This window comes from Lingula anatina, chromosome 2 (assembly GCF_051362555.1).
Source record: "Lingula anatina isolate TDL-2025a chromosome 2, LinAna3.0, whole genome shotgun sequence".
Taxonomy (NCBI): Eukaryota; Metazoa; Brachiopoda; class Lingulata; order Lingulida; family Lingulidae; genus Lingula; species Lingula anatina.
This window is the reverse complement of record NC_141768.1, coordinates 29,394,174-29,448,145: the sequence shown is the minus strand read 5'-3', so window position 1 is coordinate 29,448,145 and position 53,972 is coordinate 29,394,174. Positions and strand designations below refer to the sequence as shown.

The following is a 53,972-nucleotide window of genomic DNA, read 5'->3' as shown; positions in this document are numbered from 1 at the left end:
TGCTGTCACCCGTGTCTGAAAGACTTGAATTAAAGGTTTTTATTTAGACAATTCTAAATAAGTACAATCTATTACATTGGTTTCATAGCTCAAATGTCCATAAATTTAATTCCATCCTCTCTTAATTCATTAATTTGTTTTCATTTTATTATTGCGTTTTTTAGTAAGTAAGGCACATCTAACCACAAACTGCGCAAACGGTTATAGATGTACGAGCGTCATGGTCTGAGATAATGTTCTAGCAGGGGCGAGCAACCGGTCTCTCCGCACATCTAACGCAGCTAAATATGCAGACCTACCTCAATGAGCCCCAGCCCTACAATAGTACCAAATTCACCAAACTCAGTTATCAAACTGCAATATTTTTATAACGTATAGCACAAGACTTCAAAAATCGTTACAAGTTATCTTACACAGCAAGCGTGTCTTCGAATTAATCCCCATCATATGCGAAACATGTGACTCAATTGTTTACAACACAGGACTTCTAAAAACTGCCATAACCAATGCACGTATGCGTTGTCAACAACAAACAGTAACCCGTAACTTAGAGAAGCAAGTTGTGTACAACCGTCACATTAAACTGGCAGCCTAACATTTGCCGGTATATTCCACTTAAAGTATGCTAACCGGTGAAGTTGCTACTTTGTTTGTGCAAGTACGTAGCATTATCTTTTAGAACGACTCAAACATGAATTTTAAATCGACAGAATAATTTCATGGTGCATAGTTTGAAATACAATGTTCATTTATCTCTCAGAGCGGATAGTAACGTGTGGCAGCTTGTTTCCCAATTACTAGAGCCGCCGAATGTCAAACATTTCACTAGACTCGAGAGTCAACTAATTTACTGATTAATGACAAGATTTGACACCCGAGTTGACATTCACAACTAAATTCAAATGTCATGTGGTTTGATATAAACAATCACAGATGGAAATTTGTCTAATTAAGAAGTCAACTAATTACGTGATTAATGGGTCGGTCTGGCAGCCGAGCAGACACATTACCAACTTGATTCAAAAGTCACGTCACTGGAACAAACAATCGGAGTTGTTCATTGATTAAGCTGTCAGGTACTTGCCGTGCTGAAAATAAATGAATTTTTGACTGGAAGAACTGAGGTAAAAAAGGGACGGCCTAACCTTCTTTCCACACGCACTGAGTAATCACATAAAATAATTTTTAAAAAATGTGCTAAAATCAAGAATCGGAACAAGACTTGTTGTCTTTTTTTATATTATACTGCATTCTTGCCTGATGGAAATTTTGGAATTATTCTACATTATTCTTAATTTTTAAGAAGGGAAATCTGACACATTTTATAAGATAGCGGGATTAACTTGCGTTGGCAGTTGATAACAATTCGCACTTCTCAGTTCACAATTCACAGTTTTCTATGGAAAAACATAGAAAACGGAATTGTGAACTGAGGTTCCCATAGAAAACTTGTGCTTATTATATTCAAGAGTTTTCAAATGAACAATTTCTTAGAATTCGCTATTAATTAGAGCGCTTCTATTAGATCAAAACCAATCGGGCTCCGGCCCAACCTGTCAATCGGGCTCCGGCCCAACCATGTATCCAACATGGGATACCTTTGGGCTAAACACATGGCCTCGAGCCGGCGACATATCTTTCAAATGTCTGCCACTGCCCGGAACCTGGTCTTGAAAGACCTCTTTTCTTTATCATTTTCTAATTTTTCTAGTAAAAAATTCGTGAAAAAATACGGTTCACGCACTAGTCTGGTAAGAAAATCAGTCCACGCATTAAAAATACGGCTCATGATCGGAAAACAAATAAATACGGTTCAAATAACCGAAGCGTTATAAAATGCCGTTCACGCAAGTCGCCGTTCACCGGAGACCCGGGCAGAGACCGTTAAGCCCAATCAGGCCTCTAGGGCGATGTCCCTTGAACGACGATCAGGACTGCCTCCTCCCCGCGGTCTCTGGGCGGATGGCTTAAGCGGTAGAGTGCTCGTCTCCGGTGCGGTAGGGCACGGGTTCGATCCTCAGCCGGGACATACCTGTAAAAGTTGCCATTCACCGACAGGAGGCCAGGCAAAGACCGTTAAACTCAATAACCGGTCGGCCCTCCACTGCCGAGGCGCTTCGAAGCCCCTTGAACGTTTATCAAAACTGCCTTCTCGTTACGGTGCCATAAAAAAATGCGGTTTACGCCTGGCCGTCTCGACTTTTATCTGGTCGCTGCGAGCGAATTGTCAAATGCCGACACTATACATATGTGGAGAGCAGTGGAGCTCGGACACTCGGGCAAGGCTCGAGCAAGACTATCCGTAGCGAAGCAGAAGTCTCTCTCACTGTGAGGCGAAGGCGATTCAGTGGCTGCCCGGGCGAGAGGCCCACGAGCTTCTTAAAAGCAGCCGGGGCGTAGCACGGTCCCGAGAAGCAAGTCGGTTGCCGGTAACCGCTTGACCAGTATATCCGTAGAGCTGAGGCCTCCCTCGCAAGGAGGTGACGGTCTGCGTTCGAATCTGGGGTCCTCCGCCTACGGGCCCCGAAAAGTACGAGGTGTCTGCCGTTCACGGCGGCTTGGGGCGCGACACCCTTACCGACCCTTGACGGTAAAAATGAAGTCGGTGGGAACTCCCTGTCGGTCGACGAAGGGAGGAGGACTCTTCGTGCCCCTTGGCTCAACCCGGTCGAGAGGCCCCCGAGCTTCTTAAAAGCAGCCCGGGCGTAGCACGGTCCCGAGAAGCAAGTCGGTTGCCGGTAACCGCTTGACCAGCATGTCTGTAGAGCTGAGGCCGCCCTCGCAAGGAGGTGACTGTCAGCGTTCGATTCTGGGGTCCACCGCCTATGGTCCCTTGAAGATACGAGGTGTCTGCCGTTCACGGCGGCTTGGGGCGCGGCACCCTTACCGACCCTTGACGGTGAAGTTGGTGGGAACTCCCTGTCGGTCGACGGAGGGAGGAGGGCTCTCCGTGCCCCTTGGCTTAACCCGACTGGCCTGGTCCCCCGGGCGTCGGGTAAAAAAAAAAAAAAGTATAGCTGTCGCAGCGACGAGGCCCGAGTGCCCGGCGTGCTCCGAAAGACCGACTAGCTATCTGGTCGATTCTGCCAGTACTCATATGCTTGACCAAAGATTAAGCAATACCCGGGATACCTTTGGGCTGATCGCGTGGCCTCGAGCCGGCGACGTATCTTTCAAATGTCTGCCTTAAGGAAATATGTCCACTGCACGCAACCTGGTCTTGAAAGACCGCTTTTCTTTATCATTTTTTTATTACTATTCTCGTAAAAATTTCGTGAAAAAATACGGTTCACGCACTAGTCTGGTAAGAAAATCAGGCCACGCATTAAAAATACGGCTCATGATCGGAAAACAAAAAAGAAATACGGTTCAAATTACCGAAGCGTTATAAAATGCGGTTCGTGCAAGTCGCCGTTCACCGGAAACCCGGGCAGAGACCGTTAAGCCCAATCAGGCCTCTAGGGCGATGTCCCTTGAACGACGATCAGGACTGCCTCCTCGCCGCGGTCTCTGGGCGGATGGCTTAAGCGGTAGAGTGCTCGTCTCCGGTGCGGTAGGGCACGGGTTCGATCCTCAGCCGGGACATACCTGTAAAAGTTGCCATTCACCGACAGGAGGCCAGGCAAAGACCGTTTAACTCAATACCCGGTCGGCCCTCCACTGCCGAGGCGCTTCGAAGCCCCTTGAACGTTTATCAAAACTGCCTTCTCGTTACGGTGCCATAAAAAAATGCGGTTTACGCCTGGCCGTCTCGACTTTTATCTGGTCGCTGCGAGCGAATAGTCAAATGCCGGCACTATACATATGTGGAGAGCAGTGGAGCTCGGACACTCGGGCAAGGCTCGAGCAAGACTATCCGTGGCGAAGCAGAAGTCTCTCTCACTGTGAGGCGAAGGCGATTCAGTGGCTGCCCGGGCGAGAGGCCCACGAGCTTCTTAAAAGCAGCCGGGGCGTAGCACAGTCCCGAGAAGCAAGTCGGTTGCCGGTAACTGCTTGACCAGTATGTCCGTAGAGCTGAGGCCTCCCTCGCAAGGAGGTGACGGTCCGCTTTCGAATCTGGGGTCCTCCGCCTACGGGCCCCGAAAAGTACGAGGTGTCTGCCGTTCACGGCGGCTTGGGGCGCGACACCCTTACCGACCCTTGACGGTAAAAATGAAGTTGGTGGGAACTCCCTGTCGGTCGACGAAGGGAGGAGGGCTCTCCGTGCCCCTTGGCTCAACCCGGTAGAGAGGCCCCCGAGCTTCTTAAAAGCAGCCCGGGCGTAGCACGGTCCCGAGAAGCAAGTCGGTTGCCGGTAACCGCTTGACCAGTATGTCCGTAGAGCTGAGGCCGCCTCCAAAGGAGGTGAAGGCCCGCGTTCGATTCTGGGGTCCTCCGCCTACGGGCCCCGAAAAGTACGAGGTGTCTGCCGTTCACGGCGGCTTGGGGCGCGACACCGTTACAGACCCTTGACGGTAAAAATGAAGTCGGTGGGAACGCCCTGTCGGTCGACGAAGGGAGGAGGGCTCTCCGTGCCCCTTTGCTCAACCCGGTCGAGAGGCCCCCGAGCTTCTTAAAAGCAGCCCGGGCGTAGCACGGTCCCGAGAAGCAAGTCGGTTGCCGGTAACCGCTTGACCAGTATGTCTGTAGAGCTGAGGCCGCCCTCGCAAGGAGGTGACTGTCAGCGTTCGATTCTGGGGTCCACCGCCTATGGTCCCTTGAAGATACGAGGTGTCTGCCGTTCACGGCGGCTTGGGGCGCGGCACCCTTACCGACCCTTGACGGTGAAGTTGGTGGGAACTCCCTGTCGGTCGACGGAGGGAGGAGGGCTCTCCGTGCCCCTTGGCTCAACCCGACTGGCCTGGTCCCCCGGGCGTCGGGTAAAAAAAAAAAAAAAAAAAGTATAGCTGTCGCAGCGACGAGGCCCGAGTGCCCGGCGTGCTCCGAAAGACCGACTAGCTATCTGGTCGATTCTGCCAGTACTCATATGCTTGACCAAAGATTAAGCAATACCCGGGATACCTTTGGGCTGATCGCGTGGCCTCGAGCCGGCGACGTATCTTTCAAATGTCTGCCTTAAGGAAATATGTCCACTGCACGCAACCTGGTCTTGAAAGACCGCTTTTCTTTATCATTTTTTTATTACTATTCTCGTAAAAATTTCGTGAAAAAATACGGTTCACGCACTAGTCTGGTAAGAAAATCAGGCCACGCATTAAAAATACGGCTCATGATCGGAAAACAAAAAAAAAAAAAAAAAAAAATACGGTTCAAATTACCGAAGCGTTATAAAATGCGGTTCGTGCAAGTCGCCGTTCACCGGAGACCCGGCCAGAGACCGTTTAGCCCAATCAGGCCTCTAGGGCGATGTCCCTTGAACGACGATCAGGACTGCCTCCTCGCCGCGGTCTCTGGGCGGATGGCTTAAGCGGTAGAGTGCTCGTCTCCGGTGCGGTAGGGCACGGGTTCGATCCTCAGCCGGGACATACCTGTAAAAGTTGCCATTCACCGACAGGAGGCCAGGCAAAGACCGTTAAACTCAATACCCGGTCGGCCCTCCACTGCCGAGGCGCTTCGAAGCCCCTTGAACGTTTATCAAAACTGCCTTCTCGTTACGGTGCCATAAAAAATGCGGTTTACGCCTGGCCGTCTCGACTTTTATCTGGTCGCTGCGAGCGAATAGTCAAATGCCGGCACTATACATATGTGGAGAGCAGTGGAGCTCGGACACTCGGGCAAGGCTCGAGCAAGACTATCCGTGGCGAAGCAGAAGTCTCTCTCACTGTGAGGCGAAGGCGATTCAGTGGCTGCCCAGGCGAGAGGCCCACGAGCTTCTTAAAAGCAGCCGGGGCGTAGCACGGTCCCGAGAAGCAAGTCGGTTGCCGGTAACCGCTTGACCAGTATATCCGTAGAGCTGAGGCCGCCCTCCAAAGGAGGTGAAGGCCCGCGTTCGATTCTGGGGTCCTCCGCCTACGGGCCCCGAAAAGTACGAGGTGTCTGCCGTTCACGGCGGCTTGGGGCGCGACACCCTTACCGACCCTTGACGGTAAAAATGAAGTCGGTGGGAACTCCCTGTCGGTCGACGAAGGGAGGAGGGCTCTCCGTGCCCCTTGGCTCAACCCGGTCGAGAGGCCCCCGAGCTTCTTAAAAGCAGCCCGGGCGTAGCACGGTCCCGAGAAGCAAGTCGGTTGCCGGTAACCGCTTGACCAGCATGTCCGTAGAGCTGAGGCCGCCCTCCAAAGGAGGTGAAGGCCCGCGTTCGATTCTGGGGTCCTCCGCCTACGGGCCCCGAAAAGTACGAGGTGTCTGCCGTTCACGGCGGCTTGGGGCGCGGCACCCTTACCGACCCTTGACGGTGAAGTTGGTGGGAACTCCCTGTCGGTCGACGGAGGGAGGAGGGCTCTCCGTGCCCCTTGGCTCAACCCGACTGGCCTGGTCCCCCGGGCGTCGGGTAAAAAAAAAAAAAAGTATAGCTGTCGCAGCGACGAGGCCCGAGTGCCCGGCGTGCTCCGAAAGACCGACTAGCTATCTGGTCGATTCTGCCAGTAGTCATATGCTTGACCAAAGATTAAGCAATACCCGGTGTACCATGAAAATCTGACTCCCCTAAAATGTGACTCCCCAGTCAGATTTTCATTATGAAAATGTGACTCCCCAGTCAGATTTTCATAATTAAAATCTGACTCCCCCTATGAAATTTTGACTCCCCCCCAAAAAAAACATTCATTAATCTCATTTTATTTGAGTAAATGACTATGATTTTGTAGTATGCAGAATGGATGATACATAGGCACTTTTTTATAGTTTGCAGGTGAAAATTTTCATAAAAAAAAGAAAAATTAAAAATGTGCACATAATGAAAATGTGGTTCCCCTATGAAAATTTGACTCCCCTACAAAAAATCATTCATTTATCTCTAATTAATTTAGTATATGACTGTGATCTTGTAGTATGTAAAATGGTTGATACATTGGCACATTTTTTGTAGTTTGCAGTGAAAATTTTAATGAAAAAATGAGAAAATTAAAAATGTGCACATAATGAAAATCTGACTCACCTATGAAAATTTGAATCCCCCGCAACAAAACTTCATAAATCTTATTTTATTTTGAGTATATGACAGTGATCCTGTAGCATGTAAAATGCCACGTGACCTAATAATAGGTGCCAGTATACGAGGCAAGGATTCATATAATTGTCTGTTGCGTTCAGGGCTAATGCTGGCCCAAGCATGAAACACTGAATATAACAGAGTATCTCTGTTGGTTAGACGGACATTTGTCAAAAGTTTTGACATATCATTCCACACATTTTCTATTATGTTTGCTTCCTTACTCTGGGCAGGCCACATCACCCTGCGAATGTCCTGTTGGTCAAACCAATCATCAACTGCTCTGGGCCTGTGACAAGGAGCATTGTCATCCTGGTGAACAAATGGATAATTCCTGTCACCTAACATGTTAGTAATAGATGGTAGCAAGCCTGACTCCAAAACATCGATATATTTCTAGTGATTCATGTTTCCATCAACCACTTTGAATTCGCCCACGCCATGGATGCTGATGCAGCCCCACACCATAATGAATATGCTGCTCCGGAGGCGAAAATTCAGTGCATGTGGTTCAAATGCTTTACCAGCAGTGGAGGGGTAGTCAAAATTTCATGCGGGAATCAGATTTTCATTATGTGCAAATTTTTAATTTTCTTATTTTTTCATGAAAATTTTCACCTTCAAACTACAAAAAATGTGCCAATGTATCCCCCATTTTACATTCTACAAGATCACAGACATATACTCAAAATAAAATAAGTTTTATGAAGTTTTGTGGAGGGGGAGTCAGATTTTCATTATGTGCAAATTTTTAATTTTCTTATTTTTTCATTAAAATTTTTACTGCAAACTACAAAAAATGTGCCAATGTATCCTCCATTTTACATTCTACAAGATCAGAGACATATACTCAAAATAAAATAAGATTTATGAAGTTTTATGATGGGGGAGTCAAATTTTCATGGGGGAGTCAGATTTTCATTATGTGCTCATTTTTAATCTTCTTATTTTTTCATTAAAATTTTCACTGCAAACTACAAAAAAAAATGTGCCAATCTATCCTCCTTTTACATACTACACGATTACAGTCATATAGTGATATACTCAAATAAAATAAGATATATGAAGTTTTGTGGAGGGGGAGTCAAATTTTCATGGGGGGAGTCACATTGTCATTATGAAAATCTGACTGGGGAGTCACATTTTCATAATGAAAATCTGACTGGGGAGTCACATTTTCATGGGAGTCAGATTTTCATGTTACACCGGGTCATTTAATTTTAATTTCATTCGCGTTCCGATATATTTTGTAGTGATTCATTCACACGACTTACATGACGTAAGGGTGTGTTTTTTTATAAATACATATATTTAAACTGTAACTCAAGGGGCTTTGCATCGTGCCTAATAGTATGTAATGTATGTTCCCCAGAAAAATTGTCAAAAAGTTTCATTTTGTTCACGTACCTGATGCAATAGAAAACAGTTTTTTTTTTTGTTGTTGTTGTTGTTTTGTTTTGTTTTTTGCTTTTTTTTTAATATACAGTGACAAGCAAACTAAAGGCGCTCAAATACAATTAACTGCTCTATACAGAAAATTATTATAAATTTTTCACTGCGTTATACTCGTAGGAGATAAATCAAAAAACAAAGCCAGTGATGATTGAATCTTCAAAATGAGTTAAATGTTTCACAGCTGGACGTTTTGCATTTGTGACAGTAACGTATGTTCGTTTTTGAGGTATGTTCGTTTTTGAGGATAAATGATTTGAGGATGAATTATTTGTTATTATTCATGGTTCCCGGACAGTGAAACTTTGATACAAACTTCTTCTTGTGGGACCCTGAAATAATCAAACATAGTTTGCAATCTGTGCACTAAATATTTTTAAGAGCGTGCATGTGACCTCAATTGCACCTCTATATTGAGTTTAGGACACACACACACACACACGCACACACACACACACACACACACACACACTGGGGAAACAATCGTTATGCAGCGCAGGATTCAAAGACCGCGCGCGCTCGAAAGTGCACTGTTTGAAATTAACAAATTGGTGAAATTGACAAAGCCTGTCGGTGTTTACTGTCTGGTTGGCTTTATGGTATTTTTGGTGTCGTTGTGAGGAATTCTATTGGAAATATTCTGTTGATTGTATGTATTAAAAGGTAAGTCCCGCGGACTTTCCTTAGAATAACATTTATTTTTACTTTTTTTTAAGGGGATTCCACTTGTATTTATTGTGTTATATGTGGCCCCAAAGGCCCCCCCCCCACACACACACACACATGCACACACTTGATAAATAAAATGCTTCGTATGGCAGATTGAAAATGATATTGCGTAATGCATTTAAAATTGTAGGAAGGATAAGTGCAGATAATGCTGCCAGGATATTCTCATTCAAGCGCGAAATCGCCCAATATAAGAAATACTTCAACTACGTGTTTTTAGCGTCAGTTCTAATTTATTGAAAGCGAGGCAATGGAACTAAACATTACACACTGGTGCAATTTGTAATCTCGCAAAAAAATAATATTTTTTAATGAAGATCATTGCATGGCATAATTCAGAGGACGCAACGTTTATTATTGGATTCTTCAATAATGATAGATATTAAAAAATACGATACAGTGGCGGATTTAGAGGTGGTTCTAAAAATATTGCACTCATAGTCAAAGTAAAAAAGACGTAATCTATCTAGGAACGAGCCGTGTCGGCTTTTCAAATAAGTGCTCGAGTACATGATGAGCTTTAACAACATTGATAATAATACCATGTTTGCAGACTTTCGATTTGCGGTATGAAATACATATGCACGGCTCTCGTTATGGCAGATTAATACAAGTACATGAACAGTCCATCTGGCCCTCTCTGTGAGAAAGTAGAAAGTTTCCATATGATCCATTCCCTACCATCGAAGCTTCTGTGGTTCCGTGTGTTAAAACACCACTGTCTTCAACATGACTATACACAGCTAGACGTGGGTTCGAATCTTGAGATCATCACTGTTATTTTTTTTCTTGAAATCATTTCTAAAATTTGCGTTTGATTATATATATATATATATATATATATATATATATATATATATATATATATATATATATATATATATATATATATATATACCAAGTCATCAGCAAATCATGGTGACCGCAAGTCATGAGTTCAAATCCCAGATGACGCATGTCAATTTACCACAACAGCGAGCTGGCCCCGCAATCGAAAACGCAATCGTGTGTTCCAGCAAATTGCCTTTTGCATAAAATCCGGTATAGTTTAGAATTAGTGATTGGTTTTGACAACAAATTATTGCTGGACATTATCATGAAGTCTGTGTCGTCAATTATATTTCTTTTATCTGCATTAAAGTCTTTAAAATGATACTTAGTCGGGAATGGTCATTGATCTCCATCCTTTACCAACTACGCAACAGAACAAAATTGAATTGAGGCAATACCTTACCCGGCATGGCGTTATGCATGTCATACAGCCCTTTCATGAAAAAAGAAGGTATCTGCTAGTTGGGACTATCAGCAAGAAAGTTTTTTTCAAAAGTCACATTGCTGCTATTGCTATAATTGTAATCATACATTTTGCTTTTATTCCCCCCCCTCCTCCTCCATTGGCCTTGTTTATCAAGACTGTACATACCGTACATTCATACCCGGGGCAACTCTACAGTGGACGTTTGAAATGGCTAAGACTACTCACAGCTAAAACCGCCAATGTGTGAACCGCTTTGGCTCTCAACGTGCCCTATAGCGTCACAGGTGAAATTAAACGTAAACTCAGTGTAAAACAAAAAGAAAATAACAGGATCTGAAATTGTCTAACTAAAAATGTTTGGCTATCACGTAAAATTGTCACCTAAATGGCTGACTTTTGGGTGCCTTGAGGCCAGTGAAAGGGAGTCTCCCCCCGGACGAATTACCTGTAAGAACCCGGTAAAAAGGTTCGGTAAGCAGTAGCGGCTTTTGGGGGTGTCTGGGGGGTCCTGACCCCCCTTCAATTTATGAAAAAAAATCACAGCAATGGTCCCCTCTTGAAATTAAAATTTGGGCACGCTGAATCAGTTTTAAACCGTACCAAGTGGCACCGTTCGCCCTGTAAAATGCCATTTTTTTCCGTCCCCAGACCCCAGACCAAGAGAGGGGGGTCGAGTTTGCATCCGCGCCCCCCCCCCCCTTTAGAAATTCCTGCATCCGCCATTTGGATAGAATAAATTCGTATGCGAGACCAATTAATTGATATTTTGTAGAGGCTAAGAGGCTAAGCTTGGTTCTCATATTGAGGCATGACGTTTTATTTGTGTGCTTCGTCATGCACACAAACACGCACAAACACACGCGCATCTTATTCACCATCTTGACCGAGAAGTAGATTTTTTAGTCCAATTGGTCGTGACGTCATTCCCGTTTCTCCCCACTGGGTCTTTGTGAAGCGATAAGAGCATTAATTGATCTCTAAAGGGACGTTTTATACACAGGCGTTGTCTAAAATTTTTTGATTACTTTTTAACGTCCACTTAATTTACACTTTTTTTCAGTGTGATGTCGCTATACCTAACCAACAACCAGAAATTAAGTGGGAACATTTTCGCTCGTCAAGTAAAGAGAGGGTGACTAAGAAACCAATGTTGATTGGGTAATTTTAAAATTATGAATTTGATTGATTTATTAATAATAAGATAGGAGGAGAGATTAATCCAGGAAACAGGATATGTGTATTTTTGTGCACCACATTGCTGTGCCTCTATATACACCCAAAGCAGTAAGGGCACTATAAGAGTTTACTTAAAACTTTTTCACATTCTTTTTTCTGAGCAGCGTTGCAACTGCTGGATTCACCGATCACCGATAAATTAATGAATTTATTAATAATTAATTAAATAATTAACGAATTAAGGAGGTTGGTGAGGATTTTGAAATGATGTGTATAAAAATTCTTTTATTGAGAAGAATGTCTAGAGTTCATTTGCTTTAAAAACAAAGGTTCTGGACATATCTGTGCCAAAACTTGAAACAGGAAGTCTCAAAGGGCAGCTGGACGGTGACCTGGCTTGCGGGTGACTAACTCTCAAGCGCCATGTTAAAGGTACTGAAACTACTCTTAGTTTCACGTAAGTTGTAAACTTCTGATGATTCTAATTAGTTTGATATTACATGTGAGTTACACGTATAAGAGAAGTTTTAAAAACTTTTGTCTGCTCCCATCATACCACGATGTCTTTTCCATTTCACTGTCTATTTAATAAATTTTACTTATTTGTTCGTTCAGGCTCAAGATTTTCAGAAAAAGACCCCCCCCTTTTGAAATTTTTGGCAACGGGCCTGTCGTTTGTTTATTTTGTTAACTGTAGAGACAAAGGACAAGAACGCAAGAATTCAAGAAATTTAAGACATTTAATGAAGCAAGGGTGACATATCAAAGCGGATCAAAAAAAAAAAAAAACATTCTCGCATCATTCATGCCTTCGAGTAGCATTCAGGCAACAATTATGATAAAGATCTGCTAACAATCATGAGGTAGTTGTGCGGCAATTAATCTACAGTCAAAGTATCGCCACTTGTCCAGTGCAGTCATTGCATTAACGGCATTTTCATAATCAGCAAATTTTCTTCTTCTTTGAATAAAATCTGTCATTTCCGTAGACTGAAAATTCTTAAAATATCTATTGCTATGGCTAAGGATTTCTTTGCCTTTGTGAAAATAGTCATGATAAAAGTTGAGAAAAATTAAAGTCAAAGTATCACCACTTGTGCATTGCAGTCATTGCATTAAAGGCATCTTCATAATTTTCTTCTTCTTTAAATAAAATCTGTCATTTCCGTAGACTGAAAATTCTTAAAATATCTTTTGCTATGGCTAAGTATTTATTTGCCTTTGTGAAAATAGTCATGATTAAAGTTGAGAAAAATCAAATACTACACACTCTATACCATGTGGCAAGCTATCAAACGTTCAATACCTTTAGCAAGATCCCTTTAACCATCCATCTATCTGTATCATAATGCACTGTTTTAGAGAATTTAAAACTGAAGGCTTACAACACATATATCACAACAGCTAAACATAAAAGAGCTGCGCGAAGCAAACTCATCTTCAAGTCGTCAAATCATTTCCAGGCATTTACGCTTTTTTGAAAGATGTTGTTAACACTTTAGCATTGAGTTTTTGTGTACCGTTATATTAATTTCAAGTCTATGAGAACCAAAGGCAAATAACTACGGAAAATCTTGCCAAGAAAGTCCAAATAAAAGCGGTGAATTGGCACTTTGTTTCAAACGGAGATTTAAATGAGGGTCCCACTGGGTATTTTTGTAACCCGTGAAAGCAACTTTTTATTTCCCCAGATGCATTAAACGTTCATATTATTTAGAGCGGCATCTGAATGCTGATTTTTATTTCTCGTTCGTCGTTAAACGAAGTCATTATACTCAGCGATACGTGGTTTTCAACTTGCCGGGCTTGCATTTTCAATGAGATATGAATAAAATCTTATTTACTGTGATTTGTGATTTGCTGGCTTTATTTCCCGTGGTCTTAACGCCCCCCCCCTCTCCCATGGGACCCTCTCAGAAAGTCCGAAAGCAAAATTAATGTTCGGAAATGAGAACAATTTGAGTCTCAGTTGGCTGTGGTATTGCGTCTCCATGTAAACATGCCAGCTGTATTACATTCGATGCTATAGCGCAAGTATTTTGCATGCCTTATAATTCAGATTACATGAGAAAGGCAATGAAAGGGTGGTAGAGCATACGCCCGGTGAACTGGATATCCAGTTGGTATCTGCCGAGAGTGGGTACGAGGTTGGTGATGTCGTAATGCAGACAGGTCGGGCCACACTGGCGATAGATGGCGGCCATGCCGGTGTCTTCGTTGTTGACTTTCAGAACTGGGCACATTTCTGCGCTGCCGGTTGGAACGAACAAATACACACGTCTTAGGCGTCTGGTGCTTGGCTGCGGTCCGAGACGAATGACGTCAAATGTATACCGTCCGTTTCTGGCGGGATCTGAATGCAAACGGAATGAATTAATTGATCAATTATAATAAATAATTATGCACCTTCCATAAATTTCAGAACTCTTAGAATTGTCATAATTAACACTTTGCAAAAAAAAAAAAAAAAAGTGAAAATATATCATGAGTAAACTAGTAGACTTTCGGGCAGAAACAAAATAGTGTAATCACATGTACAATTGCGTGGGCTCGGTTGTTAAGTACTCATGATTTTCATTCAGTATTTATTATTTAAATCAATGAAAAGAAAGAAAAGGGGGAACAGAGGGAAGAGCCACTGTACACTTACTTTTCGCATTACTGTAAATTACTGAGAGGGGGAGAGATGGGGGTAAAGAAAATACGTACACACACACATACACAGAGAGAGAGAGAGAGAGAGAGAGAGAGAGAGAGAGAGAGAGAGAGAGAGAGAGAGAGAGAGAGAGAGAGAGAGAGAGAGAGAGAGAGAGAGAGAGAGAGAGAGAGAGAGAGAGAGAGAGAGAGAGATGAGGAAAAAATACGGAAAGAGGGAGAGAGAGAGAGAGGGAAAGAGATCGAGATGGGACCACAGAAAATACGTACAGACAGGTAGAGGAAGCCAAAGAAAATACGAGAGAGAGAGAGTACCTTCGTTGGACTCAGTGGCACAGATCAGTGTCGACCGAAAGAGCCATTGCAGCTCAGAATTCCAGCATGTCAGGAGGCCTGGGGCATTCAGACATGAGGACCGAGTGTTCACTCGTCTTGAACCTAGGGTCAAGAAAAGTATAAACGTTAATTGCAAAAAATCATTGAGGCCATTTTCCCATCAAAACACCACTGGTCTGCGTGGATCGACCAAACTCTGCGGGGACTCTGGCTGACTGCAATCAGTTTAACTGAATTACAAGCCTCCCACGGCGTAAAGTAGAATACAGAAAAGCTGTCAATTATACGAGTATGTTGGAAACAAGATGAGGCGTGTCACTCGCTTAAGCTGATTGCACTTAACGAAAACCACTTTTTTCCACTCTCTCCTTTGCTACAATATAAATGCGTGTTAATGGAGTTTCAACTTTTTTTACCATTAGTGTTAGTTGCATGCAGCTACAGGATGCACTGCCACTGTCTGCAATAGAATATTCCAATGAAAACTATTAAAACTAAGACCTCATTCAGGATTGGGGACTAACTAGTCCACAGATCAGATATGGCGTCCCACTACAAAGCTTGCCGTCTAATCTGCTAATAGACACTAAATAGATATCCCGTTGGGAAGTTTTCAAGTGGTGTCATATTTGACCATCGGACAAGTTAGTACCCTGTTCTAAATGGTCCCATTCAGAATGGATGATCTGGAACTAACTAATTCGCCGACTAAATATGGCTGACCACACTTCAAAAAAGATATCTCGATGATCTCCCCGCCTCCACACGCGCCGTCGCTGCAGGGGCCTAGCAATTAAACCTCGGGGCCGCAATTTCATCCATTTAATGGCACGTGTGTTGGCAAGGAGACCATCATCTCTTTTGAAGTGTGGTCTGCTATATGTAATCGGCTGATCAGTTGGTACTCGAATCATTCATTCTGAATGGTGGCAAAGGGACCTAAGAGCGTATTCAGAACAGTGGACTAACAGATATAATAATAATAATAATAATAATAATAATAATAATAATAATAATAATAATAATAAATTTATTTTAAGTCTAAAATCCATTTAAAATGTTCAGTAGACTTTACATAAAATATCATAAATAATACTACATAAAATATCATAAATAAAATCTAGGTAAAACAGCCATTATTCCATACAATTAAATGCAATTAATACAAGATTTATAAAACCAATTAAGAGTTAATCAAAATATTTCCTAAAAAGGTATGTTTTGAGTTCTTTTTTAAAATGTTTGGTAGACTGAATTGCTCGGATTAAATATGGCGACCCACTAAAAAGCTTGCCCCTTAGTTTAGTATAAGACACTGAATAGAATAGTTACACGATCGACGAAAATAGTGACAGCACTGGTTTTAATACACCGTAAATGAGAAATGTTTGACAATTGAATTGACGAAAGTAGATGTTGAATTTATGACAGGATCGTTTAAACTTGAAACTGAATCGATGGGAAGGCAGTGAATCGACGAAAAATAACTGAATCGACGACATGAATTTTTGCCCTTTTGGCCGCCCATACACTTATCAAGAGTAACAAACACACACACACACGGACACACACACACACACACACACATACACACACGGACACACACGAACACACACACACACACATACACACACGGACACACACACACACACACACACACACACACACACGGACACACACACACACACACACACATGGACACAACACTCGAGTTAGTGGAATTTCACAGTTCTCTAAAGGGCATTTATTCGTTGGACTTCCCTTCAAAACTTGATCGTGATAATGGTTGAACCTTGGGTTGTTCTTCTATTTCGCCTTTTGTGGTTTTTGGAGGCAAAATAAAAGTAAAGAAATCTAAAAATTATTGCAATTCACTTGCATGGATTTAAAGTTGTGTGTTTGCTTATACTGACTTTTAAGCCTCGGTCACAACCGGCCGTTTGGGCTCTTGCGTCCTGTTTGCTTCCAAATTTTGCGTGGAATCTCACGTCCCGCGCAAGTCCTTCTTACGAAATTTCGAGTTCGCAGAAAGCACGCCACTTAAGTACGCACGGAGGATATCGGACATGTCAAAAAAACTACCAATTATCTGCCAGGCCGCAAGTGTAACTTGCTCCATTAGCACGGAGTTTGCAAGGAGGTTAGTAAGTGAGAGCAAGCGGTCCAAGAGGCACGTCACAAGCAGTGAAGGAGCAAGTGCCATTTGCGTGTTGAATAAGGTGCAAGCGTCACAACTTAAGAAAAAAAAAACGAACACACGGAGTGCTCAAGGCACACGTTCGTGTTTTGCCAATGAACGTCGAGTATGCAACTTGCACTACAATTTTGAGAAAATTTGAATTTTGCTAAAATCAGCTTCCAATATGCCTACAAAAGGCAAGGGAAAATAGCTTAGAGAGCTGAAAGAAGGGAGGAGGAAGTTGGAAGGGGAGAACAAATGGCAAAACTGACGTGCGCCGCCACAACGTCATTACAAGCGTGTCACGCAAGTATGACCGTGACAGTGGCTTAAATGGGTGCTACAGTCGTAGAGATCGATTCTCAAGGAAGCCACACAGAGGATGTAAGGCAACTGTAATGAGACTGTTGGGGTTTTTAAAGCGCTAAATTTTCAACCGGCAAACCGATATTTTCCCACATAACCTCAATGTCATAGAAGAAAAATATCCCTGCACGCAATATATAGTAAGCTCGTCACAGCCTGTAACCTTGAAGTAGTGCTCATACTTAATCAATCTTTATGAAATATTCACCAAAAACTCAACAGCAATCCTGAAACATATCTGGAAAATTTGGTGCCTGTTGTAACAGTACTTATTGATATATTGCAGAATAAAAACATAGTCCAATTTACTGTGTTACACCTGTAAATTACAACAAAAATGAGAGTAATTATGGTATATGAAGACCTGTGATTTTATGAAAAAGCTATATATCACTTCCAATTTTTTTACATGAACAACTTGTTCCTTTAGCTAATCAAAAAAAATATTTCCACACACATTTACCTACTATGACCATTTTATGGAAAGTTTTAAGCTCCCCACCCCCCTAAATACATAGATAAATGGATAAAAATGCTGATGCATTATTCCAAACATCTAAGACCTAAAACCAACATTGCATACAAAAGACAAGGTGTCACTTCCTCACATGGAAAAAAAATTCCCAGGTTTACATCTGTGTAAACACTTTCCCTGGGGAGTTGAAATCAGTAGGGGCTCTGGGCCAGGTGGCTAGGGACAGGGAGCTAACACAAACATCCTGCTGCCTGGCCTCCTGCTGCCCTGTATAAAAGAGACCCCAGCTCAGCCAAAAATCATACCAGCTCACAGAGTTAGTCTGAAGTCCATGAGTGAAAAATACTGTCATCTTAGAGGAGAAAAAAAAATTAGGGTTGCCAGGAGACAGAATGCCTGGAAGAAAAAAGGCCAGAAAATGGTATTTTAAGCCAGGCAATACCTATGGGTCTCAGTACTGGCAAGGTGTCAGTGAAAAAAAAGCAGACCAGAGGAAAGAAGAAAGTCACCCCTTTACCAGACTGAGTGCTACTCAGTATGAAGACCTTGTGACAGTGAGGAGAGATGGCACTCTCAGCCTCCATGATGTTGATGGAAATCCTGCTCCAGTGAGGTTGCTGAGACCAGTAAAACCAAAGGCCACAGTCCAGCAGCCTGAGTCTGATGGCAAGCCACCAGTCAGTGATGATGTCTACAAGCTACACCATCAGGGGAAACTGCTGCAGTTTTTTAATGACTGCTTTCAAGAGCATGCAGAGACCAGTGCTGGTTGTGATGGCAGACTTGTCTTCGACCCAAACAAAGAGGAGAAGCGAGGACTGTGTTGGAAGGAGGAAATGAAGTGTGAGAAATGCAGCTATCACTCTAAAAAGACAAAACTGTACACAGAGGTGACAAGAGAAGGACCAGGGTGCAAGGCAGCAGTACCTAATGTAGCCATACAAGTTGGACTGTCCCAGACAATGATATCAAATGTTGCATGCCGGCGAATTTTGATGTCAGCTCACATCCCTGTACCAGCAACAAGTGGGATGCAGAAACATACAAACAGTGTGCATGACAAGATAGTGGAAGCCAACAGAGGTGACATGGCCAGAAGGCGGGCTCAGCTGCATGAGAACAACCAAGTAATGGGCCTCCCCAGAGACGCACCCATCAGAGTAGAGGGAGATGGACGTTATAATAACCCCCTGTATTCAGGTGCAGGGAAAACTCCCTTCCAGGCAGGCACACAGGCAGTGTATACAGTAGTTGAAAATCAAACTAAGAGCAAACAGGTGATTGCTATGGCAACAAAAAATAAACTCTGTACTACAGCACAAAGACTGAGAAACAAGGGGCAGCGTGTGACATGTCCAGATCACCATGGCCACTGCTCTGCTTCAGCAACTCCTAACTCCAGCATTGGCGATGAAGCTGACCTAGCCCAGGCATGTGTGTTGGAAATGCAGCAGGACAACGAGCCAACACGTGTGAAGTACTGCATTCTGGATGGTGATTCACGTGCACTGAAGGGTTTCCAACCTACCTCAGAGACATCAACAAGTGATACCCCTCCGCTTCTACTAAAAGACACCCGTCACCTCAGTCTTGGACAGAAACGTGCACTGGCCAAAGTATCCTGGAGTTCTGGGATGTTTCCTAGACATCTGAAAATAGAGAAAAAAAAACTGATTAACAGATTCAATGAGGATGTTAAGCGTCAGTGTGCTATGACATTGTCACTGTGTTATGATGCATGTGCTGGAGATGTGAACAAGATGATAAAAAAACTGACCTATGCCACTGATGCCATGATTGACTGTTACAATGGAAACCATGACTTATGCAAAAGAGGCAAGTCCTTCACATGTCAGGGCACAAAAAGACACCATTGGAACAAGCCCATGCTACCAGAAGGCTACAGGCTACATATGACTGATGAGGATAAAGATAAATTAAGACAATGTATTGGTTACAAATTGGACAGAAATGCAGTGCTCTCTCAGCAATTTAATAGTAACAGTCAAAAAGCAGAAGCAGTTAACCGCACCTATACATCAACAAACCCAAAATATGACAAGGAATTTCAGTGGCAGGATACACAGTGCTGTCCACAAGGTGAACAATGGACCAGGTCAGTCTACAGTGCAGCTACTGGAACATGTTGGAGCCAGCCTTCCACACAATTCCCGTGTTCGATGCCAGCTGAAAAGTGAAGATGCACAAGTGAAAAAGAGAAAAGACTCTAAAAAGACTATTAAAAGCAAGCAAAACAGAATAAAAACTGTTCTAAGAAACTATCAAATGTATGACTCTAGACCAGAAAAAGTTGTGTACAAAAAAGGCATGCATGACAAGCTGCCACAGAAATCCATTAGATGCCCTCCAGATCATAATTATAATAAAAAATAATAATTTTATATAAACAAGTTGGTTTGTTATTTATTTATTAAATTGTGTGGGGTTAATTTTACTTAAAAGTTGGGGTTAACTTTTGCGGTCACACTTAAAAGTTGGGGTTAACTTTCACAGCAGTCACACTTAAAAGTTGGGGTTAAAGTTAGGGTTAGGGTTAGACTTAGGGTTAGGGTAAGGGTTAAAGTTAGGGTTAGGGTTAGGGTTAGACTTAGGGTTAAAGTTAGGGTTAGGGTTAGACTTAAGGTTAGGGTTAGGGTTAGTGTTAGGGTTAGGGTTTGAGCTAGTTTTAAAAATGGGATAAATATTCTCCTACCGGCAGCTCTCTATCTTGTTAGTAAACAAACCACTGCACTGCTGACATTTAGGAGTTCCCTGCACCAGAGGTCCCACACTGCAACACAACTATCCTTGGTCCTGGAAAAAAAATATGCAGTATTTAACATCCTAGCCTGCTAGTTGGCACCAAAATTAACTCTAACAAAACAGGAAAAATGTCAGAAACAAAGAGGAAACAAGGCAGCAAAGCTGTCAAATGTACAGACAAAAAACAGAAAATAAAGATGCAAAATAGGTCATTTTGTCAATTTTGATGCAATAATAAATAATGCTTATAATAGCACTGTCAGTCAACACTAAATTTTAATCATGCACAACAGGTACCATGGTCAATAACAGGAGCGAACCCAGAGATATTTTCTGACAGTATTCCAAAGTATCTATGTTGATCCATCCTCCATTTTTATGGTCTTCCAACAGAAAAAAATAGATACCAGTCAATATAAACTTAATAACCTGACCGTCTTCCGGAAGACCCAGAAGATGGTCTCAATCCACCCCTTCAGTAAGATTACAGTTTCAGGACCATGAGAGTTCAAATTCTCATGATGAAAGTCTCAATATTTGAAAAATGATGACAGTGCATAAAATAATATTACATAATGTTTAAAGACATAAAAAACAATACAACTGCTTATGTGGAAATATAGAAAATGTGCAGAGCCTCAGGCAGATAAGAGTTAAAAGTCACAAATGCCAGTGTTTGAGAAAAAAATTAAAAAGGAAAACATAACAAAACTAGAAAAGCACTCCAAGAGCGCAGACCTCTGCCAAGACAGCAATTGTTGATTATTATTGATTGATTATTGATCCGGACCACCACCAAAAACTAATCATTGTCCTCCTTGCCCACTTCTGACAGTTCCTGAAAATTTCATCAAAATCTGTCCGTAACTTTTTGAGTTATGCTGATGACAGACAAACAGGGGTGAAAACATAACCTCCTTGGCAGAGGTAAATATAATTCCAATGATGCTGCCATTCAAACTTTTAATCTTTTTTGATATATATATATATATATATATATATATATATATATATATATATATATATATATATATATATATATATTGAAAAACTTATTTGCAATATTAAACAAAATTTACCTGCACTGTAAAAGCAAGTAAAAGCATAAGGCTTCAGGCCCATCAGAGTTCAAGTTTATACTTTGAAAGTGCCAGAATGAGAAAAATGAAAATTTCACACAAAATTGCATGAATTCAATGATAAAAGATAACCCAATTGAGCTGGCTTTCTAATTTGAACTGCATGCCAATCCTAAAAATCATACTTGTAAGTTAAAAATAATAATAAGTAACACAGTTTTCTTTTCATAATGTTTGCAGTAGCAGTGCAAAAAGATTTTTGTCAATTTTGATGTAACATTACATAATAAATTATATAATAATTATCACCAATTTTTGATTATTGACTATAAATAGCATGGGCATTTAGAAAATTTGATTACTATTCGGCTTCATGTCCATGGGAGCTCCAAGTCCCACAATGAATATGCCAACACGATAATAATGAATTTTTCACTAAAATGTATAACTTCCAGAAAAAGAAGCCAATTAGACTGCTTTTCCAACTCAGGCTGCATTTTAGTCCTGTGTTTTTTTTTTGAAAGTTTGACAGTCATAAGTAACACGGTTTTCCCATAATGGTCATCATGGCAGCAGCACCAAAAATTGTGTTTTCTTCTATTTTGATGCAACATTACATAATGCTTAACAGCATAATGACCATCAATTTTTAATAATAATATATACGTATCATGGATTTTCAGAAAATGTGACTAGCATGGGTCTTCAAGCCCGTGGAGGTTCTAAGTCACACCTTGAAAATGCCAATATGTGAAAAATGAAATTTTCACAAAAAACTGTTTAACTGCCAGAAAAATTTATCAAACAGACTACATTTCCTACTGAAGCTGTATTTTAGTCCCATGTTTCTTTCCTGTAAGTTTGAGAACAGTAAGTGACATGATTTTCCTTAAGTGCTCATCATGGGAGCAGTGCCCAAAATAGGGGTTTCTTCAAATTTTAATGTAACATTACATAATGTTTAACAGCATAATGACCATCAATTTTTAAAAATAGAATATTAGTAACATGGACTTTCAGAAAATGTGACAAGCAAAGGTCTTCAGGATCATAGAACTTCAAAGTCACACCCCGAAAATGCCAATATGTGAAAAATTAAATTTTCACAAAAAACTGTTTAACTGCCAGAAAAAATTACCAAACAGACTGCATTGCCTACTGAAGCTGTATTTTAGTCCCATGTTTCTTTCCTGTAAGTTTGAGAACAGTAAGTGACATGATTTTCCTTAAATGGTCATCATGGGAGCAGTGCCCAAAATAGGGGTTTCTTCAAATTTTGATGCAATATTACATAATGTTTAACAGCATAATGACCATCAATTTTTAATAATAAAATATTAGTATCATGGATATTCAGAAAATGTGACTAGCAAAGGTCTTCAGGCCCATGGAACTTCAAAGTCACATCTTGAAAATGCCAAAATGTAAACAAGACAGCACTTTTCTGAAATGGGTTTATTTCCATTTTTAACACTTTTTTAACATAAAACAAAATTAACAGTTTACTGCCATTTTTATATGACCAACTAAGAAAATTGATGAGATGGGAAAAATATCAATAGAACAGTATTAAATGTCCAATTTCCTCCATTCTGAGATTCTGAACATAGTGGATGATTGAATCTGACAAACTGCAATGATATGTGTTTATTTCCATTTTTGACACTTCATTACACAATACACGATAACAAGTTTACCATCATTTTTACATAATCAACTAACAATGTTGTAAAGATGCAGGAAATGTCAAAAAAATACTTTTACATATCTTATTAGTTCAATAATGAGACTATTAACATGCCTAAGAATTGAATCAGAGAAAATGTGAAAAAAAAGCATAACTTCCCTAAAAATGACCCAATCATGCTAATTTTTGAACTTGACCTGCGTATTATAAATATTCATCAGTTCTGTAAGTTTCAAACCAAAAGGTAAAACAGTTTTCCACTTATCGTGTTTACGGTGTTGCATATATGCTGAAAAAAGTGAAAAAACAGCATAACTTCCCTAAAAATGGCCCGATCATGCTGATTTTCGAACTTGACCTGAATATTATGAATATTCATCAGTTCTGTAAGTTTCAAATCAAAACGTAAAACCGTTTTCCACTTATCGTGTTTACGGTAAAAGTGCACGCCAACGGCAACGGCAACGGCAACGGCGACGACAGACGCAGGTGACGGCTATATGTACAGACACATCTGTGTCTGTACATAAAAATGAAATACAATTTTTATACACTGTATTTTAGCAGAACTACATTTTGTCTGTCCTATACATGTCGTATTCTGTCATTGTAATGACCTATTTTTAGGGTTACACTTGCCACACAAGGGTAGAAACCACCAAATAATTTCCCTTTGACAACTATACAAAGAAATGCCTGCAAAACTGCATGAATAAAAACATTTCCCATCCCCATGGACGGCAGACACACTGACATAACTCCCAATGGCACAAAAATATACTGTCACCAGACATTATTTCTTACCGGCATTACTTGAACATGTGACCCTTCTGTTTGTAAGCAAACCACTGCACTGCTCACATGTAGTAGCTCCCTCCGCCAGAGGTCTCACGACTGCACCACAACTATGCCTGGTCCTGAAAAAAAAACTGGCAGTAGTTAACACCCTGGCCTGCTAGTTGATCCCAAATTTAACCCTAGCAACACACAAGAAATACCAGGAAAAAAAATGAAAAAAAGCACTATTTTTATCTGAATGAACTATATTCGTCTATAACAGATGCTAATTGGCTGATTTATCAGTTTCTGCCCAGAACCAGAAACCAAAAATAACAAAATGACAATCCACCTACATATCCGGTTTAAAGTAGTGCTCAAACTTAATCAATCTTTATGAAATATTCACCAAAAACTCAACAGCAATCCTGAAACATATCTGGAAAATTTGGTGTCTGTTGTAACAGTACTTATTGATATATTGCAGAATAAAAACATAGTCCAATTTACTGTGTTACACCTGTAAATTACAACAAAAATGAGAGTAATTATGGTATATGAAGACCTGTGATTTTATGAAAAAGCTATATATCACTTCCAATTTTTTTACATGAACAACTTGTTCCTTTAGCTAATCAAAAAAAATATTTCCACACACATTTACCTACTATGACCATTTTATGGAAAGTTTTAAGCTCCCCACCCCCCTAAATACATAGATAAATGGATAAAAATGCTGATGCATTATTCCAAACATCTAAGACCTAAAACCAACATTGCATACAAAAGACAAGGTGTCACTTCCTCACATGGAAAAAAAATTCCCAGGTTTACATCTGTGTAAACACTTTCCCTGGGGAGTTGAAATCAGTAGGGGCTCTGGGCCAGGTGGCTAGGGACAGGGAGCTAACACAAACATCCTGCTGCCTGGCCTCCTGCTGCCCTGTATAAAAGAGACCCCAGCTCAGCCAAAAATCATACCAGCTCACAGAGTTAGTCTGAAGTCCATGAGTGAAAAATACTGTCATCTTAGAGGAGAAAAAAAATTAGAGTTGCCAGGAGACAGAATGCCTGGAAGAAAAAAGGCCAGAAAAAGGTATTTTTAGCCAGGCAATACCTATGGGTCTCAGTACTGGCAAGGTGTCAGTGAAAAAAAAGCAGACCAGAGGAAAGAAGAAAGTCACCCCTTTACCAGACTGAGTGCTACTCAGTATGAAGACCTTGTGACAGTGAGGAGAGATGGCACTCTCAGCCTCCATGATGTTGATGGAAATCCTGCTCCAGTGAGGTTGCTGAGACCAGTAAAACCAAAGGCCACAGTCCAGCAGCCTGAGTCTGATGGCAAGCCACCAGTCAGTGATGATGTCTACAAGCTACACCATCAGGGGAAGCTGCTGCAGTTTTTTAATGACTGCTTTCAAGAGCATGCAGAGACCAGTGCTGGTTGTGATGGCAGACTTGTCTTCGACCCAAACAAAGAGGAGAAGCGAGGACTGTGTTGGAAGGAGGAAATGAAGTGTGAGAAATGCAGCTATCACTCTAAAAAGACAAAACTGTACACAGAGGTGACAAGAGAAGGACCAGGGTGCAAGGCAGCAGTACCTAATGTAGCCATACAAGTTGGACTGTCCCAGACAATGATATCAAATGTTGCATGCCGGCGAATTTTGATGTCAGCTCACATCCCTGTACCAGCAACAAGTGGGATGCAGAAACATACAAACAGTGTGCATGACAAGATAGTGGAAGCCAACAGAGGTGACATGGCCAGAAGGCGGGCTCAGCTGCATGAGAACAACCAAGTAATGGGCCTCCCCAGAGACGCACCCATCAGAGTAGAGGGAGATGGACGTTATAATAACCCCCTGTATTCAGGTGCAGGGAAAACTCCCTTCCAGGCAGGCACACAGGCAGTGTATACAGTAGTTGAAAATCAAACTAAGAGCAAACAGGTGATTGCTGTGGCAACAAAAAATAAACTCTGTACTACAGCACAAAGACTGAGAAACAAGGGGCAGCGTGTGACATGTCCAGATCACCATGGCCACTGCTCTGCTTCAGCACCTCCTAACTCCAGCATTGGCGATGAAGCTGACCTAGCCCAGGCATGTGTGTTGGAAATGCAGCAGGACAACGAGCCAACACTTGTGAAGTACTGCATTCTGGATGGTGATTCACGTGCACTGAAGGGTTTCCAACCTACCTCAGAGACATCAACAAGTGATACCCCTCCGCTTCTACTAAAAGACACCCGTCACCTCAGTCTTGGACAGAAACGTGCACTGGCCAAAGTATCATGGAGTTCTGGGATGTTTCCTAGACATCTGAAAATAGAGAAAGAAAAACTGATAAACAGATTCAATGAGGATGTTAAGCGTCAGTGTGCTATGACATTGTCACTGTGTTATGATGCATGTGCTGGAGATGTGAACAAGATGATAAAAAAACTGACCTATGCCACTGATGCCATGATTGACTGTTACAATGGAAACCATGACTTATGCAAAAGAGGCAAGTCCTTCACATGTCAGGGCACAAAAAGACACCATTGGAACAAGCCCATGCTACCAGAAGGCTACAGGCTACATATGACTGATGAGGATAAAGATAAATTAAGACAATGTATTGGTTACAAATTGGACAGAAATGCAGTGCTCTCTCAGCAATTTAATAGTAACAGTCAAAAAGCAGAAGCAGTTAACCGCACCTATACATCAACAAACCCAAAATATGACAAGGAATTTCAGTGGCAGGATACACAGTGCTGTCCACAAGGTGAACAATGGACCAGGTCAGTCTACAGTGCAGCTACTGGAACATGTTGGAGCCAGCCTTCCACACAATTCCCGTGTTCGATGCCAGCTGAAAAGTGAAGATGCACAAGTGAAAAAGAGAAAAGACTCTAAAAAGACTATTAAAAGCAAGCAAAACAGAATAAAAACTGTTCTAAGAAACTATCAAATGTATGACTCTAGACCAGAAAAAGTTGTGTACAAAAAAGGCATGCATGACAAGCTGCCACAGAAATCCATTAGATGCCCTCCAGATCATAATTATAATAAAAAATAATAATTTTATATAAACAAGTTGGTTTGTTATTTATTTATTAAATTGTGTGGGGTTAATTTTACTTAAAAGTTGGGGTTAACTTTTGCGGTCACACTTAAAAGTTGGGGTTAACTTTCACAGCAGTCACACTTAAAAGTTGGGGTTAAAGTTAGGGTTAGGGTTAGACTTAGGGTTAGGGTAAGGGTTAAAGTTAGGGTTAGGGTTAGGGTTAGACTTAGGGTTAAAGTTAGGGTTAGGGTTAGACTTAAGGTTAGGGTTAGGGTTAGTGTTAGGGTTAGGGTTTGAGCTAGTTTTAAAAATGGGATAAATATTCTCCTACCGGCAGCTCTCTATCTTGTTAGTAAACAAACCACTGCACTGCTGACATTTAGGAGTTCCCTGCACCAGAGGTCCCACACTGCAACACAACTATCCTTGGTCCTGGAAAAAAAATATGCAATATTTAACATCCTAGCCTGCTAGTTGGCACCAAAATTAACTCTAACAAAACAGGAAAAATGTCAGAAACAAAGAGGAAAAAATGAAATACAATTTTTATACACTGTATTTTAGCAGAACTACATTTTGTCTGTCCTATACATGTCGTATTCTGTCATTGTAATGACCTATTTTTAGGGTTACACTTGCCACACAAGGGTAGAAACCACCAAATAATTTCCCTTTGACAACTATACAAAGAAATGCCTGCAAAACTGCATGAATTTATAAAAACATTTCCCATCCCCATGGACGGCAGACACACTGACATAACTCCCAATGGCACAAAATTATACTGTCACCAGACATTATTTCTTACCGGCATTACTTGAACATGTGACCCTTCTGTTTGTAAGCAAACCACTGCACTGCTCACATGTAGTAGCTCCCTCCGCCAGAGGTCTCACGACTGCACCACAACTATGCAGTGGACGTTTAAAATGGCTAAGACTACTCACAGCTAAAACCGCCAATTTGTTATCCGCTTTGGCTCTCAACGTGCCCTATAGCGTCACAGGTGAAATCAAACGTAAACTCAGTGTAAAACAAAATGAAAATAACAGCATCTGAAATTATCTCACTAAAAATGTTTGGCTATTACGTAAGATTGTCACCTAAATGGCTGACTTTTGGGTGCCTTGAGGCCAGTGAAAGGGAGTCTCCCCCCGGACGAATTACCTGTAACAACCCGGTAAAGTGGTTCAGTAAGCAATAGCGGCTTTAGAGGGTGTCTGGGGGGTCCTGACCCCCCTTCGATTTCTGAAAAAAAATCAAATCAATGGTCCCCTCTTGAAATTATAATTTGGGCAAGCTGAATCAAAGTTTTAAACCGTACCAAGTGGCACCGTTCGCCCTGTAAAATGCCATTTTTTCCGTCCCCGGGCCCTAAACCAAGAATGGGGGGTCGAGTTTGCATCCGCGGACCCCCCCCCCCCCCTTCAAAAATTCCTGCATCCGCCATTTGGATAGAATAAATTCTTATGCGAGACCCATTAATTGATATTTTGTAGAGGCTAAGAGGCTAAGCTTGGTTCTCATATTGAGGCACGACGTTTTATTCGTGTGCTTCGTCATGCACACAAACACGCACAAACACACGCGCATCTTATTCACCATCTTGACCGAGAAGTAGATTTTTTAGTCCAATTGGTCGTGACGTCATTTCCGTTTCTCCCCACTGGGTCTTTGTGAAGCGATAAGAGCATTAATTGATCTCTAAAGGGACGTTTTATACACAGGCGTTGTCTATATTTTTTTGATTACTTTTTAACGTCCACTTAATTTACACTTTTTTTCAGTGTGATGTCGCTATACCTAACCAACAACCAGAAATTAAGTGGGAACATTTTCGCTCGTCAAGTAAAGAGAGGGTGACTAAGAAACCAATGTTGATTGGGTAATTTTAAAATTATGAATTTGATTGATTTATTAATAATAAGATAGGAGGAGAGATTAATCCAGGAAACAGGATATGTGTATTTTTGTGCACCACATTGCTGTGCCTCTATATACACCCAAAGCAGTAAGGGCACTATAAGAGTTTACTTAAAACTTTTTCACATTCTTTTTTCTGAGCAGCGTTGCAACTGCTGGATTCACCGATCACCGATAAATTAATGAATTTATTAATAATTAATTAAATAATTAACGAATTAAGGAGGTTGGTGAGGATTTTGAAATGATGTGTATAAAAATTCTTTTATTGAGAAGAATGTCTAGAGTTCATTTGCTTTAAAAACAAAGGTTCTGGACATATCTGTGCCAAAACTTGAAACAGGAAGTCTCAAAGGGCAGCTGGACGGTGACCTGGCTTGCGGGTGACTAACTCTCAAGCGCCATGTTAAAGGTACTGAAACTACTCTTAGTTTCACGTAAGTTGTAAACTTCTGATGATTCTAATTAGTTTGATATTACATGTGAGTTACACGTATAAGAGAAGTTTTAAAAACTTTTGTCTGCTCCCATCATACCACGATGTCTTTTCCATTTCACTGTCTATTTAATAAATTTTACTTATTTGTTCGTTCAGGCTCAAGATTTTCAGAAAAAGACCCCCCCCTTTTGAAATTTTTGGCAACGGGCCTGTCGTTTGTTTATTTTGTTAACTGTAGAGACAAAGGACAAGAACGCAAGAATTCAAGAAATTTAAGACATTTAATGAAGCAAGGGTGACATATCAAAGCGGATCAAAAAAAAAAAAAAAAAACATTCTCGCATCATTCATGCCTTCGAGTAGCATTCAGGCAACAATTATGATAAAGATCTGCTAACAATCATGAGGTAGTTGTGCGGCAATTAATCTACTGTCAAAGTATCGCCACTTGTCCAGTGCAGTCATTGCATTAACGGCATTTTCATAATCAGCAAATTTTCTTCTTCTTTGTATAAAATCTGTCATTTCCGTAGACTGAAAATTCTTAAAATATCTATTGCTATGGCTAAGGATTTCTTTGCCTTTGTGAAAATAGTCATGATAAAAGTTGAGAAAAATTAAAGTCAAAGTATCACCCCTTGTGCATTGCAGTCATTGCATTAAAGGCATCTTCATAATTTTCTTCTTCTTTAAATAAAATCTGTCATTTCCGTAGACTGAAAATTCTTAAAATATCTTTTGCTATGGCTAAGTATTTATTTGCCTTTGTGAAAATAGTCATGATAAAAGTTGAGAAAAATCAAATACTACACATTCTATACCATGTGGCAAGCTATCAAACGTTCAATACCTTTAGCAAGATCCCTTTAACCATCCATCTATCTGTATCATAATGCACTGTTTTAGAGAATTTAAAACTGAAGGCTTACAACACATATATCACAACAGCTAAACATAAAAGAGCTGCGCGAAGCAAACTCGTTCTTCAAATCGTCAAATCATTTCAAGGCATTTGCGCTGTTTTGAAAGATGTTGTTAAAACTTAAGCATTGAGTTTTTGTGTACCGTTATATTAATTTCAAGTCTATGAGAACCAAAGGCAAATAACTACGGAAAATCTTGCCAAGAAAGTCCAAATAAAAGCGGTCGATTTGGCACTTTGTTTCAAACGGAGATTTAAATGAGGGTCCCACTGGGTATTTTTGTAACCCGTGAAAGCAACTTTTTATTTCCCCAGATGCATTAAACGTTCATATTATTTAGAGCGGCATCTGAATGCTGATTTTTATTTCTCGTTCGTCGTTAAACGAAGTCATTATACTCAGCGATACGTGGTTTTCAACTTGCCGGGCTTGCATTTTCAATGAGATATGAATAAAAGTCTTATTTACTGTGATTTGTGATTTGCTGGTTTTATTTCCCGTGGTCTTAACGCCCCCCCCCCTCTCCCATGGGACCCTCTCAGAAAGTCCGAAAGCAAAATTAATGTTCGAAAATGAGAACAATTTGAGTCTCAGTTGGCTGTGGTATTGCATCTCCATGTAAACATGCCAGCTGTATTACATTCGATGCTATAGCGCAAGTATTTCGCATGCCTTATAATTCAGATTACATGAGAAAGGCAATGAAAGGGTGGTAGAGCATACGCCCGGTGAACTGGATATCCAGTTGGTATCTGCCGAGAGTGGGTACGAGGTTGGTGATGTCGTAATGCAGACAGGTCGGGCCACACTGGCGATAGATGGCGGCCATGCCGGTGTCTTCGTTGGTGACTTTCAGAACTGGGCACATTTCTGCGCTGCCGGTTGGAACGAACAAATACACACGTCTTAGGCTTCTGGTGCTTGGCTGCGGTCCGAGACGAATGACGTCAAATGTATACCGTCCGTTTCTGGCGGGATCTGAATGCAAACGGAATGAATTAATTGATCAATTATAATAAATAATTATGCACATTCCATAAATTTCAGAACTCTTAGAACTGGCATAATTAACACTTTGCAAAAAAAAAAAAAGTGAAAATATATCATTAGTAAACTAGTAGACTTCCGGGCAAAAACAAAATAGTGTAATCACATGTACAATTGCGTGGGCTCGGTTGTTAAGTACTCATGATTTTCATTCAGTATTTATTATTTAAATCAATGAAAAGAAAGAAAAGGGGGAACAGAGGGAAGAGCCAATGTACACTTACTTTTTGCATTACTGTAAATTACTCTGATGGGGAGAGATGGGGGCAAAGAAAATACGCAAACACACACACACCCACACAGAGAGAGAGAGGGAAAGAGAGATGGGACCACAGAAAATACGTACAGACAGGTAGAGGAAGCTTAAGCAAATACGAGAGAGAGAGAGAGTGAGAGAGAGAGAGAGAGAGAGAGTACCTTCATTGGACTCGGTGGCACAGATCAGTGTGGACCGAAAGAGCCATTGCAGCTCAGAATTCCAGCATGTCAGGAGGCCTGGGGCATTCAGACATGAGGACCGAGTGTTCACTCGTCTTGAACCTAGGGTCAAAAAAGTATAAACGTTAATTGCAAAAAATCATTGAGGCCATTTTCCCATCAAAACACCACTGGTCTGCGTGGATCGACCAAACTCTGCGGGGACTCTCGCTGACTGCAATCAGTTTAACTGAATGACAAGCCTCCCATGGCGTAAAGTAGAATACAGAAAAGCTGCCAATTATACGAGTATGTTGGAAACAAGATGAGGCGTGTCACTCACTTAAGCTGATTGCACTTAACGAAAACCACTTTTTTCCACTCTCTCCTTTGCTAAAATATAAATGCGTGTTAATGGAGTTTAAACTTTTTTATCATTAGTGTTAGTTGCATGCAGCTACTGGATGAACTGCCACTGTCTGCAATAGAATATTCCAATGAAAACTATTAAAAATAAGACCTCATTCAGGATTGGGGACTAACTAGTCCGCAGATCAGATATGGCGTGCCCACTACAAAGCTTGCCGTCTAATCTGTTAATAGAAACTAAATGAAGTGGTGTCATATTCCACCATCGGACAAGTTAGTACCCTGTACTAAATGGTCTCATTCAGAATGGATCATCTGGAACTAACTAATTCGCCGACGAAATATGGCTGACCACACTTCAAAAAAGATTCTCGATGGTCTCCCCGCCTCAACACACGCCGTCGCTGCAGGGGCCTAGCAATTAAACCTCGGAGCCGCAATTTAATCCGTTAAATGGCGCGTGTGGAGGCGGGGAGACCATAATCTCTTTTGAAGTGTGGTCTGCCATATGTAGTCGGCGGATCAGTTAGTACTCGAATCATTCATTCTGAATGGGGCCAAATGTGATCCAATATGGCGACCCACTAAAAAGCTTGCCCTTTAGTTTTGGATAAGACAATGAATAGAGTCATTCGGGAATTACGCAACAAACATTTAAGTGGGTAGGCCATATTTGATCCGCGGATCTGTTAGTCCTCTGTTCTGAATGAGTTCTAAAGAATTGTAAGTCACCAAGTCTATGACCTTCTGTGGAAACCACTTATCAAGAGTAACAAACACACAGACACATGGACACACAGACACACACATACACACACATACACACACACACGGACACACACGGACACACACACACACACACACACACACATACACACACACACACACACACACACGGACACACACACACACACGTACACACACACACGGACACACACACACACACACGTACACACACAAACACACACAGCCAAACACACACACACACACACACACAAAAACAAACAAACACACACACACACACACACACACAACTCACATGGACACAACACTCGAGCCAGTGAAACTGCACAGTTCTCTAAGGGGCATTTATTCGTTGGACTTCCCTTCAAAACTTGATCGTGATAATGGTTCAACCTTGGGTTGTTCTTCCATTTCGCCTTTTGTGGTTTTTGGAGGCAAAACAAAAGTAAAGAAATCTAAAACTTATTGCAATTCACTTGCATGGATTTAAAATTGTGTGTTTGCTTATACTGACTTTTAAGCCACGGTCGCAACCGGCCGTTTGGGCTCTTGCGTCCTGTTTGCTTCCAAATTTTGCGTAGAATCTCACGTCCCGCGCAAGTCCTTCTTACGAAATTTCGAGTTCGCAGACAGCCCGTAAGCACGTACGGAAGATGTTGGACATGTCCAAATAACTGCCAATTATCTGCGAGGCCGCAAGTGTAACTTGCTCCCCTAGAACGGAGTTTTAAGGGAGGTTCGTTAGTGAGAGTAAATGGTCCAAGAGGCACGTCACAAGCAGTAAAGGAGCAAGTGCCATTTGCGTGTTGAATAAGGTGTAAGCGTCACAACTTAAGAAAAAATTCGAACGCACTGAGTGCTCAAGACACACGCTCGTGTTTCGCCAATAAACGTCGAGTGTGCAACGTGCACTACAATTTTCAAAAATGTTGATTTTTTCTAAATTCAGCTTCCAATATGCCTACAAAAGGCAAGGGAAAATAGCTTACAGAGCGGAAAAGAAGGGAGGAGGAAGTTGGAAGGGGAGAACAAAAGGCAAAACTGACGTGCGCTGCCACTACGTCATCACAAGTATGAAGCAAAAGTGACGCAAAAGGGCGCTACTTTCGCCGTGCGTTGCATTTTCTTCGTAGGTGGTGAGTGCGTGCCTCGTACGCAGACCGCAAAACAAACTCAAAACATTAGTATCATTCCCATAGCGGTAGCACCTTACAGTTAGCGCCCCTTCTTGAAAGGGCACCACACGTGGCCCCAGCGACTCGCAAGGCAGACTTGCGGCTTTCCATTGCAAAATTCCATCTACCCCTACGAATTCCACGGATTCTACTGTACCCAAATTTCGCTGGGATGTGCGATCGTAAAATTCGTGCGCCCAGTTTTGACCAAGGTTTAAATATGTGCTACAGTCGCTGAGATCCGCGGCAACAACGCCTCTATTTTCAAGGAAGCCACACGGAGGATGTTAGGCAAAATTAATGACAGTTGGGGTTTTGAACGCGCTCACTTTTCAACCGACAAACCAATATTTTTCTGCATGACCACAACGTCTTATCGGCAGAAATGTCGCCCCCCCCCCCCCCCCCCCCCCATCCACCTTACTTCATTCGTGGTAAATGTTTTCTTGGCTTTTGCGTGCGCTCAAAAAAGGCGGAACTGGTAAAACTCCCCCCTCATGTCTACCTGTCCTTGTAGTGTTATCGCGGGAGTTTGAGAAAACGTTCCTGAAAGTCACAACTAAAGGTATCGCGCTAGCTTGCGCCATTGCATCTTGTCAATTTAAGCGTTTTGTTCATGTACTTTAAGGCAGATCATTTAAATAACAAATCTACAAACACAGTAAGAGCACAAGTACAAAATGGCAGCATTTTCGGTTACCAGCAATTGAGAATAACGACAATGGGAGTACAATACCAAATACCTGCTAACTGTAACATATCGCCACGGTGAAACAGGTTCAAGCCCAGAACGAAGACAACAAACAGCTTGACGAAGTTGTTCATTTTCGTAAACTTCTTTCTTCTCCTTACTGTCGACTGATGTTCTCCGTGAGTGGAATTTTGCGTCTCAAACTTGAACGTTTGCAATAACTTCAAAACTGCGTTGCCGTCGGTTTATATAGAACTCTGTGCTCTTCCCGTGGGCGTTTCGATAGATGACAGGTTTGAAATTCCTTTCGGTTGACACGCCCCATCTGGGTGGATCTAGACAATTGTCTCTAACATTTGATACGCTACTACGTTGCACCCGTCACTATGGGTTCATTCCTAATGAGACTATCGTTCTACGCACATCGATCCAGCTTTGCGGGGACTCAAGGTGAATGCAATCAGGTCAACAAATGAACACGCCCACTCTTGTTTTCAACGTGGTCGTAGAATCCCCAGCTTTTCTGTTCTGCTCGGCGCCGGGAGGAGGCGTGATAAGCTGTTGATCTGCTTTCATTCAGCGAGACCCCCTGCGGAGTTGGATCGATCTACGTAGACCGACAGTTTCATTGGAAATGCCCCTACGTTGTGTAAAGGTAAATTGAAAATCTGGAAACTTGACAACGGAGGTAGTCTTTGACGTTTCAGAGAAAATTATCTAAAATTCCAAGATATAAACAATTTGGTTTTATTATTTGACCTTAAAGATTTGCAGGCCTGAAATTAAAGTTGAAATATGATCGTGTTTTTTCTCGTCCCCAGCAGAATGACGCACAACTCAGCAAGAAGAGGAAGGGAGCGGATTTCACACGGCTTGAATTGAAAAAATGACATGCTCCATTAATGAAAAACAAATTAAAGGAGCCTACCAAAACTGGTTTCAGTGGAAATTACTTATATGCGGTTTTAGATCAATAAAGATGTTTTGTCAAAAGAAGCAATACCTTCCATTATTTCTTTGAAATAAATTCATTCCCTGAAATAAATTCATTCCCAAAATTTAGAGAAGTTTAAACGTGAGACACACTGAAAGTTGTTATTTTTAATGTTAAGGAAAAAAATACATGGTCACACTGTTGGAAATAGAGATTTATTTTTTACTTTCATAACCAGTTGGAATAAGTAGTAACAAGCTACCTATAACTAGGTCTCCTTTTCACAAGGTCTGGCACACTAGCCCCTGCACAACAAAATGTACATATAAAGCCTTCTTCAGTCAAGCTAATACCAATCCTCCTTAAAAGAAAAAAAAAAAAAACTTTATGAAACAATGATTTTCCAAGTTATAGCATACGGAGCAGTAATATGGGGTTTCACTCCATTTAATGATAAGTCCCCAATAGACTAAAAACACCTCCAAATTCGCAAGCACCTTTTGGGGTGCATTCTAAATCTAGTAATTATGCCCTTCGGGGATCGTCTGCTAAGCTATACAAAAATTTAAATACAAGTAATTAAATACTGGGTCAGTATTTTATAATAAGATGACGGTGTTCAACTTAAACAGTCATACCTAGATGAATTAAAACACTTTGATCTTCTTTCAAACACTAGCCTTCATAACACAAAACATACTATGCCATGATGTGAAAGAGTGAAGAATATTCTTGTAGAAATTAGTTTTGGGCATGTATGGTTCAAAGAGAAAACGGACAAAAAGTTCATGAAGAATTTTAGTGTTAGACTTAGAGACAGTAGTATAAAACTTTGGCATGGTAAGGTATCACAAGAAAATCTCAAGCTGAAAACATATAAAACTTTAAAACTTTATTTTGGGAAAGAAAAATACCTTGATATAATTCAAGATAAAGAATTACGACACAAACTAACCAAATTTAGAATCAGCAACCACCATTTGCACATTGAAACAGATCGCCATGTCAATGGTTAACCAACACCAGATGAAAAAAGAAAATGTCGAATTTTCCGCACTGGAGTTATAGAGGATTCAGAGCACTTTTTAATTACCCGTTCTCTGTATACTGAATACAGAAAGGAACTCTTTTAAATAGTTCAAAGTGGCCAAACATGCTTTACACATTTAAACAACAAAGATAAATTCACCATCATAATGAACAACCCAAACAAGACAGTGATAATATATCTTTGGCCACATTCCTTAACCTCGCTTTTGTGAAAAGAAACTGTGCTGCATCTTCCACTTAGTGATGTCTATGGCTATAAATGATTACTGCAAATGTTCAGGTTCATTTCACAAAGTAGAAAACAGGCTCGTGAATAATTAATTTCTAGATCTTAGCCATGAATACAATACTTATAGAGTGATGCTAGCGTATGACCAGTGCTGTGAGCAGTTGACTCGGCATTAAGACCGCACCTAGCTTATCATCATGAAATACTGGATATGTATGTGTAATAACGAAGCATTGCTATATATGTAATTTTCTATCTTTCTTTATTTCATTTTATTTATTTATTTATTTATTACTATTACTATTACTTTTTATCTTTGTACATTTTCACCAGTTCAGCCTGGTGTAGAAAGTATGAATAAAGCATATTTAATGATAAATAAAACTCGAGTATTAGCAATTTTGTTTCATTGACATGTAAGGATGAGTGACAACGGCGCCAGTTTTGTGGGAAGGGCTGAGATGGGGTATTAATCCTTTCAACTTGCACATTAATGATTGGATTGAAAAATGAGTGATACGGGTAGCTATCTCCCCATCAGTATTAATGCTTATTGGGAGCACAAGGAAAAGGGGTGGGTGGCGTCTCCTTGAAGTCAAAGTATCTGAGGCTGAGGTTGGCGGTCTAGGGAGTATTACCCACTTTGGCCAAACTTGTCATTTTAAAACTAACGAACTATAATATAAACGGTGAACTTCAGGGTGTCTTTACATCAAAAGATTTGGGACACATGAGGGCCATTTTGGTTAAGTTGAGGCTCGGACACATTAGTATTTTGTATCCGAGGTTGAGGAGTTCAAAGGTGTTGTGGACTATTTTTTGAATACCGGGTTGCCTTTATTTTCCCTGATGGAACTTGTTTTTTAATTTTTTTACTCCTTTGCAGTTGATGTTGATTTCTGTTTATTTTTATTTTTATATAACCATGCATTAGGTTCCATCCCCTCTTCTCAGTTCAAAGTCATGGTTCAAAAGTAAAAACTATCTGACCTATATTTTTTTATTGCATAATAAGCAAATAAATTCAATATACTCAAATAAAAGTACTTGCAGGCATATAAAGGCAATGTCCGAATTCCAGAGTCATCATCGTGAGTTAAAACTATAGAGACCCCCCCCCCCCAAATAAAAAAAAAAAAACATTAAAATTAAAAAAGACAATCTATTCTAAATGTAGAAGGGCTTCATACCAGATACAAAGTGCGATCTTAGCAACATTTTCGGTATCTAAAAACTGCCTTTAACATATTACTCATTTGCTGTCATAAACGCATAATATGAGTCTTCTACAGAGAGTAAGGGTGCTTTCCCAGAGATTTAGATCGATCTAAATATTAAATTTTAGATCGACCTAACTCCCTGGGGGTTCACGCTAAATTGCAGTCAGCCGAGCGGGCACCATAGTTAATTACCCCCTTACAGCTTTTAGTAGTCGGGACAGACGCTTAAGCCGGCCAAGCTGACAGTAATCTAGTGAGACTCAGGGATAGATCGATCTAAAAATCTATGGAAATGGGGTGTAAGGCTTCAACGAAAGTGAGCAATGACAGTAGTTTTCCTTTCACAAAACCATTTGATAAATAAAACTTTTAGCATGATGAGTAATCAACTGCCCCTCCCCCCCCCCCCCGGTATTCTCCTTTCCACCCTTTCAGTTCATACCCTTCTGATGAAACCAACACCCCATTTCCAGAGATTAGATCGATCTACTTTAGATCGACCTAACTCCCTGGGGGTTCACGCTAAATAGCTGTCAGCCGGGCGGACACGAAATTTAATTATCTCCTTACAGCTTGTAGTAGGCGGGACGGACATTTAAGTCAGATTATCTGACAGTAATCTAGTAAGACTCCCAGCGGGGATAGACCTATCTAAAAGCTCTTGGAATACAGCCCAAGAGCGCATTCCCACAGACACAATTGGTCTACGGAGATCGATCCAACTCCGCGGGGAATCTCGCAAAAATCAATCAGTTTTACAGATTAACACGTCTCTTATAGGCGTTTAGTTGAAAACAGAAAAGCTGGTGACTGTACGCGTACGATGGAAATAAGAGGAAGCATGTGATTCAGTTAAGCTGATGGCACTCAGCGAGAGTCCCTACAGATTAAGTTCGATCTACGTACATTGTAGACCGATGACATCTATGGGAATAATCCCTAATATTGGTTGTAACAGAGTCCGTCCTCCATTAGATTCATACAGCTTGGGGTTACCGTGACGTAAGTGGATTGACTTCTGGGAAGAGTACTTATACATGTTTCACGTTTACTTTAACGGATATCTAATTTTTCCTGTCGAAAGGCGGTCAAAGGTGAAGGATGAATCAAAGATAAATTTAGAAGACTGACTGAAATATATCTCTGGATCTGCCCTTAGCCGTGTATTGTAAGGGGATCTGGTGCATTGGGACGGGTTGACTTCACAACATTTTATTATAAAAACGTTTTAAATTGAACGGTCTTATTCTACCATCTTTCAGCTAGATTACGGTGTACTCAAACAGAGGGATATATTTCCCCCTTGATTCGTCATACTTGGCGCACAATTTCAACTTCCCGGGACCTTCTCCTGTATAAACTGTTCCATCCCACGTGTCCCCGTCGCTAGGCAACGGTTGCCATTTCCGGTTCACCATGGCGGAGACCTGCAGCGCTCCTGGAACCTGAAGTTTGAAACTAATCAGGCTTCCGGCGTCAAGGACCCCCGTGAAAGGGTGATGGAGAACCGGTCAGCACTAGATCATATACGGCAGCGGGACGGAAGTGAGTAATCCAACATGGCGGCCCCCAGCGCCGCCGCAATCGGCAATCCTCGGCTCATTCCGCAAGCTCCATACTAACCATACTTATTGTCGAGTGCGGAGACATTCGAGTAGTTCCGAGTGGCGCCGCCGAGACATTTATAGGATGTAGTTTTACAGCAAAATATCTAGGAAAATATACATGTATGCTATATCCCTAGGGATTCTTTATTGATACACCTTCACAAATAAGGTACAATCAAAGACAGTACATCTAACTATAGCAGAGTACAAACAAGTAAATGAATAAATATACATATGATTTTGATGCGATATAGATGAATACGTGTTTAAAAATGGGCCAAAGTACAATCATAGAGGTAAAACAGACAACTCCAGCTACAGATACGTAAATTTGCAGGACGTGGAAACGCATTTAGACCCAATTAGATAAATGTATAATAATACTAATAAATGAGTTTATAAAGTGATATATATAAAATGTGTAATGATAATCTACAGGCGATAAGAGAGAGTTTGTTCCCATTGTTGGAAGCATCTACTCTATTTACAAAACGCATAACCATTCTAAGAATATTTAAGTCTTGAGCACCCATAAGAAAATTATACAGTTCATTAAAGCTGAAGTCGCCTAGGGGTAGGAACTCTGACAGCTGCCCTCACGTATTGAATCATACATGTATGCTTTGCACTCTAGCAGGAGATGGAACTCATCTACTTTATTTAAATCGCAAAGTTTACAAAATCCCAGGTATAATACGATTAAAAAATAAAAAGATAAATTAAAAAGTAAATAAAAATTATATGCTATATTCCTAGTTATTATACGATTAAAAAAAACAATTGAACTGTGTTTTGATCGGCACTACAACATTCGACCGTCAGCCTTAGCATCTCGTCGCTAGGGACCGCCATGTTGGATTACTCACTTCCGTCCCGCTGCCGTATATGATCTAGTGCTGACCAAAACCCCTACATCCCAGCGCCCTAACGCGATGGGCAAGGGGCATTGTTCCATAGACGACACAGAGCAGCGAACAAGCACGCGGTAAACACACTCAAATTGGTCTTCCACTGCCGACTGCGAAACTGAGATTTGGGATACATTCAAGTCTAATTCCGCAGCGAAAACAGAAAGCATGTAAAATCCGTTTTTTATCATTCTTAATCTGAATCCCACGTGATCTGGGTCTTTTTCGTAGATCATGGCGAACTGAGTGTTCTCCAGAGCGGACGACACCGATTTCCCAAAATATACGAAAGTATGCGAAATTCGGCAGTTTCTTTTTGTAAGTATTCGAAAACAATAATCACTTTCTTTGTCATGTACAACGTATGGGTCAAAACGAGCTACAGGAGAAATGCCCAAGTCCTTGGCATGTGCAGTGGCGCCCAAAATTTGTACATTTGGATAATGACGTCTGCTAGAAGATCTGTCGACGTCAGTACAGTTAATCTGAAACACGCATGCGCACTCAATGGTTGTCGAAGGATCGTCTGCTACGAATATTTTCAAAAAGTATATGCCTGGTTGTGGGACTTTGGCAGTGAAAAGAACCTCGTTGTCGATTCTTCGACAAAGAACGCTTCCTGTCACCGATTCTCGACTAGCTGCAGACGGGGGGTGGTGTGGGTCAATTTTAGCGGCAAAGTCTGCCCGACTGGCATTCGGCACTCCTATTCTCACCTCAGCCCTGCCGGAGTGCGTCCATAGAATCGATATGTACCGGGTTGCGAAGCGCAGGCCTTTGTTAAAAAATGGCGCCTTTACCACCGGGAGTCTAATAAATTCCTCCATGGAAATGGCAGGCTCCATTAGCTGCCACTTTTTGTCGTCTGGAAAATGTTCAAAAATATGATCTTCGGGGTCTGTGAGAAAATAAAACTCCTCACACCGATACTGAAGCTCTTCGTTGATGACATTCCCCTGACCTTGACCTGGTGATGTGATCTGACCTTGACCTAGTTCGTCCTCAAAGTGTTTCCCCCTGGTGAATCGTGCACCCCATTGGCAGTTGATGAAGTGCCAAGACCCGTCCACGCAGACCGCTGTCCAGGAATTTCTGAAGCGCCTGGACATTTTACGACCAGCCTTGTAGCCAGAACCCTTCGAGTACCCACGGATGATCTCACAGTGAATTCCAGCGTAACTAATATAAAAAATAAAAACAATAACAATGAATTTTAATTGAATCCCCGAAAATAAGCAGTCATAAGGAAGAAAGACTCGACTGATACATTCAGTTCACTGTTAGAATGAGGGCACAGGGTTACCTTGAGAAAAGAAAAGAAGAAGAAAAGAAGTTCAAGAAAAATAAGAAGAAGAGGTGGATACCACCAAAGATAAGATTGAGGGGTACTTGCTATGCCAACTCCCCCCCAACCCAGAATCCAGAATACAGTTTAGCCCACCCTCGACGTTGCAGGTGGTTTCCTCGAATAAAATCTTCACTGAAAGTGGTATAGAGTTTCATGAGACAAAAGAGGCACTGAGGTTTACCTGCATAGTCGTTTAAAAAGAACATGATAACTTTCAATCCCCAGTTTGATCCCTCTAAGCAGTCCCAGGGGAGTGTCTGGGTCAAGGTCATCGCTGAACTCCATCTTGTTCAGGTTCTTTACGGTAATCCAACGGAATATGGCTCTGAAAGCGTGTAACATTTTTAGATATTAAATTAAATTATTAAAATTATATTAAAAAATTAAAACAAACGTGCGCCTTGTTGGTTTAGACAGCTCAAAAAACAGATTAAAGAAATGTTAAAATCAATGTTGCATCTGCCCTAAGAATTTCACTAAGTAGTATATGAGATAAAATAGGCAAATGTTCTTCAAAAAATCAGTCATTTTTCTAATATGCAATTGCAATCATGCTCAGTGTGTGTTTGTTCGGGGAAATAATTAATAAATAAGATAAAATTAAAATTAATTAAAATCAAAATAAATAAAATCAAATAAAACAGATATCAGAATTCAATGCTGACCTTCAGTAATGTTAGATAATAAGAATGACTCGCACCTTGCTTTTTCTAATTCGTTACAGCAATCCTTGGTTAGGTTCCTTACAAGGTCTGTAAATGTTGTCAAATCGTCGGATTTTGCAACCTTTAATAACAATTGTAAAAAAGTCTTAGTCATACCCCGCTTGAAGAAGGAGTGCAACCTATCCTCACGAAATCAAGAAGCGTGAATAAGGTAAAATTGCACCAATGATAAAAATCCATTGGAAAATTTGAATATCGTCTCTCCATAATTAAACCCACTGTATTTATTTATTTATTTATTTATTTATTTATTTATTTATTTATTTATTTATTTATTGCAAGGGAATATGCAAATGTTTTACCATTAATATTAATAAGGAATGCTAGTCACTCTCGTCGTAGAGATGGAAGCTGCAGTATTCACTCGTAACTGTGACAAAAGAACAAAAAAGTCACAAAGGTGGCTATAATTTTCAGGTGCAGACGTCTCACTCAATAACATTTGGTCTGGTGATGAATCTTGACGGGTTTTTAATTTAAATTGGATCCATCATAGTGGTTATAAATGTCATTGGAGATATATGCACAAAGCCACGTTTCTCGTTTGCGACGCCTACGTCAAGGTGTTTTTAATAAGAAGTGTGTTGCCGCATTTCACAGTTATGAAACAATGCAATGATTTTGGGCTTATTCAAATTTTCGCTTTCTTAATTCATTTTAATTCAGTTTGCCAGTACGGTTTGTCAGTGTTTAAAATTCTGTCTCAATGGAACAATTCTTTTTAATTTGTTTACTGAACTTGTGTTTCTACAGCTGACTACGTAACAACGTCGCGTCTCCCTGGAAGAGCTTTCTGCTGCTGTACAGAGAATTTGGCTTCAACTTATTTGAAATTAGTACGTAAAAGGAGAAAAAAATGCTTGGTTTCAGAGCCCCCTGTCCTGGATAGAAACCCCCCTTACCCCCCAGGCCCCCTCACCCACCCACCCTCGTCGATCTCATTGGGTATTAAGTTGGCGGACAGAGAATTCTTGGCCTTGGTAGGTTGCCCAAACAGAAAACGTTTATTTCAACTACACCCCCCCCCTTTCCCCTTACTTACATTGGTCTGGTGGTAAATCTTGACGGGGTTTTAATAATAATTGAAGCCGCTGCGTTTCATAACGGTTATTAATGTCATTGGTGATGTCTGCACATAGCCACATTTCCCGTTTACGACACCAACGTCGAGGTGTTTTTAATAAGAAGTGTGTTGCCGCATTTCATAGTTATGAAACATTGCATTGGCTTTTCACATGTTCAGATATTTTGCTTTCTTTATTCATTTTAATTTATTTCCAAACCTGAGTTTGGTTTGTCAGTGCTAAAAATTCAGTCTCAACGGAACAATTCTTTTTAATTTGATTACTGAACTTGTGTTTCTACAGCTGACGAGGTGACAACGTGGCGTCTCTCTGGCAGAGCTTTCTGCTGCTGTACAGAGAATCTGGGTTCAACTTTCCTGCACTTTGATGCGTAAACGGAGCAAAAAATGCTTGGTGTCACACCTCCCCCCCCCTGTCCTGGATAGATACCCCCTCCCCACCAACCCCGTCGTCGCTCTCATGATGAGTTATTCAGCTGGTGGACTGAGAATTCTTGGCCTTGGTAGGGAGCCCAAACAGAAAATGTTTATTTTACCCCCCCCCCTCCACTTACTTACATTGATCTGGTGGTGAAACTTGACGGGGTTTAATAATAATAGAAGCCACTGCGTTTCGTAACGGTTATTAATTTCATTGGTGATGTCTGCACAAAGCCACATTTCCCGTTTGCGACGGGAGCGTCAAGGTCTTTTTATTAAGAAGTGTGGTGCCGCTTTTCATGCTTATGAAACATTGCATTGATTTTGGGCTTATTTAATATTTCGCTTTCTTTATTCATTTTAATTCATTTCCAAAATCGAGTCTGCCAGTACGATTTTCAGTGTTTAAAGTTTTGTCTCAACGGAACGATTCTTTTTAATTTGTTTACTGAACTTGTTTTTCTACTGCTGACGAGGTGACAACGCACTCTCTCCCTGCTTTCTGCTTTCTGCTGCTGTACAGATAATTTGGGTTCAACTTTTTTTCTGAACTTTGGTGCGTAAACGAAGCCAAACATGTTTGGTCTCTTGTCCTGGATAGAAAAACCCTCCTCCCCCCCCCTCCTCCCTCCCCCTCTCGTCGCTCAAATGGGTTACTCAGCCAGTGTATATTACTGAGAATTCTTAGCCTGGGTATTAAGCCCAAACAGAACATATTTTATCTCAACCCTACCCACCCCCCATCTCCCACACTGTATAGATTACACCTCACCCCAGCATCCCCCAACCCCACCATACACCCTCTGATATCACAACCCCACTAAAACACTGCACAGAATCACACTGTGGGGTTTTCAACATTTTTGTACCAGCCTACTAGCGCCCCCTGTGGCTAGAGAGTACCAAACACACCGTTTGTGAAGGCTTGGTAGTATGACAGGCAAGGGCAGAGGTGGATCCAGAGATATTTTCTGGCAGTCTTCCAAATTATCTTTGTTGAACCATCCTCCATTTTTGACCGTCTTCAGATAGTCCGCGGATGCGAAACTGACCCCTCCCCCTTCCCCCTTGGCGTGGGGCCCAGGGCCCGCTAAAAGGCCCTGAAAAATGTTGGTATTTGGTACTGTTTAGAAGTATGATTCAGCTAGTCAAAATTCTAATTTCTAATTTTTTTTTTTATAGAAATTGAAGGGGGTCAGGACCCCATTGACCCCCACCCACCCGCTCTAAATCCGCCACTGCGTGTGATATCTGGACTACGTGTGCCCCACTGCGCATGGACTAATGGAGCTAAATTCTCAAAACAACGATTTTTCAAATGGACTCATTGTTATTTCTTCCAAAGCAACACAATAAGACACGTCTGGCTGCTTTCCTCCAGAAGGCATGTGTTATAGAGTTAGACAAATATTCTTTGCTCTTTCATCACACAGCGATCGACTTTCATCCTTTTTAAAGGTCAAACTTTATTATCTACCCTGGCAACCCACGAAGCGTTAGATCAATAAATAGAATTCAAATAAAATTACTGATCAATAAAAATAAGAATATCAATAGATATTTAAATAATCAAGATAAAAGATAAGTTCTATTTCATCTTGGCATCTGCACAGGTTCATTCACTAATGTAGGCGTTTTAAGGTAGGAAGAGTCTAAAAGAAACATTTTTGTTTTTTCTCTTAGTAAAGGATATTGTTAGCCTTTGCCGAAGCTCCTCATCAACTGCATCACATACATTCGTTTGGATAATAGATAAATCTTTAGTGTTCAGTGACTAAATTAATTAACATTTATACGTATGTTATCTTACGAGTGAGGTCATAATTGCGGCTTTGTGGTAAAATATTGAAAGATTGTTTTCTCAAATTTCTCCTTTACCTGAGAACCTACGAACACCGTTTCAACACCAATTTAATGACACCATTCTGCTAGCGATTTGTCTTGAAAGACTTCGTTCAGATTTTATTGTTGATTAAGCAAAATAATGCCTTTGTTTAACGAAAATGTGTTATTAGGGATGAAGTTACGCTCCATACCGATTGCTATCTCACCTCTAAATAGAAACATGTTTTATTGACGATTAAAGCTTTGAGTTGCCTATGCTTATACATTGCAACGATAAATATACACACCGATATTTTACATTTTGGATGTTATTTTGTTGTTTTATATCAGCACAAAGATAAATGCATTATTGAATAATAAGATGCAATAAAAGATAATAATAAAAGAATGGCGGAAATTCAAACAATCCAACCGCATTCAAATAAATAAATAAATAAATAAATAAATAAATAAATAAATAAAGCCATACAATACTGACCTCGATCGCTTGCATATCGAGGCGTTGAACGGCAGAATCCGACTTTTCAAAGAGGTCCATCTTTTTAACCTCTGGTGGAGCGACATCTGGCGGTAGAGATCGGTTGAAATCATTCTCTGTGTCGATCTCTCTTTCCTGAAATGTTTCAAAGTTTTATTGCGAGTTAAGAAACACAAGGTTTGCTCATTTATAAAAAATCAAAATCCCGAGACAAAATGTCGTACTGTCAGATTGGCCTCGGAAATGTGGTTTCTGCAGATACTGATTAAAATTGTTGATAAAAAGCGCTAATTGACGAGTTGGGGGAGTTCAGTCAATTAATACTTTTGTTTACTGAACCGTCCTGGTCGAAAGGTAAAAAAAAAATAATGATCATAATAAAAATAAATAAATGAATTGAAATAAAATAATAAACGAATGAAAATTAAAGACATTAATAGGCTACACTTTTACCAGATAAAGTCATAATGAATAAAATAAGAACTGCAAGTTAGTAATAGTTAAAATAAGTGACTAGGTCTATATCTATTTTAGACTTCATCAATTTTAGATACATGAGCATAAACACCTTGTGAAAATAAACAAATACACAATACGATGCGCCCACGACTTGACTTTCACCACTATCACAATTTAGTCCTCTGCTTCTATTGCAACAGCTGTATTCAGTTTGATAGCACTAGCACACTCACTTCTGGGATGTTCAAACTACTGAGGCGGAATCTCTCCGAGATGACACAAAGTTTCGCGACTGAACTTAAAATCAAGCGAATTCCGCTGTATTTAGAGTAGGTTTGGGAGCTTTATTCATCTTATTATGTTCATTTTATCCATATAAAGTCTACTGAACATTTTATATGGATTTTAGAATATACATTAATATTATTATTATTATTATTATTATTATTATTATTATTAAAGTCTCACCTTCTCAGCTATTAGAGACAGCATCTCTTTGCTGTGTTTCTCTACCAGTTTGACAAGCTCCTCTTGCTCTTGTTGTTCTAGAGATCGCATCAGCTCCTGCATTCTCTCGTCAAGACGACTTTGGTATTCGTCATCAATGTGCTTACTTTTCTCCAGCAAGCTGGTCGCGCTTGTATCTCCTTCAGAAGCTTCGTCATCCAGATTCAGGTCCTCGGTGATGACGTCATCGTCATCATCATCATCAGCCCCTGCGTCGTCTGCTTCGCTTTTGGGGGCGCCTTTCCAAACTAATTGAGTCCCTTTGATAATTCGGCTAGGACTATTCATCCTTAACCTGTCGAAGAGAGCGACGAGTTCTTTGACAGAGGTTTCTTTTTCTGCCATAATCTCTTCTACCAGCTTCCGCATACGCTCTCCCTTTTGCAAGTGGAATGTCTTAAAGAGAGAGTCTTCTTCTTCCTTTTGTTTTCTCTCCAGTTCGCGCTGGGCTTCAAATATGCCATGGTCTTCGAAGTCCTTTAAACAAAAGAATAAAATAAATGAAAAAATAACTAAAAATATAAAAATGATAATAATAGTAAATAAATAAATAAATAAATAAATAAATAAATAAATAAAATAATTAAATAAGCGAAATGATGTATTTCAATATGATAGAAATAGGACCTATAGCCTAAATGGCGCCTGGCCCTTTATGAAGAAAAAAAAAAAATGCCAAGTATAAAATTATTTCAATTCGTGTGAAAATTTAAGTTCAATTTTTTTTTTTTTGCCATGGTCTTTGAAGTCCTTTTTAAAAAAGAATTATAAAAATACAAATAAAATAAGCAGATTTATTTATTTTAATATGATAGAAATATAGCCCTTTATTAAAAAAAATGCCAAGTAAAACAATAACATTTTTTGTGAAAATTTAAGTTCAACATTTCTTAGCTCAAAGTAAAGCAATGTTTTCTCTTCCAATCTATATCTTACAAAGACAATATGAACTTCCAAACAAATAAATCGTGTAAATTTCTTCAAGACTAAAGCAAGTGTCACAAAAAAACAGTCCATGTGGTGATGATGCTCTCACATATATTTATTATTGACTTTTCACCTTATAAGTTTTGAGGGTGGGGTATCTTGTCATCGTCTTGCGTCCACTAGGGGTGAGTAAGGTGGCACTTTCTGCGTTGCTGTCGTCATTCTGTTCGTGAGCAGTCGTCGCTGGCGCTGCTGGATCCGTGCTCTGTGCTTCATACATAGAGGCTCGCACCTCCAGATAGATATACACATTTATTTATTTATTTGTTTATTTATTTATTTATTTATTTATTAAACCTCAAGGGTAAAACACGTTCAAGAATAGCCTACATAAATAAAATCGCAGTCATAATTCACAGAATAAAAGCACACAATTAAACCGTTCTAATGTACATAAAATCATTCTGAAATAATGTGGCCAGGTTAAAATATTGGGCAGAGTAGTATTGAAAAGGAATGAAATTTAAAAAAAGCGTTAGGTAAAAGTAGAACCGAAGGTTACCATAATAATACAGATTTTTACATATAGACGACTGGGATGTTTTCACTAAAATTTATCATGATCAAATGTTCATAATAAATCTATTTTTTTTCGCTTTATACACAAAATTGAAGTTATTGTGTTTCACAAAGGTGTAATTCATTTGATATTAATTCTATAAGTATGCTTCAATTCATTTCGCTTGTTTCTACTTATGTATCACTTCATACCTACTAATCTGTGTAACTTTCACCCATCTCCCCTCAACCCCCCCCCCCCCCCCCCCGGAGGTGAGCGCCCCCTCCCTCCACCCGCCACCCCCTCCTTCCCTGTGAACCCTATTCATTGGCAGATTTAGGGGGTTTTCAGGGGAGTCCTGACTCCTCCTTCGATCTCTGAAAAAAATCACACAATGCCCCCCCCCCCCTTGAAAATATCATTGTCACTAGCTGAATCATAGTACTAAAACGTAAATTTCCTACAGAAAAAAATTAATTAAAATAAAGAAAAGGTCATTTTGGTTGAAATTCTTGAAATGGGAGTTGCTCAGAAGTTCCAGATGTTCAAATTTCATGAAATAATGTCATTTTTTACCAGAAGTTGTCTGCCTCGCCAAACCCTACATGTATGTTTTATTTTCCCGGGGTTCAAAATTTATTATCCATTACCGTACTGCACATTTTGCTTTCACCACCAATATGTACTTTTTGATACAGCGTAACTCGAAAACCGTATGGAATACAAAAAAACGGAGACCACAATTAGTGTTGGGCTTTACAAGCTCTACAAAATGCAAAAAATGAATGGTTCTCTAGCATTAACGGTTCCCGAATTAGAGACAGTTTTCAGTTTCGGTATCTTATGGCCGCTACTCCGGTGAAAATGCACCGATTGACCCCAAATTCACGGAGATGAAAGATGACCCAAAGGGTAACACTTTCCAATAATATTTTTGGTTAAGTCTGTAGTGTCTGAATAACAGCGCCAATAATTTTTTTTCGTAAAAAAATTCGTTTTTTTTTTATTTTGGCCCGTTTGACCTTGAAATTAAGGTCAAAGGTCAAATCCAAGGGCATATTTGAAAACTACACATAGAACTTTTGGCAAGCCGTCTGTAGAAATTTTTCCCATAATTCCTTGCGTAGGGAAGATAATTAGCATTTAATTTTGCCATTTTTGGACAAGGGTGCATTGCAATGAGTGCCACACCTAGACTCCAATACCGACAAAGCCCAAATTTTACGTGGAACGAGTTGAGATTATTGGTGACCTAAATCCAAGAGATGGGTACGGAGGCCCTTACCGTCTAGGAGGAGAAGCGGTAACGGTAACATGGCGGCTGAGCCGGCGGAGCCGGCTGAGCCGGCAGAACGATCCGGACGGAACTAAAACCATGTGTACCGCCAGCGCCAACGCTGGTGGTACAATAATACCATGTTTGCAGACTATCGATGTACGGGATGAATTAGTGAGTACGGCTCTCGGCCTTTTGATTGTTATGGCAGATTAATACATGTACAGCCAAACTGGCCCCCTCTGTGAGAAAGTAGAAAGTTTCCATTTGATCCCTTTGCTACCACCAAAGTTTCTGTGGTTCCGTGTTAACACCGCTGTCTTCTACAAAACTACGCACAGCTAGACGTGGGTTCAAATCTTGAGATCTTCACTGTGATTTTTTTTTTTTTTTTTTTTTTTTTTTTTTTTTTTTTTTGCTTGAAATAATTTCTAAAATTTTCGTTTGATTACTATAAGAGGAAACTCGTAGGTGCGGAGGTTGGGTAGGTCAGTCACAGCGCAGTTGGTAGAGTGCTTGCAAAAAAAATGGTTGCAAAAAAAAAACAAGCAATCAGAAAACCATGGTGACAGCAAGGCACGAGTTCAAATCCCAGGTGACGCATGTCAATTCACCGCAACAACTAGCTGGCCCGGTGTACCATGAAAATCTGACTCCCTTAAAATGTGACTCCCCAGTCAGATTTTCATTATGAAAATGTGACTCCCCCTATGAAATTTTGACTCCCCCCAAAAAAACATTCACAAATCCCATTTAATTTGAGTAAATGACTATGATCTTGTTGTATGCATAATGGAGGACACATTGGCACTTTTTGTTAGTTTGCAGGTGAAAATTTTCATGAAAAAATAAAAAAATTAAAGATTTGTATTTTACCACCCAAGACTCCCCTATGAAAAAACTATTTATTTGACATATGATGACCATTTCAACATCTTTTCTGTAAGGATACTTTATGAGGAATATATTGAAAGTACTTGAAAGTTTGATGGTTAAAAAATTGGGTGAAAAAAAAACACATTAAAAATAAGAAAAATTAAAGATCTATATTCTAACACCCAATGACTCCCCTATGAAAAAGCTATCTATTTGGTATTTGATGATCATTCTGACATCTTTCCTTTAAGGATACTTTATGAAGAAAATATATTGGAAATATTTGAAAGTTTGAATGGTAAAATGCTGGGTATCCTATATAAGAATTCAGTAAAAAGGCGATGGGGCCAATTTCTTGAGTTAAAAATGCAGCGTTTTGACATGGAAGTGCAAAACCTACAGGTAGTAAGATGAATACTTGTTTTAAAGATATTCACCAAAATTTTCACCACCAAACTTTCAAATGATAACAAAATGTACATCTCTGTGGAAAACATTGGTATGGTGACTGAATATAAAATAGGTCTTTTTCTTCATGGGAGTCCAAATCTCATGAGTATAAAAATGAAGATTTTCATGATTTCTTTTTCATTATTTCACTCACTATTTTATCATCAAACTTTTAATATTTCCAATATACCAATATAGTTTTCATAAAGTGTCTTAAAAGGAAAGGTGTTGAAATGATCATCAGATATTAAATAGATAGCTTTTTCATAGGGAGTTATTGGATGATAAAATGCACGTTTTTAATTTTCTTATTTTTCATGTTTTTTTTTTATTTATTTTTTATTTGTTTTGTTTTTTCACCCAATATTTTACCATCAAACTTTCAAATATATCCAATAAAATCTTCATAAAGTAAAAGTTAAGGAAAGGTGTTGAAATGATCATCAAATATTTAATAGATAGCTTTTTCATAGGGGAGTTATTGGGTGATAAAATGCACATTTTTAATTTTCTATTTTTCTTGTTTATTTAGTTTTTTCACCCAATAGTTTACCATCAAACTCAAATATTTCCAACATAATCTTCATAAAGTTAATTTAAAGGAAAGATGTAGAAATGATCATCCAATATCATATATAAATAGCTTTTTCATAGGGGAGACAATGGGCGGTTAAGTGCACATTTTTAATTTACTAGTTTTTTCATGAAAATATTAACCCGCAAACTAAAAAAAAGTGCCAATGAATCCTCCATTTTACATACTACAAGATCACAGTCATATACTCAAATAAAATAAGATTTATGAAGTTATGTGGAGGGGGAGTCAAATTTTCATGGGGGGAGTCAGAATTTCATTATGAAAATCTGACTGGGGGAGTCAGATTTTCATGGGAGTCAGATTTTCATGTTACACCGGGATACCTTTGGGCTGATCGCGTGGCCTCGAGCCGGCGACGTATCTTTCAAATGTCTGCCTTAAGGAAATATGTCCACTGCACGCAACCTGGTCTTGAAAGACCGCTTTTCTTTATCATTTTTTTATTACTATTCTCGTAAAAATTTCGTGAAAAAATACGGTTCACGCACTAGTCTGGTAAGAAAATCAGGCCACGCATTAAAAATACGGCTCATGATCGGAAAACAAAAAAAAAAAAAAAAAAAATACGGTTCAAATTACCGAAGCGTTATAAAATGCGGTTCGTGCAAGTCGCCGTTCACCGGAGACCCGGGCAGAGACCGTTAAGCCCAATCAGGCCTCTAGGGCGATGTCCCTTGAACGACGATCAGGACTGCCTCCTCGCCGCGGTCTCTGGGCGGATGGCTTAAGCGGTAGAGTGCTCGTCTCCGGTGCGGTAGGGCACGGGTTCGATCCTCAGCCGGGACATACCTGTAAAAGTTGCCATTCACCGACAGGAGGCCAGGCAAAGACCGTTAAACTCAATACCCGGTCGGCCCTCCACTGCCGAGGCGCTTCGAAGCCCCTTGAACGTTTATCAAAACTGCCTTCTCGTTACGGTGCCATAAAAAAATGCGGTTTACGCCTGGCCGTCTCGACTTTTATCTGGTCGCTGCGAGCGAATAGTCAAATGCCGGCACTATACATATGTGGAGAGCAGTGGAGCTCGGACACTCGGGCAAGGCTCGAGCAAGACTATCCGTGGCGAAGCAGAAGTCTCTCTCACTGTGAGGCGAAGGCGATTCAGTGGCTGCCGGGGCGAGAGGCCCACGAGCTTCTTAAAAGCAGCCCGGGCGTAGCACGGTCCCGAGAAGCAAGTCGGTTGCCGGTAACCGCTTGACCAGCATGTCCGTAGAGCTGAGGCCTCCCTCGCAAGGAGGTGACGGTCCGCGTTCGAATCTGGGGTCCTCCGCCTACGGGCCCCGAAAAGTACGAGGTGTCTGCCGTTCACGGCGGCTTGGGGCGCGACACCCTTACCGACCCTTGACGGTAAAAATGAAGTCGGTGGGAACTCCCTGTCGGTCGACGAAGGGAGGAGGGCTCTCCGTGCCCCTTGGCTCAACCCGGTCGAGAGGCCCCCGAGCTTCTTAAAAGCAGCCCGGGCGTAGCACGGTCCCGAGAAGCAAGTCGGTTGCCGGTAACCGCTTGACCAGTATGTCCGTAGAGCTGAGGCCTCCCTCGCAAGGAGGTGACGGTCCGCTTTCAAATCTGGGGTCCTCCGCCTACGGGCCCCGAAAAGTACGAGGTGTCTGCCGTTCACGGCGGCTTGGGGCGCGACACCCTTACCGACCCTTGACGGTAAAAATG

At 40.7% G+C, this 53,972-nt stretch overlaps 2 protein-coding genes across 2 annotated transcripts; both read right to left on the bottom strand.

Annotated features, from left to right (window-relative positions):
* Positions 1-29,703: 29,703 nt before the first annotated feature.
* Positions 29,704-35,079, bottom strand: LOC147763538 (uncharacterized). The gene is made up of 3 exons (XM_087007142.1): positions 34,860-35,079; positions 31,829-31,951; positions 29,704-31,342 (listed from the first exon to the last, which is right to left on the bottom strand). Exons 1-3 carry the CDS (start codon positions 34,939-34,941, stop codon positions 31,050-31,052), a joined length of 498 nt encoding a protein of 165 aa, XP_086863268.1. The 5' UTR covers positions 34,942-35,079; the 3' UTR covers positions 29,704-31,049.
* A 5,630-nt stretch (positions 35,080-40,709) lies between these two features.
* Positions 40,710-48,932, bottom strand: LOC106166432 (hillarin). Its single transcript, XM_087003314.1, has 6 exons — positions 48,682-48,932; positions 47,583-48,098; positions 46,656-46,790; positions 42,804-42,889; positions 42,285-42,428; positions 40,710-41,934 (listed from the first exon to the last, which is right to left on the bottom strand). The coding sequence occupies exons 1-6, from the start codon at positions 48,826-48,828 to the stop codon at positions 40,710-40,712; spliced, it is 2,253 nt and encodes a 750-aa protein (XP_086859440.1). The 5' UTR covers positions 48,829-48,932.
* Positions 48,933-53,972: the final 5,040 nt, after the last annotated feature.

Coding starts and splice junctions, on each gene's coding strand:
- LOC147763538 (XM_087007142.1), bottom strand. CDS start 34,941: ATGAACAACTTCGTCAAGCTGTTTGTTGTCTTCGTTCTGGGCTTGAAC. Junction 31,952..34,859: donor CGATATGTTACAGTTAGCAG/GTATTTGGTATT, acceptor TTTTGACCCTAG/GTTCAAGACGAGTGAACACT. Junction 31,343..31,828: donor TGCCACCGAGTCCAATGAAG/GTACTCTCTCTC, acceptor GTTTGCATTCAG/ATCCCGCCAGAAACGGACGG.
- LOC106166432 (XM_087003314.1), bottom strand. CDS start 48,828: ATGTATGAAGCACAGAGCACGGATCCAGCAGCGCCAGCGACGACTGCT. Junction 46,791..47,582: donor TGTCTCTAATAGCTGAGAAG/GTGAGACTTTAA, acceptor GAAACATTTCAG/GAAAGAGAGATCGACACAGA. Junction 41,935..42,284: donor CTTTTTAAACGACTATGCAG/GTAAACCTCAGT, acceptor TTTTTATATTAG/TTACGCTGGAATTCACTGTG.